The sequence below is a fragment of the Peromyscus maniculatus genome, chromosome 19 (genome assembly GCF_049852395.1).
Source record: "Peromyscus maniculatus bairdii isolate BWxNUB_F1_BW_parent chromosome 19, HU_Pman_BW_mat_3.1, whole genome shotgun sequence".
NCBI lineage: Eukaryota > Metazoa > Chordata > Mammalia > Rodentia > Cricetidae > Peromyscus > Peromyscus maniculatus.
The window spans coordinates 23616038-23679003 of record NC_134870.1 but is presented as its reverse complement, the minus strand read 5'-3'; the positions used below and the strand labels follow the sequence as shown (position 1 = coordinate 23679003).

Genomic DNA, 62966 nt, shown 5'->3' with positions numbered 1-62966 from the left:
TTGCGGGGACACGGGCATGGGTGAGGGTTGGTTTGCGGGGACATGGGCATGGGTGAGGGTTGGTTTGCGGGGACACGGCCATGGGTGAGGGTTGGTTTGCGGGGACATGGGTGAGGGTTGGTTTGTGGGAACATGGGCATGGGTGAGGGTTGGTTTGCGGGGACATGGATGAGGGTGAGGGTTGCTTTGCGGGGACATGGGAATGGGTGAGGGTTGGTTTGCGGGGACATGGGCACCTGACTAGTGATGCCTCTGAACTAAATGTCTTCCCCTCCCTCAGCTCCTTCAGAAACCATTAACTGCCCATAAATGCTCAGGGGGTGGGGTTGGGGCTCCAGGAGCATTCCTCATGCCAGGGTGTTGAAGGACCCAGTCGTGGAGATCTGGTGGAGGCCATCATGGCCGCTGTGAATTCAGGAGTGCCACCGTTTTGCCATGCTCAGAAGTTAGCCTTTCGTCTTACCTTCCATTTTCTCCAGCTCTTACATCCTTTCTTCCCCTTCTTCCTCGATGTTCCCTGAGGTTTGGAGAGGGGTGCGGATACTGTACAGATGCCCGTTTTATGGCTGAGCATCCCGCAGTCATTTATTCTCAGGACCTTGGCCAGTTATGTATCTCTACCACCGAGTACTACAAAAGAAGTTTGCAGTGCTCCTGACAGTGGCGCTAATCTATGGGCATAAACATAATTATTTAGCAGGCGGTTGACAGGCACATCATATCTATTCAGCAAAACAGAAGCAATGGCTTTCCCCTGAGGGCTTATAACTTCCCCAGCCACAGGCTGTTGACCTGGTTTATAGGACCAGATGTGAATTCCCTCTTAGGGTGTGGGCTTCAAATCCAACAGAAAGCTCAGAGCTTCTTACCACTGTTGTATCAGGGGAATTATCTTGCCTGGTCCTTCAGTGTTACACCCAGGGCTTACAGCTAACTAAGACTTTTGGTGATTTTTCTACCCCCACCAGTCTGCACAGAGCCTTCTGGAACTGTGAGGACTAGCCAGCAGGGAGGAAATGTCCGGCCTACTTGCTGCTAGGTTTCTCCATGTCTTGCAACCAAGGTGTGCAGTGTCTTCATCAGCAGGGTCTTATCACGTAGTAAGGCTGGTCAACCACAGCACCGACAATGGCCTGTGGTGATGGGGGCTTCCTGAACAACAACTTGGGCGTAGGTCAGCCAGGGTCTTGCTCCGTAGGCCCAGGTTCAGCCTCCTGAGAGCTGGGATTACAGATGTGAGCCACTGTGCCTGGTGATACTAGGCTATAAAATAAAACCAATATTCCTGTCACCTCAGAAATGTCGTCAAGGGCCTAAATGTCACCGGAACCCACTTCAAATGCCACCCAACCATCAAGGAGTTTCTGGGAAGGTTATCCTAAGTAGTTTGTGCAGCTAGCTCTTCCTTGGCAAGACCATTGCTCACGTCTGCGGTTAGTGTCAGAGTTCCTGGTGAGGGGGGACTCGAGGTGCTGCTCCCCTGTGAGGAACAGCTAGGGTTACTTGAGATGCATCTCTTGCAGTTCGGGAGACTAGGAATGTGACGTGCATACCAGAGCCTGCATCTGGAACCAGCTGTTCATGGCGGTGGGGCAAATGAGAGAGAAGGTTTGGCTAGGACATTTTCTCTCAGCACCAAAGGAACATGGCAGGCAGAGGAGCGCTTCTCCCAGGTCAGACATGGACTTACCTTAAGGGGCCTTGTTTAACAGCCTCCTCCACAGCAATTGGCCGATGTGGGAGACTATCGGTAGGCTGTGGGCATGAGGCCCATGTTAAGATCTCTGGTTCCAGATTCTCTGGATTTAAACCCCGCCTCTGCTGCTGTTTGCTGTGAGCCTGGGCAGAGTTAGAGCAAGAACAGGAGAGGAGGACTGGAGAGGTGGCTGGGCAGTTAAGAGCCTGGGCTGCTTTTCCAAAGGACCTGGGTTTGATTCCCAGCCCCCACATGGGAGCTCACGATCTCTGCATCTCCAGTTCCAGGCGACCTTCTCTGGCCTTTGTGGACACTGCACACAGTTGGTGCACAGATAGACATCCAGGCAAATCATGTGTACATATTAGACAGAAAACTAGAGGAAGAAAGCGAGAACTAACCTCACACTCCAGCCTGAAACTGAGAAAGGTGTCTCAGGGAAGTCAAAACCTAAATTGGACAGAAAGGACCTAAAAATACTGAAGCTAGTTATTTTTACAACTTAAGGAAATGGAGGGAGCGGTAATACTTTCCTGTGTTTTCATCCAGGGGTCAGAAGGAGCGTGGGAAGCAGATTGAAGGGAAGAGAGGAGGAAGCTGGGCTGTGTTTGCGTCCTGTAGAGACCAGCTCAGTGTGCTCACGGCCCGGCTGTGGCCATCAGAGGGGATGTAGGGAGCTGTAGGGGGAGGCTAGCCAGGGAACCATCCGACCTGCTGGGGCCTCCAGTTTCCTCACCTAGAGGCGACCTGGTTCCTCCCAGTTTTGCAGTCTTCTATGTCTACTACCATGGCAACCAAGATTTCATGTGCATACGTGATTTCACACTTACCAGTATTTATTCATGCCTAGACTTTCCCAGGAAACTGTGCATCCACATTTTCTTTCTGGTGACATACTGACTGTGTCTTCATATGTGTTTCTCCAGTAGTTTTCACCTCTGCTAAATTTTCTGTGGAGAAGTGCAGGAAGATGACGTTTGAGCATGTATACTGTGGGGCTTTCCTATGTGAATTCTGCTGATTGAATATACACACGGTGTCTCTATTTTCTAGATGAAAACTCACAGGCAAACTCAATTCTAGAAGGTAAAAGAAATGGTCCATTAAATATAATTAAATGTTGAAGAGTTCCCTGGGCCTCTTAGAATTCATGAATTATTCATTCTCTTCTCATCCATAACAAAAAAAGTTTGTTTCTGAATTCTAAGCATCTTCAGGATATGAGTTCTGTCTAAAAAACATAATTATCCATAAGTTCTTGTCAGTGTCTGGCGTGCTCTGGGGTTCTTGGACTAGCTGAACTGTTTTAAACAGTACAGCAAGGTGTGTGTTCAATTCAATGAAGACAGAACATAGCTGGACCATTCTAAAGTACAGGATGGGGGCAGCAGCCATCTCCCTCTGCTTGGTTCTTTGCTGGAATTCCTAATTTCTGGACTATAATATTGATGGCATTATTTGGCTATTAAAAAATAAACCTAGATTGTTTCATTGTTTTTTTTTCTTTTTAAAAGTACTTTAAAAAATTTGAGACTAAAATATAATTACATTGTTTCTCCTTCCCTATCTCCTTCCAAATCCTTCCATGTGAGAGTACGTACACTAATTGGTTATCCAATACCAAACAGTCAACCCCCCAAACATACATTCACTAGTTTTTTTGTTTTTTAAAGATTTACTATTGTTTTATTTATGTGTGTGTTCACTCATATGCACGTGCCCTCAGAGACCAGAAGATGGGAGTTACAGATGGTTGTGAGCTGTCCAGTATTGGTTCTGGAACCAAATTCTGGTCCTCTGCAGGAGCAGTGCCTTAGTTAGGGTTACTACTGCTGTGAAGAGACACCATGACCACAGCAACTCTTATAAAGGGAAGCATTTAATTGTGGTGGCTTGTGTATATCGTTGGAGAGCATGGCAGAGAGAAATAGCCGAGCGTCCTCCATCTTGCAGGCAACAGGAAGCTGACTGACTGTCACACTGAGTGAAGCTTGAGAAAAGGGACCTCAAAGCCCGCCCCCACAGTGACACACTTCCCCCAACAAGGCCACACCTCCTAATAGTGCCTCTCCCTTTGGGGGCCATTTTCTTTCATACCACCACACGCACTCTCCCTTAACCATAGAGCCACCTCTCTGGATCACTTTATTAGTTTTGTATCCAGCCTTTTCAACAGTACTGAACAGACGATTTCCAGTTTAGCGCTGTGTCAACATTACAGGAAAGCAGAGGCCATGATTGCCGCACACCGGGCTTCACCGCCTGTAACAGGAGACTTCTTGGTAGGTTCCTCCCGTTTAGAGTTTAGATCTAAATCATCTCTTCATTTTCGGCTCTCTTATGATTCACGAGCTCGTTTAGAAAGCTTAGTTGTCAGTTCATCCACAGTAACTAAATCCTCCGAGAATCTCAGTCTCCAGAAAACTCCAACCCCATTAGCTTGCAGTCAGCCTATTTATGTGTTGGTAATAGGATGGGTTATCAAGTCACATAAAATGTCTTTCTGTGAAATGGTGTAATTTTAAGGAGGCAGAAGTAGTCCAAACTCTGTTCTGAGGGCATGGTTGTATCTAAAATAAATTGGAAGGTGGCAGCAGCACCCTTTACGATTCCAGGCTTCTGGTATCATGATCATAATCGTGATCACGATCATCATGATCATCATCACTATCATCATCATAATCATTTTATTGGTTTTTCAAAACAGGGTTTCTCTGTGTAGCTCTGGCTGTCCTGGAATTCACTCTGTAGACCAGGCTGGCCTCGAACTTGGAGATCTGCTTGCTTTTCTGCCTCCTGATTGCTGGGATTAAAGGCATGTGCCACCACCGCCAGGCTTAATATTAGTGTTGGGGGCATATTTCCCTCACCATTTTGGCGCACACTCTGATTTCTCTGTCTTTCTGTAGGAATCAGCACATGACCTCGTGTCTACCTCGCCACTGGGGTTGGTTCAAATAACCCAGACCCACGCTGGGCTAACTGGAGACCTTCTGTGGAGCTTCTCTCTGCTGGAGTCCGTGGGAACACTGTCCCTCATGCTCCTGGGAGGCAGGGGAAGCTGAGGACCACTGGCTCTGTTACCTGTGGAGAGAGCCCAGCTGTGATAGAACAAGGCCAGCACACAGAGGCGGGCAGGGCCAACACGGTGATACTATTTGATGTCTGGATCTGTGTCTTATCATAATGTATCACTTTATAGGGCTGTAGATAGGGCTCAGTGGTGATACTGGCTGCTCTTCCTGGGAGCTCAGATTCAATTCCCAGCACCCACTTGGGGGACTCACAAGTATCTGTAACTCCAGTTCTAGGAGATCCCATGCCTGCCTCTGGCCACCGTGGGCATCGGGCACACAAGTGGTGCATAGATATACGTGCAGGCAAAATAGCCATACACATAAAATTTTTAAAAAGTTGCTTTATGACCATAAAAATAAAGATTTTAATTGAAGGACAAACCAGTCTTGAAATTTATTGAGCATATCCTGTGTGCTAGGTGCTACAGTAATTTTAGTTTGCATTTTGAGGGTTTAACCTCACAACAGCCTGTGTAAAACTGAGTGACTGGAAACAACAAGAATTTGATTCACAAGCCTCTGTCTTGCTTGGGTGATTCTCCTGGTCTGGACCGGGACCATTTGGTATCAGCTGGGCTTGCTCATGAATCTGTAATGTCCTCCTCACATCTCCTTCTGAGAGCACACTGCTCTGGGGTGGCCTCCCTCACGGGGTCTCCTCAGCGGGACACACAGGAGTAGGAGGTCACTGGGTTTCTATGCGCCAGCCTGGCTTCACGGGGACCTTAGAGGTTCCATGAGAGTGAGTGATGGAGGCATGTATGGCCTTGCTTGGTTGCTAACTTCTCTTGCGTTGTTGCATTGTTGGCTTAGATTCTCTGTCTGTCTGTCTCTTCCTCTTTATCACTGTATATATTATATATAATAAAAATAATAATATAATAAAATGTATGTTTGTGTATTTGGCTTTTTGAGGCAGGGTCTTCTTATGGTAGTCTTAGCTGGCCTCAGACTCACCCTGTAGCACCAGGCTTTTCTTAATCTCATGATCTCTGTCTCTCTGTCTGTCTCTTTCCCTTCTCTCTCTCATGCCTGGCTTACACAGCTCCGGGCATCTGAACTCAGATCCTCATGCTCCTCTTGAAATTCCTTACTCACAGAGATGTCTGTTGAGTGCTGGGATTGCAGACAGTGCACTTGATTCTATTTTTTCTTTGTTTGTTTGTTAAGAAAGGGCCCTGGCTGTCTGGAACTCCCTCTGTAGACCAGGCTGGCCTCGATTTCAGGGATTTGCCTGCCTCTGCCCCCTGAGTACTGGGATTAAAGGTGTCGCCACTACGACCGGTTTAGTAGTAATCTCTCTTCTTAATGGGAAGAACTGAGAAGTTGCAGGGGATGGGTTAGGGGGCATGGGATACGTGAGAGCTCGGCTCATCTGCTGTAAAAGGTGTGTGCGCATGCGCTTCAGAAGTAAAGCGATTTATTCAAGTTCATATTCAAGTGAGGGAGCGGCCGAGCCAGGACTGGAGCCTTGATCTTCTGACTGAAAAGCCCACTCTCCTTTAACATTTTTTCCCCCTAGTTTGCTGATTGATCCATGTGTTCTGTGTGCAGTGCAGACTTTAGTCTCTAAAGCGCTATTTTTAGATCAGTTTTGAATGACTTCAGAGTCATTGTGGCAAATTCTTTGTTGAAACAACGGGTTTTCTTGGCCCGTGTTACGAGCCTTTCCGCTCATATTCATCCCTATCACAAAGCGAGTCTCAAGTTCTCATCTTGTATCACAGCTGCGGTTTGAACTACCAGGTTCAGAAAAACAGGTAAATAGCTTTTGGTCCTTAGCACGTTCTTAGTAGTTATAGGGATGGGGCAGGATGAGGCCAGTCCCCGGGAAGCTGGAGGGTGGCGATGAACAGATCTGCAGAACACAAGAAAGCCTCAAAGAACAGGAGAGAAAGCTGTAGCCCCTGGATCCTGTGGGCTTCTCAGGAGAGGGCAGTGGCAAGTGGCTGTCATTCAAGCTGGGGAATTTTATAGACTTGTGTGTGTGTGGCTTTGTACGTAGGCCGGAGCCTGCCTTCTCCCAGGAGCTTAAAAAGGAGCCGAATATACAGAACAGAGACGGTGTGGAGAGCCTGGCCTGGCATTACAAGACCCGAATGTCCCACAGTGTGCCTCTGTCAAAATCGCTCTCTTGAAATCACTCTCTTGTGCTTCACTGAACAGTGTGACATTTATGACCCTGTAGCACGGTTCTCAGGTTCCTTCTTGGTAGCAGTGGTCACACAAGCAGCTTTAGCTAAAAATCAATGACTGCAAATGCACAGGATGCTGGGAATAAAGGGAAACACAGAGGTGCAACATGTGAAAAGGTGGGGTACACACAGAAGTTCAGAGAACCCTACCTCTGGGGACCAGTTTCCTGTTTTCCTCCAATCTACATCTTTATTCTGGTCATGTAGCCACCTAGGTCAGCGGAGCCTTGGGGTCTTAGACTGTGGTACCTGGCATTCCTAGGCAGTCTAGGGACTTTGTGTCTGCAGATCCTTCTTCTGTGACCGAGAGAGAGAGAGAGAGAGAGAGAGAGAGAGAGAGAGAGAGAGAGAGAGAGAGAGAGAATTCAAGTGACAAGAGTAAAAACCTGAAATCATCTCCCCATATAGACCTTTTGAGACTTTAGATAAAATTTAATAGTATTAAAGGAAAGAACCCAAGGAGATTAAAGGAAACCTGATCAGTATCAGTTAGATGGAAATGGACTTTAAAAAAAAAAGTTCAGACAGGGCACCACCACTTAGTAAAACCAGGCTTTTAGCCCACAAGCTTGAGATGCAGAACGCCTTTGTTGATAGATGCAGGGCAAATAGCAGCTTCTGGAGCCACTGAACTTACATTTGTTTAAAGCATTAAATAAGGGAGAGGCAATTGTGTAATCTTTGGAATTTTACTATGACGTGACACATACTCAAAGATAAAGAGTTGGAGGATCAGCAGATATTCCATTTATTTATTTATTTTGCACGGATTGACCAACCCTTTCTAAAGCTGGAATCATAAAGGAAAGAAAGGTAAGTAAACGCTAAAGCACGTTCAGCCCTGGCGAAGACGTTGAAGAGGCCGAGGCCCTTCCCCGCCTCTGGTGGCTGTGTCCGAGTGCCGTCACTATGACATGAGGTGATCAGACACGGAGAGAAGAGGGTAATTCTGGCTTCCGGTTAGTGAGGTTTCAGCCCACCGATGGTTGCTCCCATTACCCGGGAGATCCCAGGGCAGGCAGCACACTGTAACAGTGTCTTGTGGGAAAACTTTTCACCTCAGAGTGGATGTGACAGAGAAGGGGAGGAGAACGCAGGGACCCCAATACCACGTTGAAGGACACAAGACTCCCTTCAACACCGGCCTTTGGGGAGCAATTGTCCTACTCCTGGCAATGATGGATATTTGCTTACAAAAACAATATATGATCTGAGTGCTTTCTAGGATGCTGCTGCTAACCTGAGTGTTCCTCTTTACCTGTTTATAGATAACAACTGTGACCTCGTCTGTTATCTACAAAGGGACACCTTATCTGGCTACTTCTCTCTCCATGTGAGTCTTTGGCTTTTCTTGTTCTTGAGACAGAGTCTCCTGTAACCTTGGCTGACCTGGAACTCACTGCGTAGATGAAGCTGATCCTGAGTTTCTGGATCCTTCTGCTTTCACATCCCAAGTGTTGGGTTTACTTGTGTGAGCCACCATGTGTGGTTGTATAAAATGCTGGTAATCAAAAAAACAAAACAAAACAAAACAAACAAAAGAACCCAAATACCCTACCAACTAAGCTACATCTCATCCAACTTTACCTAAATATTTTACCTATATTAAATTTTTTTTTTGAGCCTGGTGGTGGTGGCGGTGGTGGTGGCGGCGGCGGCGGCGGCGGCGGCGGCGGCGGCGGCGGCGGCGGCGGCGGCGGCGGCGGCGCACGCCTTTAATTCCAGCACTCGGGAGGCAGAGGCAGATGGATCTCTGTGAGTTCGAGGCCAGTCTGGTCTCCAAAGCGAGTTCCAGGAAAGGTGCAAAGCTACACAGAGAAAACCTGTCTTGAAAAACCAAAAAAAAAAAAAAAAAATTTTTTTTGAATATGTTAGATTGACAGAAAAATTCCAGTTACATTATAGCGAATTCCCTCACCTCCCTCATTTTAGTATCTCTAGTGCTGTAGACAGTGGCTCCAAACAGAAATGTCAACATGCTGATCTCCCATGAGCTGTAAAGGTTTGGAAAAGGAGTCTTTACAGATATAAGTTGGTGAAGAATCTCAGAACGAGATTATATAGATTATCCTAGAGATCTTAAATCTAATAACAAAAGTTTAGCTTTGTAAAGGTGGGAGAATTATGCTATCTGTGCTTTTCGTTTCAAACAAGTGAGTTTGCTAAGCAAAAGGAAAGGAGTAAGAAGCAAGCAGCAGATGGATAGGAACAGCGGATAGACATCATCAAATCGGGAGTTCACAGCACCCAGCAGAGATTGCTGGAGTAGCCCAGCTGAGAGAGCAAACAAAGGTACCTCCATCAAATCGGGGTTACAGCATCCAGCAAAATCCAGCTAGGGAAGGTGAGGCAGTCAGCTGGAGATCCCACCTGAGCTGCCCCTCCACGGAGTTTCCTATGACTGGATTTCTGGCTTCCTGTGTCCGCTGCCAAACACTTCTATATCATGGAATAAACTAAAGAAACCTCTGTTGGAAATGGTTCCCCTTCTTGCTTTTCTCAAAGACAGTGTTTTAAACCAAAGCTGCTTCCTGTTTTCTCTTTTTCAGCATTAAGGGGCCAGGACTGGATTTTGGAGGATACTTGATATAAACACATACGGGTCTGAGATGTGGGGGCAACCCTGTTTCTAGAGCCGGCTTCTCAGTGAGCTCAAACAGCACAAGGCAGCTTACAATGCAATGTATGCTACAGATGTGCAGGCAGGGGCATGGGGAGGGGGGGAAGAGCTAGTTTTTCTGCTTCCTTTTTCTGCTCTGTATACCACAGTCCACACAGTTGCTGGGTGTCTACAGAATCCACTAGTTGCCCACAGTCTCTTAGTCTTTTTTTAAAAAATTTAATTAATTAATAAGTTTAACTTGTATTGATTCTTTGTGGATTTCACATAATGTATTCTGATCCCACTCATCTCCCCTTCCCCACACCTCTGCCTTCTTTCTTATCCTTGCAACCTCCCTCCACAAACAAGACAAAATAAGAAAACAAAACAAAGAAAGCAAACAAAATAAATGAGAGAGAGAGAGAGAGAAGAAGAAGGAGGAGGAGGAGGAGGAGGAGGAGGAGGAGGAGGAGGAGGAGGATCTTGTTGTGGAAGCTGTAGTGTGGCCCATTGAGTTAACACAGCTTACCCTTTAGTCCATTCGTCTGTACATGCAAGTGTTCATTGCCATAGTCTGACTCGAGGTCTCTGACTTCTGTTACGCCTCCAATAATGGGCTCTCACTGGGTGAGATATTGGCGAGCTCTTGGATATCCTGTTGTCCGGTGTCGTGGAGATCCTGCTATTTTGGATCTGTAGATTCATCTCCTTCACTGCTCCAACAGTTCATAGATGAGGTGGATGTTGGGGTGGGCCAACTCATAGCCCCGGTTCTGGGCCTGGGTGGTAGCTGGGTTGGTCAGCCCACCAGCTGTCCTTCATGGTTGCTACCTGGGTGAGCTCTCCAGCACTACCTGGTCTAACTCACCCAATGCAGCCTGCAGCAAGCAGCAGGGCCAGTTCTCCGGCTCCCAGGTCCTCAGATCCAGGTCACCCCCACTCACACCACCAGGGCCAGCTCTACTGTTTTGCCCACGAGAGTTGCAGGGCCCTCTCTCCCACTTGCTGTAGGGGGTATATGAGGGGTAGGTGGGCAGGGTCAGCTCTCCTGCTCTCCTGCCCTCAGGGCTGTCTCACCTGGGCACTGGACAGCAGAGTCAGCTCTAGTGTGCTGTCCAGGTGGGGTGCAGGGCCTGTGTGCTCTCCGGTGTGCTGCAGCTAGTGAGGAGCAGGGCCAGTTCTCTCACTCTTGTGACCCTGCGCCCAGCTCTTTCACCTGCCGTTGGTAGTGAAGGGTGGAGGGAGGGGGACTCTTTGCCTCACCCATGCATGGCAGATGAGGGGGGTGGTAGGATCAGCTTTCCTGTTCTCACACCCTTAGAGTCAGCTCACCTGAGTCCCTGACCACTAGGCTCAGCTCTACTGTGTTGCCCAGGTGAGGTGCACACCTGTGATGATGGGTAAGGCCATCTTTCCCAAGTGTAGGGGTGAGCTCTCTCCTGAGGACCAGGGCCAGCTTTCCTGCTGCAGTATCCATCGAAGAGAGGACCAGCTATCCCAGGGCCAGTGAAGATGGGGGCTGGTTCAGCACAGCATGGTTCCGATAACTCCCTGTGCTAACACGGGCCATGGATATCATCACAGACCCCATCTACAGTAGAACCATGGGCCCAGACATGGCCCTCAGCAGTCGCCCGGACCTGGACATCACTATGGCTCTTACAGCAGCACAGGCCACCCGGATTGGTATGGCCCCTGTGGGAGCACAGCCCTCAGGCACCAACGTGGTCTCAGGTGACTGGTCAGACCCTGGGCATCTGCAGAGCCCGTGGTGGTAACAGGAGCAGACCCCATCTGCTTCAGGGCCATGGACCCAGACATGGCCCTAGGCAGTGGTCCAGGCCCAGATGTCTCCATGGCCCCTGGTGGCTGCACCAGCCACCCAGATCAGTATGGCCCCGACAGCATGGTGTTCCTTGGACACTGACAGTCTCAGGTGACTACCAGACCCTTGTCATCCCCACGGCCCTCAGCGGTAACAGGAACATTTATTTGTTTGTTTGTTTGTTTGTATGGCACTGACTGTCTTAGCAGGTTAGGTAGTTTGTAGATATTCCCTACTCTGGGTTTATCTGCCATTTTCTCTTGTAATTAAACTAAATAAGAGCTTTGGAGATGACTAGCACAGAGTACCTTTACTGTTTTTTGTTTGTCTGGTTTTTTTTTTTTTTTTTTTTTTTTTTTGAGATAGGGTTTCATGTAGCTTAGCCTCAAAGTTTCTACATGGCCAAGGATTGCCTGGAATGCCTGATCCTCCTGCCCCATCTTCTGGAGTTCTGGGGTCCCAGATATGTGCCACCACACCCAGCTTTCCCTTTTCACAACCTCTTAAAATTTAACAAATGATTTTATTATGCATCGGAGTGTTTTGCCTATATGTATGTGTGTGCACAGTGTGCATGTCTGCTGCCTGAAGAGGCCACAAGAGGCTGTCAGATCCCATGGAGCTGGAGTTACAGATGCTTGTGAGCTACCAGGTGGGTGCTGGGAGTTAAAGCAGGGTCCTCTGGAAGAGCAGCCAATGCTTTCAATGGCTGAGTCATCTCTCTAGACTGCCTGCTGCATCATCTCAGAGGATGCACATCTACAGACTTGATCGTTGATGCTGTTGGTCTTGATCAACAAAATATTCTATTTTGTTGCCCAAATTGCTCCGACTCATGTTCCCATTTTCTTAAACTTTTCTTATGGTATTGGCTTAAGTCTTCTTTTTTGTTCCCAGTCTATTCATTTCTATTGCTATATGACAACACACCCCCAAAACAAGGTTCTTATAAGAGGCATTGTTGCATAGTTCCTATAGGTCTGGAATTGGGGTGCAGTTTAACCTCTGGTTCCTCACAAAACTCAGCTGCAATGAAGGTGTGGGTGGAAAGGGAGAGGATTCCGGTCCATTCCTGGGGAGGATCCGGATTCCTGCACATGGTTATTAGCCCTCATGGCCTCACCAGCCATACAGCAGTCCACTGCTGTGTGGGTCTCTTCAGAGAGTCCCTCACCACATAGCAGCTGGTTTCCTGTAGAGCAAGTGTGAAGAAAGGGACCCAGATGGAAACCACAACCTTCTGTAACCTACTCGTGGAAGGGGCTCCTACCACCTTGTTACATGTGAGTCATTCATCCAGCCTCCACTCAGAGGGAGGAATTCTAAAAAGGCAGGAGCATGAGGAGGCAGGAACCTCAGAGGAGACTGCCCACCTCCTTGAGTATTCTCTCTACAGTTATGTTCAAGAAGGAGGAAGCTAAAAAAATTCTGATGGATTAGATATTTTGTTTGCAATAATTTTAGCATGTTGTCACAATAACTGTGGTGCATACTTCTTACTAGTTACTTAATTCATCTATGACATGTGTCTTCCAAGCCATGTATAACTATTTTGGCCCAGGATGCTGGCTATGTGAGATTTGGGAAGAGTGTTTCTGTGTTTTGAAACAGGACCTCTGCTGTGGAATAATCCTTCTGTACACTATGAAAATGTGTTGCTCTCCTTGTTAACAAAAAGCTATTTGGCCAATTTTCAGGTCACAGAGCATGCTGGGAAGAAGAAAGGCAGAGTCAGAAGAGTCACCAGGAGATGCAGAGGGAACAAGACATGCTGGAGGACATGTAAGGCCATGAGCCATGTGGCAATACATAGATTAATAGAAATGGGTCAATTTAAGTTGTAAGAGCTAGTTAGTAATAAGCCTGAGCTATCAGCCAAGCATCTATAATTAATACTGTCTCCATGTCAGTTATTTGGGAACTGGTGGGTGGGAAAGAAAAGTCCACCTATAGACCTCTGTCTTAGGGTTTCTGTTGCTGGGAAGAGAAACCATGACCACTGGCTTACAGTTCAGAGGTTTAGTTCATTGTCATCATGGTGGGAAGCAGGGCAGCATGCAGGCAGACATGGTGCTGGAGACGTAGCAGAGTTCTACATCTGGATCCAGAGGCAGCAGGAAGACACTGTGAGACACTGGGCCTAGCTTGAGCATCTGAAACCTCCAAGCCCATCCTCAGTGACACACTTCCTCCAACAATGCCACACCTACACCTGGATCATTTTCCTTTGTTTGTAGGGAAATAAGCAACATTTCAATCACTTTGTTGCCTTGAGAGAAGCCCTCAGCCATTAACATTGGAGGAATGCCAGTTAGGGAAGGAAAAAAATATCCTGGAAAACAGAGGAGGAGCAAAGAATGGAGTCCCGCACCTTCACGGATCTGGCTCTGGGGCTGGAGAGATGGTGCAGGGGTACGAGCAGGTGCTGCTCCTCCAGAAGATCTGTGTTTGGTTCTCAGGACCTATGTCAGGCAGCTCACACCACCTGCAGTTCCAGCTGGAGAAGATCTGATGGCCTGGCTTTTCTGGCTTCCAAGGGCACCTGCACCCACATGTACATGCCCACACTGACCATATACATGCAATTGAAAATGAAATCAAATCTTAAAAGAAGAATCTGGGCTTAGGAACTGAGGTGGATGGTAGTGGGAGAGTGTGTGCTTAGTAGGCATGAGGTCACAGTTTCTATTAATAGCACACACACACACACACACACACACACACACACACACACACACACCCCAAACCATAAAGCATAAAGCATAAGATTTTGAGCTTTGCACTACCCACTCCTCTTTCTTTGTGGCTCTGTAGCCTGTGTGCAGTGTAATATTTTAGGAATGAAGAAGTTAGGGAGGAGATGCAGAGTGGATGTGTTGCTTACATCTACCACTGCCTTCTTTTAGGCGACGACTGCTTTTTACCTGTTGGATAAAGTGACTCATTCATGGTTTCTTTTTAGTTTAGTGAATCTGATGGGTGAGTTTGAGAGCTGGTGATGGGTGGAGGGAGAATTTTGAAGCCTACCTTAGTAAAAGAGCATTGTAAGTTGAAGAACTTACCCAGGGTCTATTCTTGTCTAGCTCATCCTTGAGGGATCCGGATCCTTGTGGCCAGTGGCTTTTTTTTTTCCCTCCCCATGTGCAAAGTCCTCTCCTCTTTTTGAGGTTTGGACTCAGTCTCTCAGGCTGGGATGTGTGCGTGTTCGGAAGGGTGTGTTTGGTAAGTGTGAGAAGTGTCACTTGGATGTGAAGTAAACACTCTTGGCTGCAGTGATGTAATATTTAACTCCCCGGGACAATATGGCGGGATGATGTCATTGAGATTGGTTTATTTTTTGTTTCTGTTGGCACACCTTTCTTTTCCTCACTGGAGCAGATGGGCAGCTCTGAGCTCATCACCTCAGGGAAGGGAAGTGGCAATAGAGAGTCCCTAGAATTGGGTTCCAAAATCCTAAGTCTTTAAATATAGACTATTTGGGAAATGGACATAATACATGGAAAGATCTCGAGGGAGGGACTAGGGCTTCCCCTAAATTAGAGGAAATCCCTAGGATGGAGGGGAAGAAGTGTGCCATTGGTAGATCTCAGACACTCTGAGCTTGAGTACCTAACACCATATTGCAGGAAGTTCTTCATGGAATGCCTCCCAGTGGGCCCAAGATGACCTTTCAGATATTCCCATACACCATGGGAGGGAAGTATAGTCAGTTCACACACCGATATCTAGACACATACTGTATCTTCTTGACCTATACTCATCAGTCCATACGGCTCTCTACTGACAAGTTCCTTACAGTGAATGATCTTTGTGGTCATTCAGTTCTCTCTGCTGCTTCTTCAGTGCTAGGTAAGAGGAGTGAGGAATTTTTTTTTTTTAATCTCAATGTTCCATGATAAAACAAAGATATCTGTGGGAGGCTGTGGTCCCACTGACTTTATGTACTTCAAAGTCAATCTGTCTGAGGCCCCAATGCCTTTGTGACAGCAGAGCTCTCGCAATGATTTTGCACTGTGTCTTGGCTCTAGATCATTCCTTATGGCTTCATTTAAGGTTTCGTGGATTTCTAAGATGTCTACCAAGACTACAGGCTTACAGATTCCCATGTGATACTCATTAGAATTGACTGTATCTTTCTTTGTCAGCAGATCCAGAACATCATGTATCTCACTGGGTCACAATTGGGTCACATGTTCACCCCTAAGGTCATGACTGTGAGTGATGGTGGTGGTGGTGGTGGTGGTGGTGGTGGTGGTGGTGGTGGTGGTGTATGATCAGAGGAAGGGAGTAGAATGCAGAGACAGTCCCATTTTCTGCAGAGATCATCCAAATCTCACTACTGGATGTTGGAAGCCTTAGATACTATCAGACCCAGACGGGGTCTACATACTACTGTTTTCATACAAATACTTACTTATGACAAGGTTCAATGTAGAGATTTACAATAGAACAACTATAGCAATAGACTGCAATAAAAGTCATATGATGGTTCTCCATGTGTGTTAGTTACATTTCCAGGTGTTATGATAAAATATTCCATCCAAAGCAAATCAGGTGATAAAGGGTTAATTTTTGGATCACAACTCCAGGATACAGTCCATCATGGACTGGAAATTCTGGTAGCAGAGGCTTTGACAGCTGGTCACACTGCATCCATACTCAGAAAGCAAAGAATTGCATCTGCTAATGCTCAGTTAGTCTAGAATTTCAGTTGGGGAATGGTAACACCATAGGTTGGTCTTCCCACCTCAATTAACCCAATCAAGTCAATCCCTCAAGGGGAAATAGATGAGATCTCCATGAATAAACTGGGGGTGAGGGGGGCAATAGAGGGGGGTGGATGGGGGACGGGAACATGAGGGAATGCAATGGTTGAGCTGGGGGAGGGACGGAGTGGAAAAGCAATGAAGGAGAGATGTTGATAGAGGGAGACATGGGGTTATGGAGAAACCTGGTGCTAGGGAAATTCCCAGGAATCCACAAGGACGACCCCAGATTAGACTACTAGCAATAGTGGAGAGGGTGCCTGAACTGGCCTACCCAGGTAATCAGATTGGTGAATACCCTAACTGTCATCATAGAGCCTTCATCCAGTAACTACTGATGGAAGCAGATGCAGAGCTCCACAGTCAAGTACCGGACTGAGCTCCGGGAGTCCAGCAAAGAGAGGGAAGAGGGATTGTATGAGTAGGGGGTGGGGCAAGGTCATGGTGGGGAAATCTACAGAGACAACTGAACCAAGCTCTTACGAACTCACAAACATTAGACCAACAGCTGTGGAGCCTGCATGGGACTGAACTACACCCTCTGCATACGGGAGACAGTGTGTAGTTTGGTCTGTTTGAAGGGTCCCTGGTAATGGCATTAAGATCTATCCCTGGCACATGAGCTAGCTTTCTGGAGCCCATTGCCTATGGAGGGATGCCTTATTCAGCCTTGATGCAGTAGGGAGGGGCTTGGTCCTGCCTCAACTGAATGTACCAGGCTTTGCTGGCCCCCCATGGGAGCCCTTACCCTTTTGGAGGAGGGGATGAAGGGTGGGCTGTGGGGGGAGGGGAGGAGTGGGAAGAGGGATGGGTGGAGGATCTGTGATTGATATGTAGAATGAGTGGAAAATTTTCTTAAATTAAAAAAAAATCTTTAAAAAAAGATAATCCCTCACTGGTGTGTCTAGAGGCTCATCTCCCAGATTATCCTAGATCTCATACAAACTATGCACATCTTCCTTGTACTTGTAAATGTATTATTTATAATACCCAATACAATGTAAGTGCTATGCAAATTGTTATTGTATACATGATATAGAGAATAATGATGAGGGAAAATAAAATCTGTACATGTTCTGTACATATATAGTTTTTCTCTCAAATATTTCTGGTCCATGGCTGGTCATATTGTTAGATGTAGAACCCATAACTACTGAACTCAACTTTCTGTTTGTGATGACTTCATTCTTGTACTGGAGCTTCTCTGTGGGTTAACCCTTGGGGTTCTATGTGGTAAGATGAAACAAAGTGAGTATATGGGCATTGTGATCTAACATTGAACATGACCTCAGATACTGTCATAGTCTACTTGATAACTGAGAAGGCTACTGAGTGACAGGAGTGTGGATAACATATATAATGTAGATACATGGGACAACAGACAATTCATGTTCTGCCTTAGTCATTGTGATAGTATAAGACCATCATGTGCTTAGAATGGTGTGATTTAAAATTTATGAATTACTTCTGGAATTACCCAGCTAGCATTTTCAGGGTGTTGGCAACTGAAACCTTTGGAAGGGGAACTGTAGAAAAAGTCGGGGAACACCACAACCACTGTTCTGTTTTTTGGGTATTCCTGGAGATAGAAGTGCAGCTAACTTTCTTATAAGTACCGGGACTGAGTGAGGATGAAGTTAATTTCCTCAAAGAAAACTGGAGTAAGGTGATCCTGAAGAGGATAAATGGATGCTGGATAGAGGAATAATATTCTTTGTTTTTTGTTTTTTGTTTTTTTGGAGCTGAGGATCGAACCCAGGGCCTTGCGCTTGCTAGGCAAGCGCTCTACCACTGAGCTAAATCCCCAACCCTGGAATAATATTCTTTTTTTTTTTTTTTTTTTTTTTTTTTGGTTTTTTTGGTTTTTTGAGACAGGGTTTCTCTGCGTAGTTTTGTGCCTTTCCTGGAGCTCACTTGGTAGCCCAGGCTGGCCTCGAACTCACAGCGATCCGCCTGGCTCTGCCTCCCGAGTGCTGGGATTAAAGGCGTGCGCCACCACCGCCCGGCTGGAATAATATTCTTTAAAAGATAAAAATAGTGGATTTTTCTGTGTATAAGAATGATAGTATATGCATAGATTAAGAGGTAGGCAATTGGGAACACCTCTCAAAGGCCTATGTGTTAAAGGGTTGACCTTCATCATGTGCTACCAAAAGGAAGTGTAAGGACCCTCAGGAGGTACAGCATCGTGGAAGGAAGTTAGGCCATTGTGGGGATAGCCCTGATGGGGACATTAGGATCCCAGCCATTTCTCCCTTCTTTCTTCATTCCTGGCAGCCTCTGGTGCCAGGCTTCCTGTGCCAGATACTCCTTCCATAATGTCATTCCCCATCACGGGTCCAGGAGCAAGGGGGCAACCAAATATGAACTGAACCTGCAAAGCTATGAGTCATAACACAGCTTCCCTCTTATAGCTTGATTATCTCAGGTACTTTAAGCCAACCAGCCAACCAGCCAACCAGCCAACCAGCCAACCAGCCAACCAGCCAACCAACCAACCACCAACCACCAACCAACCAACAAATCAATCAACTAGTAACAACTGAGTTGAGGAAATGCCTCAGCCAGTAAAGTTGCCTGTCACAAAGCCTGCTGGCCTAGTTTAATCTCCGGCATTCAAATAGTAGGACGAGAACCAACTACCACAAGTTGTCTTCTGGCCTCCAAAAGTGTGCTGTGGTATGTGCTTTTATCACACACACACACACACACACACACACACACACACACACACACACACACACGTAAATCAATAAATTACTATGAAATAAAAAATAAAAAGTTAACAAAACAAAACAAAGAGAAAACTGGTGTACACATTGAGTGCTTAATTTGGTGTGAAAGTTTTTTTAAGTTTATTTCTTAGTTGTAGGTTTTTATTTACCTAATATAATTTACAGAGGACCTGAGACATTGAAGGTAGATTTCCAGATGAGCTGGCATCGAGGTGAAACGTTTTATCTAAGAAGAGCATGTTCCCAGCCAGGGAGTGGTATGCGTGATGGCATATTGTATTTTTCCCATTCTTACTCTTTCTCTTCTTGCTTAGGGCTGTCATTTAAAACCACACAGAACGAGGGCAGAAGTCCATCTTGCAAGTGATCACAAAGCTCCTTTGGTGTTTTCTGTATCATGAACATGAGATTCATTGAGCAGTTACAGGACTGAAGGCATTTTACATGCTTCAAGCAGACTCTGGATTCGATTTAGAGAGCTTCTAGTCTTCATTCTGAAAACAATCTGATTTATGTCTTACAGAATTCTGATGCTGAACTCAACCAGGAAATAATCTAATTGAGTTCCTGTAGAACTCTTTAAATGCTTTGTAAAACACAGAAAGACAGGTTATTTATACTCCTTAGGTTATTAGATGAGAATTTATTTATTTATTTTGGAGACAGTGTGTGGAACTGGCTGGCCTGGAACTTGCTATGGAGAACAGGGAGGCTTCAAGCTCACTGAGTTCTGCCTGCCTGTCTCTGGAGTGCTGGGACATTAGTCTCTGGAGTGCTGGGACCAAAGGCCTGTGCCACCAGACTTGAGACTTTGTTTTCAATGAGGTCTATATTATGATGACATTTAGACATCTAAGTCTTTAGTATTATCCTGCCAGGATCCACAGCAACCAGGACTGAAGTATTTTATTGGGAAAATAAAGAACGGAGGGCTCTTTCCTTTTATGAGAGTAGTGGTTAATCTTGCATCTGTCTCTGGAGACCTCACCATTGCCATATGTTAGCCCTACCAAATGGATGATGTGATTCAGGCTGCCGATTTCCTGCCAAGAACTCCATGCAGTCTCCTCCCTTTCACAAGCCTTACTCCAATATGTGCATATATCATCACCCAGCGGTCGCTTCTTATGCAATCCCCTTAGTCCTTGGGTCCACAACCTTATCCATCACCTTGACAGGCTCTGCCACATTTCCCCCTGAACTTAAAGTAATGAAAAACAACAGGAAACCAAAACAAATGGCAAAGAATAATTTAGAGGAAAATACTCTGACACACTGGCTCATTGATTAAACAACAACAACAACAACAACAAAACCAAGGAGAGAGGTTGAAACCTAAGACAAAATTACAATGGGTGATTAGGAGAATTCTGCTTTCTCTACCATGTGAATGATGCAAATTTTTTTTTCAATAAGTAGATGGTGCCCACCATTCTGATGAGCAGGTGATATGAGGGTGACCAGAGTACAAATAAAAGCCATTCATATAGCTCATGACCTTTTCTCACGCTACTTCTGGTGACTGCTACCCAGGAAGACACAAAAAGCTTAACCTGAGCATCTCAGATATTTATTCGCCAGTACTTAGTAGAATGACTTTGATAGAAATTTTGTTTTTAGAGCTACATTAGTAGGGCTGGGACGTGGTTCAGCCAGTGTCTTAGTTAGAGTTTCTATTGCTCTGAAAAAACACATTAACCAAAAGCAGCTTGGGGGAGAAAATGGTTTATGTCATCTTACACTTTTAGGGAACCATTCATTGTCCAAAAGTCAGGGCTAGGAACTCAAGGAATCTGCAGACAGGAACTGAAGAAGAAACCACTGAGGAGTGCCGCTTACTGGCTTGCTCCTCACAGCTTGCCCAGCCTCTTTCTTAGAGACCCCAGGAGAACCAGCCTGGGGGTGACACTGCTCACAGTGAGAAGGCTCTCCCCATACATCATCAACCGAGAAAATACACCACAGGCTTGTCCTCAGGTCACTTGGGTGGGGGCATTTCCTCAGTTGGGGTTCCCTGTTCCAAAATAACTCTAGCTAGTGTCAAGTTGACATAAAAACTAGCCAGCACAGTCAGTAAATGCTGGTTAACTAACGCAAGCAGGAGGACCTGAGTCTGGCTCTCCAGCACCCATGTAACAAGCCCAGGTGTGGCCCCGTTGCCTGTAACCCCAGTACTGAGGTGTTGCACAGACAGACAGGCAGATCCTTGGAAGCCACTGGTCAGCTAGCCTTGCTGAATCAGTGACCCTGGCTTAAAAATGAAGGTGGCGGCCAATTGAGGAAAACGTGATGCTGAACTCTGGTCTCCATATGCATGCATGCAAATGTGCACACACCTGTTCAAACATGCACACACACACACACACACACACACACACACACACACACACACACACACACATTTGAAGTGTATTTCCTTTGAGCCTTACTTGCATTGTTAAAATCATCTACTGTTTTTTTTTTTATTATGAGTCTTCAAACAGTAAGACACTTGATGAGGCTTTTTTTTTTTCAGCATATAAGAGAGGTTTAGAATTTGCCATTACGAGGTTTTGAAGGTTTCAATGTGGTAGGTATGTGCTCACCTACTTATTTTAATCTAGTACTTTAATATGACAGATTTTGTGTTTTGTGGATTTCAGTGTACTTTGGAAATGTTATTTTCCCTGTATACCTGGGATCAGTGAGGTAATCTTCTTTAATTTACACCTTTTGTGTGGTCCAGCAGGACCTAAAATTAATCCTTTCCTGTACAAGGAGGGCAGAGCAGTTGTACCCTTAGGTAATCACATGTCACCTTAATGAACTTCCCCGCTTCCTACTGTTTTACAATCTGTCTTTTGGCACCCCAAAGCTGTCCACACTCTTCGTTTGGGGGCCACATTAGCTTGCCAGGGCTGCCACAGCCCAGGACCACACTGCAGGTGGCTTCAGCGACCGACCTTCATTTTCTCACAGTTAGGAAGGCCAGAAGTCTGAGATCAAGGCATTGGCAGGCTTGGTTCCTCTGTGGTGGTGTGTGGGAGGGGGTTTTCTGTCTGTATCCCCCCCTTTTTATTTTTCAGTGCTGGGGACGACAGCGAGGCCTCACACATGCCGGGCCAGAGCTTTGACCCTGAGCTGCATCCTCAGCTTCCCTGTGCCTTCAGGTCGTTTTCCCTCTGTGACTTGTGGTGCCTGGACTTTCTCTCCTTACAAAGGACACCAGTTACACTGGCTAAGAGTCCACCCAAATGACGTCACTGTAATCTGGTCACCTCTACAAAGACCTTATCCGGAAACAGAGTCAACCTCTGACATCCTGGGGGGTGGGATGGGGGAGGATTTCAACACGAGTTTTAGGGTGTGAGGCAATAAGGATCTAACAGTTTAAAGGAAGAACACAGAAATATTTTATGTCACATGGCACTTCTGAGGTGCTGAGATTCTACACAAAAATATGCATTTTAAGGCAAGAGATATGGTGAGTCACTTGCATAGTGATGCCAATCTGGCTGTCGAAATGCTAACCTAAGAGGACTTCCCTTCCCTTCCCATTTCAGATGATTAGGAAACAATGCAAGCCGAGTTAGCCACTGCCTTGGTCTATTTCCTGTTTCTAACAATGTAATGCCACCCACTGGGTGAGTTTTAAAGAAAAGCAGTTTGTTCACGGTGGTGACTCTTGGTTCTGGAGTCCAAGGTGAAGGTGGCGTAGTGCAAGGCTGCATCTGAGGATGGCCTTATTTCTGGCAGAACCTGAGGTGGTGCAAAAGGTCACATGGAAAAAGACGGGGAGCTCTGAGTGTGTGTGCCTGCATGTGCACGTGTGTGTGCACGTGTGTGCGCATGTGTGTGCGCACATGTGTGCACGTGCACGCGCATGTGTGTGCACATGTGTGTGTGTACATGTGTGTGTGCATGTGTGTGTGTGCACATGCACTCCCTCTGGTGTCTCCTTATTTTAATTTTATAAATCATATTCTTTTCTAAAGATTTTTTTATTTTAATTATATGTGTATGTGTGTGCTTATGTGCATATAAGCACAGTGCCCTCGGAGTCCAGAAGACGGCATCAGAGTCCCTGGAGCTGGAGTGACAGGCAGCTGTGAGGCACCCAGTGAGGAAGTTGGGGATTGAACTCTGGTCTTCTGTAGGAGCACTATGCACTCTTAACTTCGGAACGATCTCTGCAGCCCCTCTCTCTTCTTATAAATCTACCCATTTGCCGCTATGTGGGTTCCATGCTAATGATTTGATTTACTCCAGATCGCCTCTCCAACAGCTCACCTCTCAACACTGTACTTGCTTAACGTTTTCATGGACTTAATTCCGTACAGAGGGCATTTAGCTCCGCTGAGAGTTTCAGAAGAGATAAACTGCATTTAAACCAAAGAAGCAAGGATGTGCAGAGTGTAGTCTAAAATAGAAACGGCACCAAGAGCTGTCAGAGCCTTGCATACCAAGTGATAAAATAGTTGGACCCTCTTAAACCATACAGCTGTATTTTTCTTCTCTCTCTCTCTCTCTCTCTCTCTCTCTCTCTCTCTCTCTCTCTCTCTCCTTCTCTCTCTCTCTCCTCTCTCTCTCTCTCTCTCTCTCTCTCTCTCTCTCTCTCACACACACACACACACACACACACACAAGCCAATACCCATTTTATTTAGCACAGTATTGATTTAATGTATACTGTTTCATGGGAGCTTATGGTTTCTTTCCTGTTTTTCAGCTCTTTCAGTGTAAGGATAAACTTCTAAATAACAAGATTGTACAATCACTCCAAAATGTCCAGATGGATACGAATCTATTTTTTGGAATCATTATTAACAGAACGGCATTAAAAAAAATCAGGAATTATCAGAAGACAAATAAATTTGGAAGCTCTCAACAGCTGCTGGCACTTAGTGCCATGATTTCATCTCCTGAGTTAGAAGAAGCTGCAGTTGTATAGCAATTTCAGCGTGTGTGTGTGTGTGTGTGTGTGTGTGTGTGTGTGTGTGTGTGTGTGTATCATCATCTAGATAAAATGATTATTTGGAGAAGGCTGGTGGTTGGTTAAATACTATAGACAGTTATCCTAGAAAACAACCAGACTTTAACCAGACAGACCAGCGTCCACCTGCTCTGCTCACAGGGCGGTGCAGGGGCCGGGATCTGTTGGGAAGAGGAGGAAGAAGGGTGTTTCTCCAGCCTTTTCTCCATGGAAACTGAGTGGCTTCCTGAAGGTCTTCTCTGGCTTGATGAAGCCAGATCAGGATCTGTTTCTCAGAGTAGTCACAGTCAGCAGAGAGACAAAGAGGGAAATGGTGTAAAAGCATCTCCACTCAGATGTCTCTCCTGAGGGTTATCACCAAAGACTGGCATGCCACAGATCCACCGAGATGTTTCTGGAGAAGCATGCACTACTGCATGCTGACCATTTTGCTCGAGCGAGTTCTGAGTAAGCAGGATTACATCATGATTGAATGTTTCCAGTAGGCTTCCAGAACTTTCAAATTAATCTGGGTCATATTTAACATGGCTTAGAAATAATGGGGCTGAGTGTCAGTTTTTTTTTTTTTTAAAGTAGGGTTTTCTTGAGCTATTATGAAGAACAGTGATTAACAATATGCTTAAGTCAACAGATTGCTATTTCACTAATTGGTAAAAACTGGACAGCTCATCCCTTTCTCAGAAAGTATTAGTGATTTCCTGTGGAAGACAAGAAATAGCACAAGAATCTTTCCTTCCTGTGCCCCTCCCAAGCTTCCTACGTCATTTTCTGTGGCCTAAAAAGATGTATCCTGTTCCCCTTTCTATGCTCATTAATTGCTCTCATATTCAGTCCCAACACACCCGCAGGGATCGGTTCTCACCTACTCTTTCTTTTCCTTCACTTATTTATACGGTCCTTGCAAGCGACTCAGAAAGTACATGGACATATATTCTTAGAGGCGGCATCTCACTTGTTTTTACATTATAACACCAAACAATTTTAGTTAAACTTCCAAGTCAGTTAAATATGGATATAAACCAAGAGTGATAGTCAGGGTTATTAAATTTTATGTGATACATTTCAATAATGGGAAAAAATTCCCTGGTGATAAATGACAGTTCTCCACCTTTTGGGTGAGGGAACAGACCTAAGGGCTCTCTCCCGTCTGTCATCCACCCCGTGAGTACATCCGTTTTCTGTCTCTGTGCTTCAGAATCTCAAGCATTTCAGGCTCAGTATGTTCTTGGACTGCTAGTCCCCAGTGAAGTGATGGGTGTCCTGGGATCTTATGGGGGATATTTTTGGCTTTTCTCCCCCTCCCTCCCATTTTTTGAAAAACAAATAAAACATACGCTAGAATTAGTGGTAATGTTAGACTCCACACTTTGGAAGAACAATTAGTAGGATTTGGGAAGGATATTTAAATGAAAACCTTAGGGGAAATATTTGCTTGTATTTTTAGGGTAAGGAACAAATAAATAGTTAGCTAGGCTGTGGCCAGAAACCTAAGTACCAATTCCAATAGGTGCTTTATTTGGGGGTAGAGGGCTGAAAGAAGATGATCACAGGCAGGATGAGCTAAGAGCCAGCTGGGGAGCTCTGTTGAGAATAGACTGACGTCGGTAAATGGTGTCAGGCCTTAAAGGAACAAAAAGATGAAGAGAGACCATCTTTCTTCCTCTATCTAGAACCAATCAGTAATGACTCTACGTTTCAACTAGTTAAGCCATTCAATGTACTCACCACAAAGAAACGTCAACAGTTTAAGGTGACAGGCATTCTGATTGTTTTGATTTGATCAATACATGAGATACACTCGAATTTAAGCAAAAACATGGCCATCATAAATACATGTAAATGTTATCTGTTAATCAGAATATAAAATTAGGGCTGTTGGGATGACTCAGTTGTTAAGAGCTCTTGGTGCACAAACCTGATTAGCTGAGTTTGATCCTCAGAATCCATGGTAGAAGGAAGACCCAACTCCTGACAGTGTCTTGCACACGCACACACAAATACACATGGTAATAATAGCAACACCTTAAGCCAGGCGTGGTGGTGCATAACCACAACCTCCACAATTCAGGAGGTGAGGGAGTAGGACCCAGAGTTCAATGCCATATGAAAAAGAAAAGAAAACAAATGAAACATTAATCAAAAAAACAAAACAAAACAAAACAACAATAACAACAACAACAACAACAACCAAATGGGAAACGAAGAGCCAGCAAGATGTCTCAGCAGGTAAAGGCATTTGCCAATTACCTGAATTCCATCCCTAGGACCCGCATAATGGAAAGTGAAATATTCTGACCTCTAGGAACAAGTATACCACCCTACTTACAAAATAAATGAATGTAACAACAACAACAATCTAAAGATAGAATTTTAAAGACAAATGTAGATGTCCCCCCCATTCCCCATGTTTTGATGGGGTTTTGTTCAACAGCTCGGGCTGGCCTCCAAATTGCAAACCTCTTTCCTCACTGTGATGATATAGGCATGGATCACCACGCTATACTTCTAAAAAACAAACCAATCTCTGGGGAAAAAGAGACAATTTCAAAGCAAAAGTTTACACATTCTTTCTGGTTAGTCAGCTGTTTTCCTTACTCAATAATATCAACCGGCAACACTGTATGTGTAAAATGACTTAACCTGGGGAGGGTCCACTCCTTAACAGGATGAAGAAAGGAACACATGTAATAACTCAGGAAGGCTTCTGAAAAGGATGAAAAGATAGTATGAGCCGCCATAAATTTATTCATAATTGAAGGCATATGACATACTGACATCTTTTTTCTCCAAATGAGCTAAGGATCCAAATAGTATCTTGCAGTGATTCTCACTGTAGGTGGGGTTTGCTGCCTCCAAAGGAACATTTGGCAACATCTACAGATAGTTTTGACTGCCATGACTATAGTAGGTCTTTGACATCTAGTTGGGAGAGGCCAGGGATGTTACCAAAATCCTATCATGCACTAGACAGTGCCTCCCATTCCCCCCCTAACCCACAGCAAACAAAACGTGGCTGGGTACAAAGTGATAGCAGTCGAGAAAACTGGTTTAGAGGCAAATGGCCAACTCTACTGAAAACCAGGGAGAGGAATGAATCTTTCTACAAGGCTTGGCACAGGAATACGGTGACTGGCACTCTGTGGGTAAGAACCTTCTAGAAAGCAAAGAGTATCTCAAGTATGGGAGTGAGAGGGTGGAATGCAGTAGGAGTGTTTGGAGCACCGCCCTACATTTCTTCCCAGATATTTGTGAAAGAGCCAACACCTATTACTAAAGACAGGGAGTCGGTTTTCTCCCAGTTTCTTTTCTGGAGAGATTTGTGGTCAAACCCACTCTCATCTACTTCTGTTGGCTTTTGGTCATCTTCAAAGCCAAGATGAAGGAGCTAAAATCCATTTCTCTTTTAGGTCTACTCCACCTTGAGAAAATTTCTGCATCCCTCTTGAGCTATCATTTGGTCCTGGATATCCTTCAATGGCAGAAATGGTTTGTTTACTGGCTTCATTATATCTCCCCCCTCTCCATTACAATAGGAAGAAATCTATTGTTCTCTATAGATTCTTGCTTGCATTTGGGCAAAGGTAAGGACAGCATGTTTTCCTTTTTCAATGAAGCATATGTTATTTAGTTAATCTGAGAATTTCATACATGCATATAATGTATTTTAGCCATACCCATTCCTTCATAACTCTTCTCAGGTCCACCCACCTCTACCCTTCCCAACGTTGTGACTCTTCCTCTTCCCCCTCTTCTTCATTTTCTTCATCTTTTTCTTCTATAACCTACCAGGTCCCATTCATGCTAGCTATAAACTCATGGGATGGGGCCACTGACTGAAGTGTGGTTAAACCTTCTGGGGGTCACACACGAAAGAAAATGGACTCTCCTTCCTGTATTATTATATAGAGAAGTAGCTGTAGGGTCGGGAGGAGAGCTGGACAGAGACACAAAGTAAGGACATTACTGACAGATAAGTAATGGCTGTTGTGCTGTATGAGAAGCACAGTTCAGAACTCCTGTGTAGCTCTGTCTCATCATTGCTGTTCCTCAGTGGAGCACCTGAGGGTGTCCCTGGCAGCAGACACTGGGAACCCCTTCTATGAGACGCCTACTCGCCCAGCTTGTATAGATTTCCTGGTAGGGTCTTTTAGTCTCTCAGTCGGCCTGCACTAGAACACAGCTTTGTTAGTAGCTGCATGGGTTGCAGTCCAGGAACAAGTTCAGTCAGATGGTCGAGGAAGCTCGAGGGTCTGATGGAAGATGTTTGTTGGGGGAATCAAAGTTGACTTGGGGACTGGAGAAAGAGCTAGTGGACTGATAAAGTAGTTCTGTCCCCTTTTTCCAACTGTAACCATCCACTCCTTACAACACAGCTTCTACTCTGTCCTCTCACCAGGAAGTCCAGTGTATACCTCTGAACACCCCACTGAGTCAATGCAGAGAGGGCTCATCAGTGTCTACCTTATCCTGTGCCCTGAGCATCTCCATAGTTCTTATTCTGCCTGCCTTCCTGAAGTTCACACTCTCACTCACATACCTTTTTCTCGGAGTTCTTTCTTTTAATTATTTACATCCTGTGGCTTTCTTTTCATCCCTAAATCCTTTTCTTGCTTTTTTCCCTCTTACATCAGCATTTCCTCCCCCTTTCTATTACCATGGCTGCTACTTTCCTTTCCTTAATGTGTTTGTTAGTGATGCCTCCTCCTCTTCAATCTCCTTCAGAAACTCATCATGGATGAGCTTTAACCACGAGATTTGCTTCCTCTGAGTTATTCATCCTTGACGCCATTCTCCTGAATTTGGCTTCTCTTCCATGTATCCAGTCCCCAAATCAATTTGATCAATTCTCCCGATAAATTTCTTTTGTCAGACTTGCGAGTTCCTTATACCCTCAGACTGGACTTGCCGCCAGGACTACAACCCAGGCAGACTGGACTAAGAGACTCTCCCAGGAAATCTATAAAATCTGGGCAGGTAGGCAGGCGTCTCATAGAAGGAGTTCCCAGTGACTTGGGCCAGGGCCACCATCAAGTGCTTGAATGAAGAACAGCAAAGATATGGGAGCTATGGACAAGCTCAGAATATTGCATATAAAGTTTATGATCTTTGCAGTAACTACTAAGAGTTACTCGATGCCTTCAAGATGTCTGAGCTAAATTTCTCTGCTATTTATTATTAAATAATTATAATGTATTAAATTGCTCCAAATATTTACCTCACTTGCCTTTTGGGGGTAGCATTTGGGTGTCCTTGTGTCTTCTCACTTGTTTTGCCTCACGAGTTTGCATTATTTCTGTTCTGGTGGGAAGATTTTTTTTTTTTTGTTCTATTAATGAACATCCACTCCTCACCATGATGCTTGCCCATTAAAGACCAGTTTCTTGACCTACACTTGTCCCATTTGACCCACACAAGTCTGATGTGTAGACAAATTTCTAAACAGTCTTATTAAATAAGAAACACAGAGCCAAATACAGGGGTGAAAGCTATAGCGATCAGAGAAATAGGAACAACCACCAGCTCACCTTAGCTCACCATGCCGCCATAGCTTCCCAAGCGAACCAGCTTCTTCCTGTCTAACCCGTGCCTTTATTGCCTTCCTGTTCTGCCTTCTCATTGGCTCTTAGCCCAGCTACTTCACTTCCTTGTCACTGCCTGTCTGTACAGACCTCCAGGTTTCTATGGTTGGTACTGGGATTAAAGGCTCATGTCACCACTCTTGGCTGTGTCCTTGACCACACAGAGACTCTGCCTGCCATGTGATCAGATTAAGGGCGTGTGACTTCTGTTTATGGCTAGCTATGACCTCTGATCTCCAGGCAAACTTATTTATTGACTACAAATCAAATATCACCACATAGATGAAGTTTCCACTTTACTTAACGTGGGTGTTGCAGTCTCCCACTAAGTATGCTTGGCTCATAACTCTCACTGGCTCATAATTTTATCACTCAGACCTTGAGATAATATCAGTCATCAAGCAAGAGTATCTACCATCTTGGGTTAGAGTGCAAACTATGGAAATTACTGGTGTGAAGTAGGAGCTAGAAAGCAAAAATGTGGGGAATTCAGGGATATCTTTTAGAATTTTCAAAATCACAGGATGCTGGCAGCTGCTATAATGTAAGCTCAGGTATCACTAGTGCGGCTTCTGTTGACACCTCCTGGCTTTGGATGGCGATTGCCACCTCCAGAGTGGAAACATTGAGGCCTCCAGAGCTTGGCAATATGAGTGACCGAAAAGAAAATATGAGATGCAGAGAAATAGAAGGAAATTATACTGAGTCCCAGGGTTTCCATATTCTAGCTATGGTGCAAATGATTTAATAAGCCCGGGGTGCTTTACTTTAAAAGCAGTTTTGAAATTTTGCATTGAAATGAAGTTTTGCAAATCAAGTTCCATTTCAAACACATTTAAATTTTGCTCAGGTTGTTCCTGCCAGATCACAAAGAATGCTTTACCGCAGTATACTTTTACTCTAGAGAAGCGAGCCACGTGTTTTAATTTCAGGTTTGTTTGTATTTACTCCACACTCTTGATCACACAGCCAGAACAATAATTTCTCTTCTGTCACTGGTCAATACTCATATTAATGCTACCCGCTGGCTAAGAAGAATTTTAAATATCAAGTCTCCTTTCCATCTAGTTTTAGTATTGGAAACTGAGGTGAGAAATTTAAAGCAGTTCTCTGTGAGTCCAACTTGGCCATACCATAACACATCTCCAGTGGAGTTTTAAAAATAGTTTCTCCTTATTCTTGAGAATTCCTGAGATATGATCAGATCCACCCTCCATTTCCCCCTCCACCTACCTCCACGCACCGCCCCCAGCCATCCTCCTCCTAAGTTGGTCTCTGTCCATTTGATAACACACTAAGTCCCGTACATGCAAGGGTGTGGGGCCAGTCCCAGGACCATGGGGAGCCTACCAATGGCTAAACCCTCAAGGAAGAATGATTCTCCCAGCCCCAGGCCCTATCACCTTCCTCTGCTTTGTGCCGTCCCATTTTATCCTTTAATTCTATGTGATTTCTTTGACACCTAGAAAAAACCAAAATCATTATTTTTTTTTCTCTTTCCCCATTTTACATTTCTAGGGAGAGAACTGAGCGAGGGCAGTGGGTAAGCTGTGACACTCATATCTGGGATGTGATGCCTCAGAAGGAGAATGGCAAGGCCAGACCTTGGAGGATTAGTGTGAGACCAACACAGGGACAATATACCTTGCAGGTTGGTTAAGGGTTCTGTTTGCAGGTAAGACAGTCAAGAGTAAGTTTCTGTTTGTCCTATGCAGGTAAGGGTTCTTTCTGTTTGTAGTTAAAGAATAATTTCCTATTTGTTGTCCTGTGTTAAGTCCTTGCAAGTTAAGGTTTCTATTTGTAATTGAGGATAAGTTCCTGTTTCTCAGAGCTGATGTAAACTGTCAAACATGTTTTTCAGCCTACACTACACTTGTGACCCCATCCACACGATGGATGACCTGACCCTGTTCCTTCCCTTTCACTTTCTAACAATGTGTAACAGCCGACTCTCTCACCCCTGGGAACACCTAATCTCTCTTCTATGAAAAGGACCTCAAGAGGCCAGCAGGGGCTGCCCTCTCAAATCCTGACTTAGGGTGAGATGGCTGGCTGGCCAGTCCTGGGTGCACCCCAAAATACAGCTTACTTGAATTGGACAGTTGTGGATTTAGTCTTTTTTTCCTCGTGATTCTCAGGTTTAATATTAGAAAGGCGTTGTTTTTATTTTTCCTAGAAAAAAATGTAGCCATATTTTCTGAGACACTGGTGATGGCAGAAAAATTAAGCTGAAACTTTTTAGCTAGGAACACCCTTAGATATTCCTTAAGGTGGGCAGAAAAGTTTGGTAAAGATGTTTGAAACATCCACAGCAATTCAGTTGTATTTTTTTTTTTTTGAGAGTGTGTTGTTTCTGTGGGTAGACACTTAAAAAGAAAAAATAAGCCACAATAGTTCAGAAAGCATTATAATAGAATTAGGGGGTATTTGGGGTTTGATTTTGTTTTCTATTCTTATGGTATGACAGCTATTTATTCGATGCGTGAAGTTCCATTTCTGCTGGTGTAGACAGGTGTGAATTTCATGTCAAAAGCAGTGTAGCAGCAGGGCTATTCCATGCCCTAGGAAATGTTATCAGCGTATTATTTTGCTTAGAAATTACACGGTGTGCCTCCATAAGGCCTACAGCATGCAGTATCCAGGCTGAGATAAATTACCAAGGTCTAGAAACAAGCGAAAGAAACATCAAATGAAAGGAACACCAGACACTGCTTTGCCAGTTACAGGAATCATTTAACCCCATCTCTTAAATTAACATGACATTAACAATTCTTTAGCCGCACAATAGAAAGTGGAATTTTTTTTTTCTACTGTTAAGGGTTCCACTCTCATGTCAGGATTATGCTCTCTGAGGAACTTTCGGAAGCCTCTGTGGGAAGGCTGGGTGTGGAGTTTAGTGGCAGCCTACTTGCTCACTGTGTGAGGCCTCCGGTTTGATTTCCAGCATTACAAAACCAAACCACAAACACACCAAGAAAAAGCAAAAACTTCTGCGGGTGGTAATCTGATAAACTGACAGATGGGCCCATTTCTCTCCTTCTCAGCCTGTCTATTCTTCTTACAGAACCCTGAGTAATTTCTTAAATACTTAAACCAGGTCTCTTCTTTCTGCTTAAAAATTATTCAACAAACTTTTGTAGCAGTCAGCCCAGAGGGCCACCCACATTCCATATCCCACAATGCTTCATACCTGCACTTCTCATTCATTGGTCTCAGGATCTCCCACAATGCTTCACACCTGCATCTCTCATTCATTGGTCCCAGGATCTCCCACAATGCTTCACACCTGCACCTCTCATTCATTGGTCCCAGAAGCCTTTATACTTTTAAACTTTCCTAAGGCTCTGCAGTAGACTTTATGTGGATTATGACCTGTCAGTATACAGAAATCTAAAAGTATGTACTTGTTTATACATGTAATAGTAATGGCACATTGAAATGTTTAATGAAAAAAAAACTTTTTCAAATAGAAAGCATTGAAAAGATTAGCAGGTTTTATAATTTTGCAAACTTCTTTGCTTTAGTATTTGGATTAACAGAAGGTGGCTGGAGTCTCATATCTACTTTTAATTTTTGTGAACCACTTGCCCTTCCCCTTGAATATCGTTAATACTCCACTCACGTCTCTGCAGAGACACCTTCCTTCCCATCCACTTATGCACCCACCCGCAAGGCCATTTCCTGGCTTTGACTTTCTCTGTAGCACTGAAAAATATGTAAAATTATATAACTATGTTTGTAGTTATTATCCATCTCTACCCACTGAGTTATAAACTCTGTTTAAACAAGGACCTCAGTTATCCTCTAGGCTGTTGTTTGTTTTCTGTTGCAATGAAAAGTTGCCAACAAGATGGCTTTGTAGGCAAAGATGCTTGCTACCAAGCATGATGACCTGAGTCCGTCTCTGGAACCTGTGAGCAAGGGCTCAGAGAAGCCAGGAATCGAATGTGTCGTGGGTGGGAAAGAGGGCTTTTTGTTTGTTTGCTTTGTTTTATAGAAAGGGTCACAATATGCAGCTTTGGCTATGTAGAACTCACTGTGTAAATCAGACTGTCTTTAAACTCATGAAATCCTCCTGCCTCTGCCTCCTGAGTGCTGGGATTAAAGGCGAGCATCACTATATTCATCTGACAGGGACAGTTTTTAATAATGAGATAAGAGAGAGAGATTAGCTAGGGGTCTTTGGGAAAGTCCAAAGCAGCCATGGCTACCTCTCTGGGGTAGAGAGGAGAGGACAGATTGACAAGGGCCAGGGCTCTCTCTCAGGAGCAGAGAGAAGAGCCGGAGCAGGGAAAATCTCCTGGGTTATAAAGAAAAACTTGTAGCTGCAGGGTTGGGGAGAGAATTCTGTGATCTGGAGCAGCCTGGATATTACAGGCCAATAGGGACCAGCAGAGCTGAGGCTGCCATGGCTTTGTGTGCTCCATTGGTACAAGCCAATAGGGAACCAGATTTCTCTTTTTGGGGGGGGTGGTGGGAGGGGTTCCGACGGAAGTCAGAAAACCTGCTAGACAAATTCTAAAAGAGCTGTAACACTGGGAACCAGATTTCTCATCCGCCAGAGGAAGGTGGGATAGTGAAGTGGCTCTTCCTGGCAGAAGGAAGGTTCCTGAGGAATGCTGAAAGTGTCTGCCAGCAATCCTTCTTCTGTTTTTCCTGTCAGCGTTCAGCCCGAGCTGAGCCCAGCCTGTCGTCTTAGACATAGACATGGGCCTGTCCTTTCAGGGTGCTTGGAGTTTTCCTTCAGGTCTACAGAATCCATGTCATGAAGAGTGAGAACCAATTCCTTGAAACTGTCCTCCACACCTACACCAAAGCACATGATATATAATTAAAGTACTCCAAATTTAGCAGTTTAAAATGACAAAACGTTTGATAGCTTACATTCTCTTTGGGTCAGCAATGTGGGTGTGTCTTAGGTCTGGGTCAGCGCGCGCGCGTGTGTGTGTGTGTGTGTGTGTGTGTGTGTGTGTGTGTGTGTGTGAGAGCTCTGAGTCAGCAATGTGGGTGTGTCTTAGCGCTGAGTCAGCAATGTGGGTGTGTCTTAGCGCTGAGTCAGCAATGTGGGTGTGTCTTAGCTCTGAGTCAGCATGTGGGTGTGGCTTAGCTCTCCTAAGGTTGCAGTCAGGTTGGGCTGTGAAGGGGTTAATGTGGAGCTCCTACTTTTCAGAAGAAGCTTTCCACTTCAGTCATTTTTGTCATTGTTGGGATCACGTACCCAACAGAAGAAACAGAAGGAAGGAAGATTGATTTTGGTTCCCTGTACGGAGGACACCCTCCATGATGGGGAAGGTCTAGCAGCCAGAATGGGTTAGTCTGTGGCTGTGGCGACTTCTCACTTGACACTGACCAGAGAACATAGAGCTTGGTTTGGAAGCAGGGCTTGCGTACAGATCCACATTAGGCTCTCTTTCCACAAGCTAAGTCTTATGTACAAAGGGTTCCACAACCTCCCCAAAATGCAACTGTCTGGGGTCCAAGTGTTCAAACAGACAAATCTGGTGGTGGTGGTGACATCTCACATTCAATCTGTAATACTAATAATCTTATTTTCCATGCCCCCACCCCCTTCTCTTTCTCTGGAATGACCCAGTGATCCGTTCCATGACTAATTTTTGACCAAAAAGGAGTAGATATTATTTTAGTGTCTGTTTTATATTTAGACACAACAGTATTTGAGAAAAAAAATGGAATGTAGATTAGAAATTTCAGTGGGACTGACATCTATGGAATAGAAAATAAAAAACATAAATTGCTACATTGATAAGTCATTCAGCCTTGCATTATTTTTCATCCTTTGAAAGAAACCCAAAGGCATATTGATATTAAGTGTTTAATGCTTAATACACATTCTCTCAAAATATATTAGGAATCTAGGTGAATTCTGTTCATCAATATTTCATATTAACCAGAAGAGAGTTATTTATGAGGTTATTTTTCTTTTTGTTCCGTGTGTGTGTGTGTGTGTGTGTGTGTGTGTGTGTGTGTGTGTGTGTGTGCGCACGTGCTCCTGTGGAGACCATACATAGGAGGCACCTTTCTCCATCACTCTTCACCTTATTTTTCGAGATAGGGTCTCTCACTGAATATGGAGCTCCCTGATTCAGCAGACTGGCTAACCAGCAAGACTCCAGGGCCTCCTGTCTCTACCTCCCCAATGTTGGGATTGCGGGTGTACACCTGGGTACTTGAGATTTGCACTCAGATCTTTCCAACCCCATGGAAACTTCTCAAGAAAGCTACAGAAATACAGGAAGAGAAGAAGTCTTCTCCTTGTGATATGCAACAGATCTGCCCTGCTGGAGAGGAACCTGGTCTAGATGAATACCAAAATATATTCAGCTCTTGGTCATACGCCTTGACTACTATGGCCAACCATCATCTCTACATCCCAATTTCCTATTTGGTAATTTCTTTGGTTTCCATTTGCTTGTGCTGTAAGAAGTAACATCTATTAAAAAAAAAAACCTAGAATGAATCTACCTTCAAAGAAATTTAAGGTGCCATGGGATAACCATTAAAAAAATCAAATGAGGCTGGGCAGTGGTGGCTCACACCTTTAATCCTAGCACTCAGGAGGCAAAGGCAGGTGGATCCCTGTAAGTTCAAGGCCAGCCTGGTCTACAAATTGAGTTCCAAAACAGTCAGAGCTATACAGTGAGACCCTATCTTAAGACAAAAACCAAAAACCAAATGACTTCTAATACTTTCTGAAGTCCATAAAAGATAACTGTTATCTAAATAACCACAAATGGATAAGGCATGCAAAATTAAATCTTTTTCCCTCAAGCTAAGTGGTTTTGGTTATCTATCTATCTATCATCTATCTATCTATCTATCTATCTATCTATCTATCTATCTATCTATCTATCTATCTATCTATTTTTGTGTGTGGGGTCTTCTTTCTCTCTTGTTGGCTACCAGGTCAAGAGGGCAAGAGGCAGCAGTGGTAACAGAAAGCTTTATACTCAGCCTGTGAACATGAGCAGAGACTGCTCTCCGGGAGGTAGACCTCAGTGAATCATCTCAACTTTATTCCAGAGTATAAGGAATATATAGGACTGGGGAGCCTGGGGACAGACCCTACTTTGTGTGAAGTGGCACACTCCTATCGTAAGGCTCCTGGCACAAGTCTTAGTTATTATATGTGCAGCAAGGGAACCTTCTAGCAGGGATCTGTGTCAGGATACAAGCTAAAGATAAGTCAGGCATCTGGTTTAGAGAGAGCTTTCAGTCCTGTAGCCCAGGGACCTTCTCCAGATAAGGCCAGGTAGAGGCAGGAAGTTCTGCTGGAGGCAGGGAGCTCCACGTTGATGAGCTATTGAGATGAGCTGCCAGGCCATGGGGAGATTGAGAACTCTTCCAGCCAGCCATGTCTTCCAACATTTAGTTATTTTTGAGACTGGTTTTTCTGTGTAGTCCTAGCTGTCCTGTAGACCAGGCTGGCTTTGAACTCAGAGATCTGTCTGCTTCTGCCTCCCCCGTGGTGGTATTAAAGACATATGCCACTACATCTGTCCAAGCTAAGTGTTCTTTATATACAATTCTATGTTGGAGAAATAGAGAAGTCTGAAGCTTAACAATTTTCTTTTGATTATTAATTTACATTTTTATACAAAGGAATAAAAACCTTTGAATAAAACTTGGGACCCAGTTAGATTGCTTTCTGGTACCCACCAGAAAATATGCCACATACCTTGGAGATAAGATCTCTTATGTAATTTCTTATTATTTTTTTTCCTGTAAGTGCCTTGAAGAATGAACATGCTTGATGTAAAGAATTCTGGTTGCTGATTTTGTGTTCAGCCCTTGTTGGGAGTCCACAGAGAGATGGGATTCCAGCTTGCTTGCCAGATAAATCAATCACAGCTGCTTTGTTTATTTTAGCATCTTTATCTTCTTATCCATGTGATCTGATATTGGGCCAACTTGCTACCTTTCTGATGCTGCTAATTAGTGGCTTTACATGGCTATCTGACTTTACGATGTAAAAGTAGACTTAGGACACTAAGAAACCAATTCAGTAATTTCCTCAAAATTCCTGAGTGACTTTTAACATGGACAAATATTGAAGCCTCATTGAATCAGAGTCTACTGTGAGTGGGACTCAGGGGCCTGCAGATCCTTTTAATCACCCTGTTTAGAAATAATGCCACAGAACATTGGCAAACTACCCCCAAGCCCCACAGGGGTGGGAGCCTTACATCTTTGTTTTCATTTAGACTTTAAATTTCTGCCCAGAGAATCCTGAAAAGGGAAAACAGCCTCAAAATGAAAACAGAAGAGTTCAAAGGTTTTGTATTTTTTATTTGGTAACCTGATTCTGTTCTGACAGAGGTCTCGGAGTGTCAGGGGACTCTATGAAGTCTTTCAGGACAATTTGGAATAGAAGCAATGCTGTCCTCAGTCACACTCAGCCTGCGAGTCTCCCACGCTGGGATAGGAAATGGATTTACCCTTTGATCTCCGCTGTGGCATTTAATGGATGTTTTATAATGTTTAGAGTTTATTCACCTGTCTATGTTTGTATTTCAGACATTAGGAGATTGGTTTTTTTTGCTTAATTTTTTTTGAGTAAGGTTTGGGTAAAATAAAGTACAAACCATAGATAGAAATATGAATGATATCTCTTTCTGGAGAACCCTTTCTTTACGGCTAAATTATTTTCAATGTTAAAAATTAAAAACTTCATGACATAAAAATTGTTAATTATAACTTTACTCTTTCCACTTTTGAGTGCGAAGTCAAGTCAAAAGAGAATTATTTCATTTACTTCTTACCTGTCTGAACTGCCTGAGTAGACACATTCCTGAGCTTCGGAGATTCTTCCACTGTTCAACAGTCCACTTTTGTTATTCTTTATTTTCATTCCTGTGGACATTTCAGAGCATAAGTATGCAAATCTGTGCATCTGTTTCACCATAGATAGCTATTCAGGTCATTCCGGACCTCTGGTGTTCCGAGCACTGTTGTGAACATTCTTTTGAAACCTGTGTTGGCATGTCACTCACCACAGATCTCATGTATATGTATCTGCATCTTGTGGTATTAGTGGACTTACAAAACTGTAGCTACCACCAAAATACGTCTGGAACACTTCCTCCCCTAAAGCTCACTAACAGTCAACCCTTCCTTCCCCTTCAACCCCGCTGGTGCCTGGAAACCTATGATCTGCTTTCTGTCTGTGTAGACTCGCCTGTTTTGAACAATCTGTGCAAATGAATCAGGCAGCACGCAGTCTTTATTGTCTGGATTCTTTCGCTTAATACAATGCTTTCAAGGTCCGTCCTTGTACGTGTCAGAACTTCAGTCATCTTGATTGACAGGTGATGTCCCATTTTACGGATATACTACACTTGTGTATCCTTTCACCAGGTGACGGACATACAGGCTTTTCTGTTTTGGGCTTTGACAGACTGCTATAGTGCTGCTGTTCATGTACATGCTGATGCAATTTTCCATAATTTTGTATATAGATAATCAGTAATGAAGGTCTTATGATAACTTTATACTGTTTTGAGGAACTTCTAAGTTGTTTTGCAAAGTAATGGTACCACTTTGTGTTCCCATGGGCAATATATGAGAGCTCTGATTTCCCCATATACTCAGCGACTCTTATAATATTTTTTTTTGATAATAGTTGCTTAATACCAGTACAAACTGGGACCTCATTGACTTCAGATTGCATTTCTCTGATGAGTAATGTTGAGCGCTTTTCCATTTACTTATTGATTCTTATTCATACATCTCACTCAGTGAATTATTTGAAACTTTTGCCCCTTTGAAAGTTTGACCACATATCTTATTGTTGAATTATAAAGCTTATTTGTATATTGCAGACACAAGACCTTATCAGTTGTAAGGACTACAAGTATCTTCTCTCACCTTGTGACTTTACCACTTCTGTGCTGATTGTTTTCAATTTGACACAAACTAGAGTCACCAGGGAATCGCCTCCATCAGATTGGCCTATGGATATGTCTGTGGGCCATATTTTGATTAATGATTGATGTAGGAGGATCCAGCCTACCATGAGAGTGCCGCCTCTGGGCAGATGGTCCTAAGTTCTATCAGAAAGCAGGCTGAGCAAGCCATGAGAAGCAAGCCAGTAAGCAGCATTCTTCCGTGGCCTCTGCTTCAGCTCCTGCCTTTGGGTTTCTGCCTTTGAGTTCCTGCCCTGCCTTTCCTAGATGATAGACTGGAGCCTGTGAGCTGAAATAAACCCTTTCTTCCCTGAGCTGTGCCGTGGGATAATGCTCTTGTACACTGCAAAGATTTGTCACTCCTATTGGTTTAATAAAGTGCTGATTGGCCAGTAGCCAGGCAGGAAGTGAAGGTGGGGTGACCAGACTAGAAGGCTGGGGAGAGGAAAGGCAGAGATAAGTCACCAGCCAGATGCAGAGAAAGTAAGATGAGAATGTTGACTGAGAAAAGGTACCAAGTCACGTGGCTTAACATAGATAAGAATTATGGGTTAATTAAAGTGTGAGAGCTAGTTAGTAATAAGCCTGAGCTACCTGTCAAGCATTTATAAGTAATATTAAGCCTTGGAGTCAATTATTTAGGAAGTGGCTGCTGGGTATTTGGGAACAGGCAGGTGGGAGAGAAACTTCTACCTACAATGGTGTTTATCATAGCAACAGAAAAACACTGCAATAGCTTTACTTCCTTAGTGATGCTTTTACAAACACAATTTTTATTTCTGATACACTGTAATTTTCTTTTCTTGCCGATGCCTTTAGCGGAGACCAGAATAGGGTGTCGGATCCCTTGGAGTTAAGTTACAGGCTCATGTGAACCATCTGACAAGGGTGTTGGGAACTAAACTTGGGTCCTTTGCAAAAGTAATATGTGTTCTTAACTCCTGAGCCATCTCTCTAGCCTGTTTATCTTAATTGTTAGCAAATATTCAATGTATAAAATAATGGGCTTAATTTCATAATATACATAATGTAATTAATTTGTGGCGTGTTGATGCTTGTGTGAGGCCTGTGCCTCCTGGACATTTGCAATGCTGCCTTGAGATGAGTGGGAGTCACTTCCTCAGGGGCTGTGGCAACAAAAGATGGCAAATCAGTGCATCGGAAGGTGGGAAAAGTGTGGGGAAAAGGAATTGATCGCACAAGTTAAGGACTGTCTGATTTCTTTTTTTTTTTCCTTTTTTTTTTTTTCCAGAGCTGAGGACTGAACTCAGGGCCTTGCACTTGCTAAGGAAGTGCTCTACCACTGAGCTAAATCCCCAACCCCAGGACTGTCTGGTTTAATGCAACAGAGACCCAAGCTCTTCCTATACAAAGGGGAGATGACTCAACATTGTCCCAAGAGTTGGCCTTTCTTCTTACCAAACAGCAAAATGTAGCTCCGTGTGTGGACCGTGCCACTGAGCACTGCTTAACTATGTGCACATTTTCTTTCTTCCTTTTTTTTAACCTGTAGAGCCCTAACCTGCTCCTGACTATGTCATCTCGATACTCTTGTCTTCTGGCAACTTCCTCTTTCTGTGCCATTCTGCACACAGCAGCTGAGACTTTGCAAGCATGAACTGAGCTGTGCCATTTCCACATTTGAAAATCTCTGGTGATTTATCATTGCAGCTTTATGAATATCTTCAAGTTACCAAGTATGTTCAATGGTGAAATCTGTGTACTGAGTGTGAGTCACTACAGAAATAAGCATGCCAGGTAAAACAAAATAATATTATAGAAACTTAATTCTGGTACCAAGTTGTTATATGGCCCATGCCACTTTAAAAAAAAAAGGTTGAACTAAAATATAGGACCTCTTAAGTTTCACAATTCTAAGGACTAATGTCCTATTTTTCTAATGCTGAACAATTAAATGATAAAAATATGTCAAGATTTCTATGTCATCAATGTCTTTTCTTTGCCTAGTGCTATATGGATTAACCAGTGTTTCTGTATGACTCACATTGTTTTTTGCCTGTTTGTTTACATTTTGAGATTAAAATATAATTATATCCTTCGCCCTTTTCATCCCTCCAAGCCCTTTCATGTCCTTTCACCTCTTTAGAATCATTCATAACCTCTTATTCTTTAATTGTTATTGTCACATATATGCATGTGCGAATAAATATATAAACGCAACTGGCTGGGTCCATTTAATGTTGCTTGTATGCATTCTGTTTTTCAGAACTGATCTCTTGGCATTGAATAGCCACTTAGGGCTGGGCGGTGCTGGCGCATGCCTTTAATCCCAGCACTCAGGAGGCAGAGCCAGGCGGATCTCTGTGAGTTCGAGGCCAGCCTGGTCTGCAGAGCGAGATCCAGGAAAGGCTCCAAAACTACACTGAGAAACTCTGTCTCAAAAAACAAAACAAAACAAAACAAACAAACAAACAAACAAACGAATAGCCACTTAGGGTGCTCATCTCCGGGAAATACTAACTCTGCCTTTCTCAGCAGTTTTGAATGGCTAATTCTTCATCTAGGGGTGGAACCCTGTGTGGTTTTCCCCAGCTACTTTGGCACATCCACTCATGCCTTTGTTCAAGTCTTGTTTAAGGAGCCATATTGTTGAGGTTTCATGGACATAGTTATTCTGTCAAGTCCAGAAGAGCCAATGTTGCAACAGATTCTCTTTTCCTCTGGCTCTTAGAGTCTTTCTGCCTGTCTTGTGTGGTATCCCCGAGCCTTGCAGAAAGGCTGTGTTGCAGATGTATCAGATGGGGCTGGGTACCCCACAGTCAGTCTCTACATTTCGGGTGTTTGTGGCTCTCTGTAGAGGTCTCCATCTGCTACAAAAAAAGAAACTTCCTTGATAAAGCATGAAAGCTGTACTAATGCGTGGCTGTAAGTATTTAGAATGGAGTTAGGAATTATGCTGATGTGGGAAGGGGACAATAGTATATTCTCCTGAGATCTGTAACCTCATTAGCCATGGATGGTTGGCTAGGATCAAACTACAAGGTGAGATTCCCCTGTTGTTTGGTGGGCCTTAAGTCCAATGAGGCAGGTCTTGGTTACTTCCAAGATGTATGTGCCACAGTTGTACCTTCAGGGATACCTTGCCATGCTGATCACTGTTGTGGTTCGTAAGTGTTACAGCTGAGTGTCACTGTTGTGCTAGAACTGTTGTGTGCTTTATTCCCTGGCAGCTTGCATAGGACTTTCAGGTGTGATGAGAGCCTCATGCAGGAGGCTTTGAGTCAGATCCAGCTCATTTCTTGAGTCCTGTTTCCAAAGGGCATGGTGTCTTCAACAATAGGGAATTATTTCCAGTTTCTGGGAGGCAACCAAAAGCAACAGCAATAGTCTACATTGTGTGGGGAGTCTTTTTGACTCCCCTGACCAAAACTCCAAAAGGAGGTTTCTCATGTCTCATATTGGGAATTTTGTTGATAGTCAATGGCTCTTGGGGGAGCATTATCACACCAAATAGTATAGCCTCATTTAAAGTATACACACATGTATCCAAATGCACACACACACACACACACACACACACACACACACACACACACACACACACACTGCAGTTTTAGCCAAGTATAAAATACTATGATTCCCTATGGCCTTTTCAAGCATTCTTAATGCTATTTTCCCCATCCCCTTCCACTTCGGTATTGATCTCCTTTCCCCTTCACCAATTAAAGTCTCCCCCCACTCTCACTTTTCCCCATCCCTCCCTTCACATTTCCTCCATCCTATTCCTCTCTCTCCCGCTCTTCCTCTCTCACTCATCACCCTTTTTTTTTTACTTCCCTGGTTTCTGTGGTTACCCCAGGTTATGTACTCACATCTGAAGATTCAGAGTTAGGATCTGAGATGAGGGAGAACACGCGGTGTTTATCTTTCTGGGTCTGGATCACCTCACTCGATATAGTCTCTTCTGGTTTCATCTGCTAGCCCGTGTCTTCGCAACGAGGGGAGTCTCACTCCGTATCCTTTTGTTTTTCACTACCCTTTGCCTTTTCTAGAGTAAGCAGATCAAGGATAATTGAGTTTTTCCTCTTCTTGCTCAGTATTTTACCTTGTGTGTTCTAAAGGATGCCCCAGTGTCTGTGACAGAAAACTATTCTGAAAATAAAGTTCATTTCTTTCTCTCATTTTAGTTGAACTTCAGTAAAAACATTTAGGAACACTAATACTTGCTAGTTGTGTGAACTTTGGAAGAATTTTTACAACATACAGTCTTATTTGAATATTTTAATGACAATTTTAGAAAGTCTACGTTCTTGAACATAATGAGAAATTTCAATTATATTTATTTCCATTTCTAGACTATGTAAATGATTAAAATTTGAAATGTAGCAATTGTCAAAAATGATTCTAAAATTATTCTAATTGTATTAACAAAATAAAGTTTGTAATAATTACTTCTTTGTAGCATGATATGTTTAGCAGACTTATAAAATAAAGTAGAAAAATTGGGGGAACAGAATTGAAAAGGCTCAATAATAAATTGTGCAAGCATAATATTCTGCTATGTTTCTAATGAGCTCTGAGCTGTAATTTTCTAACAGAATGAAATAACTCTGTCAGAGGCAAAATCAATACTTTGAGAGTACACAGCAATGCTCTGTGAAATTAGAAATTGACCTTCCTTTTCCTTCATGGAGGAAATACAAGTGGGTTTAGATAGTTGGAGAATATAGAGTATTTCAAGTCCAGAGCTGATGACTATTCCTGCTGAGAATGAAATTTCAGTGTTGTGTGTCTTTTTCCTTATTCTTACAGCATGTGGAGGTCAGAGGGCAACATGTGGAGGTCAGAGGATGACCTGTGGAGTAACCTGTGGAGGTCAGAGGTGACTCAGGAGTCCATGCTGTCCTGCGGACTTGTGCGATCTGGGTAGAAGTCAGGTCTCAAGTCTTGAGTGCAGCTCTTCCCAAGAGCCACCTCACCGGCTCTCGCTTACCTAGAACCAGTGGTGTGTGGTTGACTCTACGCATTCTCCTTCCCACATCGATTTCATTAATGTCTGCCCAGATCTTCTTATTTTTATGCCATATCCTGCTTTCAGGTTTGGAAAGCTCTTGCTATTCCAGGACCTTGAATCTCATCTCTGTTACCTTTTTTTTTTTTTTTAAGATTTATTTATGTATTATGTATACAGTGTTCTGCCTACATCCATATCTCATTACCGATGGTTGTGAGCCACCATGTGGTTTCTGGGAATTGAACTCAGGACTTCTGGAAGAACAGCCAGTGTTCTTAACCGCTGAGCCATCTCTCCATATTTCTCTCTCTCTCTCTCTCTCTCTCTCTCTCTCTCTCTCTCTCTCTCTCTCTCTCTTTGGTTTTTCAAGACAGTGTTTCTCTGTGTAGTTTTTGGTGCCTTTCCTGGAACTTGCTTTGGAGACCGAGCTGGCCTCAAACTCACAGAGATCCACCTGCCTCTGCCTCCCGAGTGCTGGGATTAAAGGCGTGTGCCACCACCACCCGGCCCTCTGTTACTTTTAAAGTATGTCTAAAAATTGAACGTAGATTCATACATGTAAATGCCCTTCTCAGAACCGCCTCAGCCACGTCACAAATGTCGGGGGAAGTTGTGCTCTCATCGTCACTGAGTCTAGGAATTTTAGAGTCTTCCCCATTTCTTCAGTGGTCCACCGGCTGCCTTCTCACGTGTCCGTGCGGCTCCTGCACTGACTTCTAGCTCTGCTGTGCTGCGACCTGATTGTGTCTGTTTCCGTGCTTTGATGGTTAATTTCCACAACTTCTTTCTCATTTTGTGAGAATCCATTTTGTGGTCTGCTCATATTGTGTGTGTGTGTGTGTGTGTGTGTGTGTGTGTGTGTGTGTGTGTGTGTGGTGTGTGGTGTGTGGTGTGTGTGTGTGTGTGTGTGTGTGTGGTGTGGTGTGTGTGTGTGTGTAGTGTGTCTATGTGTGGTGTTAGGAATTCAATGCAGTTATACATGCTAGCCAAGTGTTCTACCTAGCTGCATTTCTAGCCCAGAACAGTATCTTTTCTTTTCTCACTGCGGATGTTAACTAGGCTTCATTCAAACTTTTCTCCACTCTTGTATTTTGTCTTTCAACTTCTTTCTTTTTTTTTTTTCACCTTGGGGGGCAATTTGATCAGTATAGTATTGACAGCAGCAGATCTAGAGGTCAAACTTTGGGCATTTGAAGATAGTTTGTACTCTGGGCGCTTGGGATATTCTGTCTGCTCAGATTCACCTGCTCAGGTCACCCTCTGTCCATTTGACCAGATGGCTATGACAAAGATGTGACTATCATTTATTAGCTTGTTTTTCTCTGGGAGGAGTCTGAAATCTGAGAGGTGAGGCTGGTCATGTGAGCACTCTCCGTAGTGTTGACTGATTCTCTGGTAAGAACCCTGGAGCCCAAGACTCAGGAGAGCTCTCCTGGCTGGGAACACCGAAGGTGCCACTGATAAATTGGGAGAATTAAGTGCCTCCTTGTGTGATATACTGGGAGGGGACGTTGGAAGCTCTGCTCTGTTTCTCTTGGATTTTATCCCAGGAGCCTTTCTCTTTGATGACTTTAATTTGGATACTTTCCTATTATAAAGTATAATCACTTACATGTCAGCATTTCTGAGTTCGGTGAATTCTTTGACTCCAGAGCTAGGATTATTTTGGGAACATGCAAAGTGACTCTTCTGTTTTCTACTTGTTCTTCTTTTCTTTCTTTTTTTTTTGTTTGTTTTTGAGACAAAGTCTTACTATTGTAGACCAGGCTGGCCTCAAACTCAGAGGTCTTCCTGCTTCTGTCTCCCAAATGCTGGGCTTAACGCCATGTGCCACTACACTTGGCTGGCAATTCTTAGTTGAATCTTCATATTTTATGTAAAGTACTAAGCACATATGGGCATCTCTAAATACAAAGAAAAGAACCCTTCATTTCACAACAGGGTAAGGGTTTTTAAAAGTTTTTTCCCCCAGCTATTCCTAAAGTCTCAAAGGTCCTTACCAGGTGCTCTTGAACACAAAACTCTTTCATATTAATACAGGGTTTTGTGTTTCTCACAACACTCACATTTGCACTAATGGCATAAAACAGTGATGGATAAAACTCTGTGGCCCAAGCTATAGCAGTTCTTAAATTTATTGTCTGTTCCTCTATATGTGTATGTATGTGCATGTGTGTATGTGTGCATGCATGTGCATGCCCATATAAACTACAGGTGGAGTTCAGAGGATAATCTCAGGTAGTTGGTTCTTTTCTTCTGGGTTCTGGAGATTGAACTTCAGGCTGTTAGATATGCAGAGTAAGCACTTTCCTCACTGATGGCTAACCAGTTTTAACAGCACATGAATTGTGATCCTTATTAGTCTTATCAATAAAAACCTGGAGTCAGATATCGAGAAATGTTGAAAGATCAGAGAAGCATAGGAGCAGCCACAGTCACGTCTTACCTCTCTGAATCCTCAGACCCAAGGGGCCCAAGGTCCTGTCTCCATCCACTTTTATGATCCTGTCTCTACCTCCCAAATGCTGGGATCAAAGATATGAGCCTTCCAAGTGCTGGGATCAAAGGTGTGAGCCTTCCAAGTGCTGGGATCAAAGGTGTGAGCCTTCCAAGTGCTGGGATCAAAGGTGTGAGCCTTCCAAGTGCTGGGATTGAAAGAGTGTGCCTCTACTGCCTGGCCTCTTTGGTTAACTAGTGGCTAGCTCCACCCTCTGATCTCCAGGCAAGCTTTATTTGTCAAGACACAAACAAAATATCACACAGCAAGGACAGAGTGTTGTAAGAAAAGACTTAATTTCCCTTGAGACTGACCTGAGGACACAGTAAAACTTGGAGATTGAATAGCAATTTTAAAATATTTTATGTGAGAAAATAGGAATTATATCTACAATTCTGAATGCAGAATTATTTCTGCATGCAGAAATGCAGCAGCCATCACAAAGAACTCTAGAGCAGTGGTTTAGTTGAAATCACATTTTCCCCATGGTAACCCAGTTTAATCCAGCCTGAGTGACAGAAGGACCACAGTTACACAGTTGTTGGTATTTGGAAGACAGTTTTTTAGTCTAATTTTATTATTTTTAAATGAACAAAGTAAGCCTGTGACTTAAGGAAAACAACTGATAATTTTAACTTCCAATGAGAAATATCAGACTTTATGAAAAAAAAAAATAGAGCCAGGTATGGTGGCACTCATCTTTAATCCCAGCACTCAGGAGACAGAGGCAGGTGGATCTCTGTGAGTCTGAAGCCAGCTTGGTCTAGAGGGTGAGTTCCAGGATAGCCAGGAACCAGAGATACAGACAGAGACCTTGCCTTGAAAAATAATTATAAGTTTAAACACCTTAAATTGACTGCTGGGACCTTTCCCAATATGACATTTTTTCGATGAGATCAGTGGTAATAAGTATGTTTCACTGGAAATTGTGTAGTGGAATTTACCAGCACTTTGAAGATCTGTATAACTTAAACAAAGATTTGCCAAGGATGTTACAAAATCATGCAATGATGAAAGACACATCCCCAGTGTGAAATACATCAGTGTCTTTAATGCAGCAGAAAGAGTTCATTAATGGTCATCAGCTTCTGCCTTGCAGTTTATCTTCAGGAAACCACCCCTTTCCAATTTATGACACAGTTTCAGTGCACAAATGTCTGAAAGAGGCTGCTAGAACATTCTTGCCTTTTCCAGGAGTGTCTTGCTGTGAGGTTGCATTTCTTTCATATACCCCTGCCAAAACATGTTGCAACTGGTTAAATGTAGAAGCAGATATGAGCCCAGATGTTTCTTATTAGGACAGACATTAAAGAGTTTGCCAAAAATACCACTCATCTACTAAATCTTCTTTTGTTTTGGAAAATGTAATTATTTTCATAAATTATATTATTAGGCTATATTATTGTTATTTTGAAATGAGTTAATAAACATTTTAAAGTGCTCATTTTAATTTCAAGACGGCAGATTTGAATAACTAACTCATATGAAAAGAGGTCTCTGAATGGAAAATATAAAGCCATTCTCATTGAAAAGTCTGAGAATTATTGCTCTGGGGATTAAGAAGGGAGCTGTACGTTTGGGGGGTGGGTGTCGTCAAATGTTATTATTTGTTGGCACATTTCTCTGGACTTGTTCATTCCTTTGTTCCATACAAGATTTCTCCCTCCCCTGGCATGGGGCTGACTGGTGGCATCTTGGGAAAGTGTCAAGAAGGGGTTTACAAGCGCATTAGCCAACAATGTGGACACAGTCCTCTCTCCATTTTGCTCAGCGGTCATGAGTCTGAGGTGCTCTTGAGATTAACTTGGCTCTCCTGTCAGGAAGCAGGCTTGTACACTGACTAGCTTTTGCTGGCGCCCCACCTTCCGGTTAACCTTTTCTGTTGTAGAATTTCTACTGCCTTATCTTAATAATTTTCAAGCAGTTGCATTTAACCTGTCATGATTCTTCTTGTTGCATCCTTTCCGGCATCTGGCAGGCTACTCTCTCAATAGACTTGTCTTCATTCCTGGGAACATGCATGTTCCTATATACGGCAAAGACATTGACAACGAGGTTAAGTTGAAGATTTTGAAATAGAAAACCAACCTGTACATTCAAGTGGATCCTAAATGTAACCCCATTTTAAAGGAAGGTAGTGGAAGATTTGTTACAGACAAGAGTTGGGGGTGGGGTTGGAAAGATGGCTCAGAGTGGTTAAGAGCACTCACTGCTTTTTTCAGAGGACCCAGCTTGAGTTTCTAGCACTTACATCAGACAGCTCACTGCCACTTGTAACTCCAGCTCCTGGAGACTGATGTCCTCTTCTGGCTTCTATGAACACCTGCATGCATGTGGCTCAGAGACATACTCAGGCTCTAATGCAAACTCAAGAGAGAGAGAGAGAGAGAGAGAGAGAGAGAGAGAGAGAGAGAGAGAGAAGCAAACGAAGAAACAGAGATGAGGACCCAACAGACAAGCCAAGGAAGGAACCAACCATGAAAAACTGAAAGAGCAGGGGCCACACTGCTGTGACAGGGGTTTCAGACAAGAGGCCACCAGACATAGGAGGGGATTAAATTCTCCTATTTCAAACCATTCTTTGCCATAATTGGTTGTAGCAACTTCAGGTATAGTTTTTAAACACTCCTATGAGGTATTATTTGGGAAGTGGCAAGGACTAGGGGTGAGTGATAGGGGTGTCATTCTGTATGCTATGTGAATATGACTTGCTCTGATTGGTTGATAAATAAAGCTGTTTGGTCAATGGTGAGGCAGAATAAGGTTAGGCGGGACATTCTAACTGGAGAGATAGGAGAGGAGAAAAGGAGAGGAGATGCTGCTAGCTGCTGTTAAGAGAAACAATATGTAAAGGTACAGTAAGCCCCAAGCCACGAGGCAAAGTATAGATTTATAGGAATGGGTTAATTAAGATGTAAGAGTTAGCTAGCGAGAAGCCTGAGCCATTGGTCATACAGTTTGCAATTGATACAAGCCTCTGTGTGTTTACTTGGGTCTGAGCGGCTGCAGGACAGGGCGGGACACAGGAAAATTCAAGCTACAGGTGAAGGAGGAGGGAGAAGAGAAAGCTGGGTGGTGGTGGCACACACCTTTAATCCCAGCACTTGGGAGGCAGGTGGATCTGTGATTTCCAGGCCAGCCTGGTCTATACAGCAAGTTTCAGGATAGCCAGGGCTACGCAGAGAAACCCTGTCTTGAAAAACCAATTGAGAGAGAGAGAGAGAGAGAGAGAGAGAGAGAGAGAGAGAGAGAGAGAGAGAGAGAGAAACCATTGTTTTGAACCATTAATGAATCAATGAAAAAGAAAAGCAAGCCCCCTTCCCTGTGGTATAATGACGATTTAAGGTGTCTACCAGGCAAGGTGTGCATCTAGGTCAGGTGTGCTCTGAAGTTGCCAGTGAGCTTTTAATCCCCTTGACAATGAAGCAAGAAGGGGAGGGGGGAAAAAAACCCAGAACACTTGGGCAGGGGAATGGCTGGTGGAACACCTAGGTTTTGCTTACTCCCATCTTGGATTCTCAAGAAAAGCTCTTACCCACGACCATAGCTTGCCTGAGATTTTAGAAACAGCTAACAACAGTAGGAATTCCTGCTCCAGCTCCAAAAACTTGGAGGAATTTGAGGCATCACTCATTTTGGGGGAAGCAATGAGCTGTCCATCATGTTTTATGCTATTCCTTTGGTGTAGGGGGAACTATGAATTGTAAAATTTGAGATGCATGGATTATTTCTGCAGGGTTGTCCCCGGGTCCCTATGCAGTTTACTCCCGGGAGGAAGCTGCTTTCCTGCCTTTCTCCATGTGTGATGTCAGTCAGGCTTCACAGCTGTGTTGTCTGCATGTGAACCCAGATCACAGAGAGCTGCCACATGGCACATGGCTGGGGAGATCTGGTAGAGGACAGGAACTGCAAGGCCCAAGGAAGCCTCCGAGGGGTGTCAGTGGGCCCTGGGAAAGTGTGCCTTTCTTTCCGAGCTAACCAAGGTTTAAGTGGCACCCGCTGTGGTGAGGCTTGGTGCTACAGCCATTTGGGGAGTTGCAACTCTCACTCACCCATCCTTTCTTTAACACAAGAAATCACACTGCATAAGAAGTTATAGCGCATTTAGCAAAATAAGTGTCTGAGGGGATGCTTTCTGAAGTCATGGTGATATCAAGAATAAAGCACCAAGTTCGATGCCTAGAATTTGCAGCATTTAAACTGCAAAGACAATGAACTATTATTCGGACATCAGTGCATGACCAGAGAAATATCCTACTTTATAACATGTTCCAGTCTCAGGTGTTTCCTACAAATTAGGGGTTCTCTTTCTTCATGTGACTAGAATTACTTTGGGTATTTAAAAATACTGGAGAATTAGAGATGACAAATATAACCTGAATTGATGGACTAGGTCAGATAAATAGAATTGTATGAGACGGAAGGAAGAAAATGACCATTGTGGGCAGCATGCCCACAGGGCTGTAATTAATTCTAACGCTGCTGATGGTGGGCACGTGCTTTCGGCTGTCCGTGAGAGTTTGAAACACAAGCAGACACGGAATCTGCAGTAAAACATTTCACTTTGCTACACAGAGACTTGAGAATACAAATTACTGCTACTAATTAAAAAAATATTACTCCCAAACACACAGCCCTCTTTAATCAACACCTTCTAGTTTCTTGACAACACAGAAAATACTACCCTATATGAAAAAAAATGATTTCTTTAAAATTCACTGAATATTGAATAAATCACTGGTTAGTGTTAATGGTAAAACAAGGGAAGAAATATTAGGTAATAAAGAGAGCAGAGATTACAGGTGAATAATAAGGGAATCATGAGGACAGCAGTTAATAAAAAACTATTATACTAAATCCTGGATTTAGAATACCAATAATTTCTTTCTTCTACTGACTGGCCTGTTCCAAATGCTCTAAAGTTTACAGATGTGTGTGTGTGTGTGTGTGTGTGTGTGTGTGTGTGTGTGTGTGTGTGTGTGTTGAGTAGGTAGGTGGGTGAGGTGTTTGAATGAAAGCAGGAGAGAGAAGGAGAAATAATGTGTTATTTCAGGAAAAAGAGGGCGGCACAAAGTCATGGCCAGTAACATGAATCAAGAACGAACTAAAACAAAATGTCAACCACAAAGACCCACGAGGGTTCAGCTGGAATCTGAAATTCTAGCAGCTATTCAGAAAAGAAATAGCGGGGATGAAGACACAGACATATCTGTGGCTCCAGAAATGCAGAAGTCTCTTTCAGGCTGGGGAGAGGCAGATGTTTTCTGAAATTAGACAAGACATAATGTGATATAATGAACACTATTTTTTAAAATAAATGTATTTTACATCCCTGCCACAGTTTCCCCTCCTTCCTCTTCTCCTAGTCTCCCCGTACCATCCACTCCCTGTTCCCACCCGCCATCCCCTCCTCTTCTGTCTCCATCCAGGAAAGAACAGGTCTCCCATGAGTATCAGCAAAACATGGCACAAGTTGTAGTAAGACTAAGCACCTCCCCATGTAGTAAGGCTGGCAAGGCGACCCGGTATGAGGAGTAAGGTCCCAAAGCCATTAAAAGAGTTGAAGACAGCCCCTGCTCCCACTGTTAGGAGTCCCACAAGAGGACCAAGCTGCACAACTGTAGCATATATGCAGACTGCCTAGGTCAGTCCCATTCAGGCTCCATGTCAGTTCAGTGTCTGTGAGCCCCTTTGAGCCCAGGTTAGTTGATCCTGTGAGTTTTCTTGTGATGTCCTTGACTCCTCCTTGAATCCTACAATCCTTTCTCCCCCTCTTCTGTTGGATTGCCCAAGCTCCATCTAATATTTGGTTGTGGGTTTGCATCTGTTTCCATAAGTTCCTGGATGAAGCCTCTCTGATGACTCTTGGACTTGACACCAATCTATGAGTGTAGCAGAATAGCATTAGGCAACATTGACATTTCCCCTCCAGTCATGTTTGGTTCTATCCTGGGTCTCTGGGTCACCTAGTCTATGGGTGCTCCAGGCGGTGCCAAGGGGTGGGCTTACTCTTCTGACATGAGTTTTAGGCTAGACCAGCCATTGGTTGGTGTGGTGATATATTGTGTCTCCAATAAATTGTATATCCTAATAAAACTTATCTGAGGATCAGAGAACAGAGCAGCCACTAGATTAGACAAAGAGGCAAGAAAATGGTGGCATACATGCCTTTAATCCTGTCACTTCGGAGGCAGAGATCCATCTGCATCTCTGAGTTCAAGGCCACACTGAAAACAGCCAGGCATGGTGACACACACCTTTAATCCCAGGAAGTGATGGCAGGGAGCAGAAAGGTACATAAGGCATGAGGACCAGGAACAGAGGCTTTTAAGCTTTTAGGCTTTTAGCAGCAGTTCAGCGGAGATCCATTCAGATGAGGACTCAGAGGCATCCAGTTTGAGGAAACAGGATCAGCTGAGAAGCTGGCGAAGTGAGGTTAGCTGTGGCTTTTTCTGCTTCTCTGATCTTTCAGCATTCACCCCAATACCTGACTCTGGATTTTTTTTTATTAATAAGACTGTTTAGCAATTCATGTTATAGGTTGGCCACTCCATTAATCTCTAGGCTACCCTCACTCCAGCATGTCCCATAGGCAGGACAGATTGTAGGTCAAAGTGTATGTGGCTGTGTTGGTTTCCCAATCCCTCCACTTGAAGTCTTGTCTGGTCACAGGAGATGGCCAGTTCAGGCTGCATATCTGCTATTGCTAGGAGTCTTAGCTGGGGTCATCCTTGTAGATTCCTGGTAGATTCCCCTGTGCCAGGGTTTTACCTGACCCCTAAATGTCCCCTTTTGTAGGTAGAAGGTTTCTCTGGTCCCATGTGGCCCTGTGGTCCCACAGCTGTGTAGTCAGAGTTTTCCTGTGTCCCACCCAATCTGCAGCCACTCAGACCCAAGTAAACACACACAGGCTTATATTAATTAAAACTTCTCGGCCATTAGCTCAGGCTTCCTACTGACTAGTTCTTACATTTAAACTCATCCCATTTCTGTTAATTTATATGTCGCTACATGTTCCGTGGCTTTACCTGTGTGCCATTACATGCTGTTCCCTGGAGAGTGGGCTGGCATCTTCTGACTCAGATTTCCTCTTCCCAGAATTCTCCTTGTCTGTTTATCCCACCTGTACTTCCTGCCTGGCTACTGGCCAATCAGCATTTTATTTACCAATCAGAGCAACATATTCATAGCATACAGAACATCCTATAATAGCACAGCTGCTTATAAAATAATCACTCTGAGGCTTAATATTATTTACAAATTGTATGGTCTATGGCAGGCCTCTTGCTAAATAACTCTTATATCTTAAGTTAATCCATTTCTATTAATCTATGTTTTGCCACGTGTTCTATGGCTTACCAGAACTTATCTGCTGGGATGTTGTTCCTTTGGTGGCAGGCTGGTGTCTCTCCCCAGATTCCACCTCTCTCTTTCCTGTCTCTCTCCTTGGATTTCCTGCCTGCCTCTAAGCTGCCTTGCCATAGGCCAAAGCAGCTTATTTATTAACCAATGGGAACAACATATATTCATAGCATACAGAAAGACATCCTCCAGCACCCTTTCCAGTAGTCTCTTTCAGTACTCTCCCCTTCCGCCCCTCCCCAATCTGATCGTTCATAATGAACACTATTTTTTTTAACAGATCTCTTCTTTACTGTAACAATATGTTGCTATGGGTTGCAGATTGTGTAAGCCCCAATGTAGATGTGTGACTTCAAACCTAGCAACCATTCAGCTAAATCTTTTCAACCAAGGTCTGTCATGCTGTGGAGCATGTAGATAGATGGACAGAAGGAAAGGGATTTGTATTCGAGATAGAGTACTCTGGCTTTGTACTGTCTTTCTGGCCTCCTGAGTTGCTTGTCTGTGCAAAGACTGAGAATGCAATTACTTGTATACATAAGTGAATGGTTTTCTGTAGAACAGTGAGAAATGGGAAAGACATTACATATATTTAAGCAGGGAATAGCCGTCTCTTTCTTCCTTCTTTTTTACTATTGCAGATGTGGCTTATAGAGCTTATTTAACTTGTAGATGAGTATTTGTCTAGCATAGAATCAGAAAGTATGGGCAAAATACAAACACACTCTAAGGATCCTGCCCATCCTTCTAAGACCCAGTGGAGTCTGTTCCCAGCTGCTCACATTATACAACTTCAGAAGGTATCATTTAGAATTTGGGGGGAATGTGAAGGATGCCTGGAGGCCCAAGGAGGATCATTTTTGCTAGAATAGACTTAAGAGTTGATTTTTTTCCATTTCCATCAAGGTAAAGAACACATCTATATTACAGAGGAGACAGTGATATGGTCTCAAGAAAAAAAAAAAGTGTTTCCCTTAGTAGGTGGTAGAGATGTAAAGGCCATGCTGAGGTGTGAGTCTACCTGCCATGATGTGGTGTGATTCCTCCTGCCATGATGTGGTGTGAGTCCTCCTGCCACGCTGAGGTGTGAGTCCATTTACCATGATGTAATGTGAGTCCGCCTGCCGTGATGTGGTGTGAATCCTCCTACCATGATGTGGTGTGAGCCCACCTGTTGTGATGAGGTGTGAGTCCACCTGTTGTGATAAGGTGTGAGTCCACCTGCCATGACGAGGTGTGAGTCTGCCTGCCATGATGTGGTGTGAGTCCATCTACCATGCTGAGGTGTGAGTCCACCTGCTGTGATGAGGTATGATTCCACCTGCCATGATGAAGTGTGAGTCTACCTGCCATGATGAGGTGTGAGTCCACCTCTCCTGCTACATGTTCTGTTGCAATGATGGCTGTTGGATTCTCCAGTAAATATAATTTTCAGAAAGTTGATAAAGTAACTTTTGGGGCCTGACAAGATTGCTCAGTGAGTAAAAGAAACTTGCGATCAAGCTAATAATGAGTTTGATTTCTGGAACCCATGAGGAGAAAACAGAAAACTGAAAGTTGTTCCGTGACCTCACATGATTGCTGTGGCATGTGCATACTCCAGCAAGTGTGTGCACACAGCTAATAAAAATTCAAGAAAAAAAAATCCGTATAACTTACACAAACACAAATACTTGTTTTTATTTGACTCTTTTTTTTTTTTTTTTTTTTCTGGTTTTTCGAGACAGGATTTCTCTGTGTAGCTTTGTGCCTTTCCTGGAACTCGCTTTGGAGACCAGGCTGGCCTCGAACTCACAGAGATCCGCCTGCCTCTGCCTCCTGAGTGCTGGGATTAAAGGCAAGCGCCACCACCGCCCGGCTTTACTTGACTCTTAAGTCAATGCAGAATCCATGCGATGGAAGGCTGGTTCTAAGAGCATTTGAGGAACTGGACACTTACAGAAAGCTTAGTCAGAAGACATGAGGCTAAAACTGCTGAGTTAGACTGGAGTCTGGTTAATGGCCTAAAAGGTAATAGACTTTAACATATAGGGTCATTTTTTTCTATGTGATATACACCATTTGGATGACATTTCTTAATAGTCCTTTTACATATCAATTGAGTGAGTCTTGACTTATCAGGGTATGAGAGATAGCCTAATCAGCAAATGTGAAACAAGACTGAGTTACTGTTGAATTTTTAATATTCTCATTAATTTATCCTGAAAGCATATACAAAGCATTATCGTGGTTCAGAGAGAGATTTCTTAAACACATACACTTCATTGCACCAGATTTTACCTCTGGCTGACTTACTAATAACTGGGCTAAATGTTCTTCTGAGGACTGGGCACTCTATAGGCGAGGGTCAAAAGAAAACGTTTCCTCTTGCTTGTATGAGGGAAGAAGGCAGCCACCCTCTTCATATTGAAAGGTCTCTTGGGAAATCTAATGGCCAGAATTCTCTCAACCCTTGACTTGTAAATAAACCCCTGGAGCCACGTGCCTTATTTTTTCAAGTAGCAAGAGATGTCTCCAAGTCTAGAGGCTTGGTCCTTCTTGAAATGTCGGTGTCCAGGGAGACAACACACGGTGAGGGCAGTGACTAGCCGCCTGGCCCTGCATCTCCCCTAGTACCCTCTCCTCTAGCCTGTCTTTCTATTCCCCACCCCATTTAACCTCACTCGCCCCGTTTCTCCCCTTTTCCTCTCTCACACCAGCTGTGTTTGGTTATTCCTCTACTCTTGAAACCCTCCCTTCAAGGTCTCCTTTGAGTTCCCTGACTTCTACAGGTAATCTAATTTAAACATATACGGAGAAAGATTCAAAGCTAGGGCACACATATGAAACAAAACGTTGTCTTTTTGAGTCTCACTTTATTCAGAATGGTCATTTCCAGCTCTGCCTGTTTACCTGCAAGCTTCATTTTTCTTTATGGCTAAATAAAATTCCATTGGATGTATGGACCACACTTTCATTGTCCATTCATCAATAGATGGATATCAGGGGTTGTTTCCATTCCCTGGCCATTGCCAATAGAGCAGCCACGAGCATGGGTGAGCAAATATCTCTGAACAGAATATATTGTCTTTCAGTTTTGTCCAGAAGCAGTATGGCTGGATCCTATGGTAGATCTGCTTTTAGCTCTTTCAGGACCCTCCACACTGACTCCATGGTTTACATGTTCACCAGCCACACCGAGTGTTTCTCTTCCTTAACATTGTCATCACCACATGTTGTCATTTATTTTCTTGACCTCAGCTGCTTTGGCTGGCTAAGATGAAATTTCAAAGTAATTTTAATTTGCATTTCCCTGATTGCTAAGGATGTTGGACAATTTAAAAAAATATTTCTTAGCTATTTATAATTCTTCTCTTGAGAACATTGTGTTCAGTTTCATAGACAATTTTTAATTGGGTTGCTTGTTTTCCTGGTGTTTAGTTTTATGAGTTATTTGTATATTTTAGATACTAGTCCTCTGTCAGACGTATAGCTCCTAAAGACTTCCCATGCAGTTGTGTAGGTTGCCTCTTATGGGGTCCTTTGCTTTAGCCTCATGAAGTCCCATTGGCCAGTGGTTGGTTTTAATCCCTGAACTACTAGAATAGTGTTCCTAAAGTCCTTACCTGTCAGAAGAGGGCTTTACAGGGATAACTGTAGCAACATCAGCACCACTGGAAATTTTCATAGCTGCATAACACCATGTTTGCTAAGTTAGGAGTCCTGGGCCAGGGCCAGCGGTTGCTTGAATCTGCCCCCCTAGGTGGCTCTAATAGAGGCTGCAGCTTGGGAACTTCTGCCATAGGCCATCCATTTGTGAGCCAGTCCCATTCTTTATTTCCTGCATCTATCTTATTGTTCCTTAGCAACCACAGTCTACAGGCTGCTATGATGATGTTTACTGAATGGGTTGGATGGGAGTCAGAAAGAGTAAACCCATCTTCAGGGAGCACATCTCTATGCAATGAGAAGGTTATTGATTTCCTGCATCTTTATGAAGGGCTGCATAATTGGATTAGCAATCAACCATTTCATACATCTTAAATATGGACATGTTAGCAGCATGGGCTGGACTGAGTGATGTGAACTTGCTCACTTTCTTCAAAGCAAATAGTATTTGCAATGTCAAGTAAATAGTTTTTTATTTGACATTTGCAACGTCAAAATAGTTTCTGACTGAAGAGTGATGAACAGAGCCATATTTTGTAAGATCCACCACAGAGCAGAAAGCAGACATTTGCCATGTTTTATCCTATTTTTTTTATTGTAACACCAGTGCATTTAGGAAATAATAATGACCAATTTCATCTGTTTCATAGATGTTTTTAAGTGGATGGAATTCATTGCTACCTCTCTCTTTTGATACCAGAATTGTCTAAAGTGTTCTTTGGTGTGTGCTACTTGCTTTCTGGTACCCTCACAAGGGGGACATCAGGATGCCTTTTATCTGTAAACAATGCCTTCTCTTACTCAGAAGTGGATCCAATCTTATTTGAGACCCCTAGGGGCCCAAAATAAACAACCCATTTGCTCAGGTAATCTGTTCTTTTGGAACGTTAGTGCAAATATCAGACTGTAAAAATTCCATTTCTAAAAACCCCCAAGTGACCTCTTGAAATTCTCTCCCATCTTTATTAGTATAAGCAAACAGAACATGTGGGGTTGATTATAAACATTTCCAAATTCTTGTTACAGTTCCCTGAACATAAATCTGATTTGCTTGGCTTTCATGACAAAGATCAGAAGAATTAGCCCACAGAGGAGGAGAAATACATGGTGAGGAAGATATAATTGCCAGCATGTGTATTTCAGTGCCACGACACTGGTGTGGACACAAATGCAAGCATGACATTAAAAAACCCAATGGGGGGCGGGGAAAGACCCAGATTTAGCTAATAGTATGTCCCTTAAAATTTAAGAGTGAATAATCCAGGCTAACATAAATTCTAGCACACAGACCATAAGCATTTATGACTTCAGGAACCGAATGTGTTCCTGTTTCCGGTGTTGCTCATTTTCATAAGGCAGACTTGTGTTTACGGACTGCGGAATGACTCCGTGTGGTCCTCTGCTCCTTGTCACTTCTGAGATTGCTTTGGAAGAGGCAGTCATTACTTTAAAAATTGTCAGTGTTTTTTCAAGTTTCTACGGCTGTTATGTTGCTGTGTCGAAGAGCTATTCCAAACTTAATATCCAGATGTGAGCAAAATGAGAAAGTCCCCCTTTCCTACTGAGAGCTTATGTTTTAGAGGGTTTTAAAATTTATTTCAAGTTTAAATTTTTTAAAACTTCATGTGTATGGATGTTTTGTCTGCATACATGTCTGTGTACCGCATGCATGCCTGGTGCCCTCAGAGGCCCTCAGAGGGCATGGGATCTCCTGGAACTGGGTGCTGGGAATCAACCAGGATCCTCTGGAAGAGCAGCCAGCGCTCTGAACCACAGAGTCAACTCTCCACCCCAGGGTTATTATTATTATTTATAGCCACTTTATATGCAACTTTCCTGTGTGATGACTCAGTTGCTGTTTACCCCTCTGTTTATTTTTTAGTTCTATTTTCTGACTTTTTCTTTTCAGACTAATGATTTGTTTTGGGGGGGTTGGCTTGATAGTCACATAGTATTAGGAAAGAATAAATGCTGAATTATTCTGTCTGTGGATTGTGCGCTCATCACTGTTGGTGGACTGTGCACTCATCACTGTTGGTGGACTGTGCACTCATCACTGTTGGTGGACTGTGAGATCATCACTGTTGGTGGACTGTGTGAGATCATCACTGTTGGTGGACTGTGCACTCATCACTGTTGGTGGACTGTGAGATCATCACTGTTGGTGGACTGTGTGCTCATCACTGTTGGTGGACTGTGTGCTCATCACTGTTGGTGGACTGTGCACTCATTACTGTTGGTGGACTGTGCACTCATTACTGTTGGTGGACTGTGCACTCATCACTGCTCTGTAGACTGTGCACTCATCACTGTTGGTGGACTGTGAGATCATCACTGTTGGTGGACTGTGCACTCATCACTGTTGGTGGACTGTGCGCTCATCATTGTTGGTAGACTGTGCACTCATCACTGTTGGTGGACTGTGAGATCATCACTGTTGGTGGACTGTGCGCTCATCATTGTTGGTAGACTGTGCACTCATCACTGTTGGTGGACTGTGCGCTCATCATTGTTGGTAGACTGTGCACTCATCACTGTTGGTGGACTGTGAGATCATCACTGTTGGTGGACTGTGCACTCATCACTGTTGGTGGACTGTGAGATCATCACTGTTGGTGGACTGTGTGCTCATCACTGTTGGTGGACTGTGTGCTCATCACTGTTGGTGGACTGTGCACTCATTACTGTTGGTGGACTGTGCACTCATTACTGTTGGTGGACTGTGCACTCATCACTGCTCTGTAGACTGTGCACTCATCACTGTTGGTGGACTGTGAGATCATCACTGTTGGTGGACTGTGCACTCATCACTGTTGGTGGACTGTGCGCTCATCATTGTTGGTAGACTGTGCACTCATCACTGTTGGTGGACTGTGAGATCATCACTGTTGGTGGACTGTGCGCTCATCATTGTTGGTAGACTGTGCACTCATCACTGTTGGTGGACTGTGCGCTCATCATTGTTGGTAGACTGTGCACTCATCACTGTTGGTGGACTGTGAGATCATCACTGTTGGTGGACTGTGCACTCATCACTGTTGGTGGACTGTGCACTCATCACTGTTGGTGGACTGTGAGATCATCACTGTTGGTGGACTGTGCGCTCATCATTGTTGGTAGACTGTGCACTCATCACTGTTGGTGGACTGTGAGATCATCACTGTTGGTGGACTGTGCACTCATCACTGTTGGTGGACTGTGAGATCATCACTGTTGGTGGACTGTGAGATCATCACTGTTGATGGACTGTGCACTCATCACTGTTGTGGACTGTGCACTCATCACTGTTGGTGGACTGTGAGATCATCACTGTTGGTGGACTGTGTGCTCATCACTGTTGGTGGACTGTGTGCTCATCACTGTTGGTGGACTGTGCACTCATTACTGTTGGTGGACTGTGCACTCATTACTGTTGGTGGACTGTGCACTCATCACTGCTCTGTAGACTGTGCACTCATCACTGTTGGTGGACTGTGAGATCATCACTGTTGGTGGACTGTGCACTCATCACTGTTGGTGGACTGTGCGCTCATCATTGTTGGTAGACTGTGCACTCATCACTGTTGGTGGACTGTGAGATCATCACTGTTGGTGGACTGTGCGCTCATCATTGTTGGTAGACTGTGCACTCATCACTGTTGGTGGACTGTGCGCTCATCATTGTTGGTAGACTGTGCACTCATCACTGTTGGTGGACTGTGAGATCATCACTGTTGGTGGACTGTGCACTCATCACTGTTGGTGGACTGTGCACTCATCACTGTTGGTGGACTGTGCACTCATCACTGTTGGTGGACTGTGAGATCATCACTGTTGGTGGACTGTGCACTCATCACTGTTGGTGGACTGTGAGATCATCACTGTTGGTGGACTGTGAGATCATCACTGTTGATGGACTGTGCACTCATCACTGTTGTGGACTGTGCACTCATCACTGTTGGTGGACTGTGCACTCATCACTGCTACGATATGCCCTTCCCCTGTGACCCTAACTTGGCTAAAAACTGTTCTGTAACTATAGCATTCTTCTTTTCCAGTTAAATCTGGAATCCTTTGTTGTTCAAAGATGCTACTAGTGTGTGCGCGCGCATGCACAGGAGTCCCTTTCCCATGACTCTGTCTGAGGATTCCAGGGGTGGTCATTTTGTTTCACCTTCTGGACTTAAAGACAGAACACAGCATCTTCTTTTAATGATCATCAAGATGGACAAAAGAAAAGAAATAATAAACTCAAAATTAAAAAGTATTTAAAAAGCACAGTCACTTCTACATTAGTTCTCCTGTGCCCTTTCCTCTTTTTCTGTTTTCTTGTTATCAACTCAGAAAACCAGTTCCAGAACAGGAAAGGTGTGGTGCCATGTCTTATGAGCTGTGAACTTACAAAACAAATCTTACCAGAGCAAAGGAGTAAAAGCGTGTTGATTCCAGAACACCCCTCAATGGAATTGAAATCAGCCAGAGGATGGAAGGGATGCACAGGCACACATTTGATTATAAAACTTATTCCTTAAAAGTAACTCAAATAACCTTGTCATAGCATTTCTTAGTAACACATAACCTATGAAATTGAGAACATTTAATATTTCTTTACTGCACCAGAGCAGGCTGTAATCTTGCCTTACAGATAACAAAAAAGGCCGAGGCGGTGAGCAGAGACGTCTTTGTGGGCCTGAGCACCATTCTAAACCAAGATTTATAGATATCTCACTTTACGCTGCCCCAAGGTAACTAGGCTGGCTGTCCTGTGTCTCTCCTTGCCCTCCTTACCGATGCAATTTGTATACTGCTATTCTCTCTCTCTATGTATATATTTTTAACCTCTAGTGAATTCTTTTGGAAAAGCATTTCTCTGTGACTGCCTGGCACTGAGTGATTCAGCCTAATCTTAATACAGCGCTCCACCTCAGGAGGAAGCCACGAGTACTAGCATGTGGTTAACCGTAACACAGTAAATCACCTGCACTGGACAGCTGTACATTTTTACCCCTGGCAGTGTAAATGTGCGCGGTGGTTCATTTTACACCACTCTACAGCCCAAGAGTTTGGGTCTGACAGCTTTAAATAGAGAAAATGAATATTTTTAAAAGAGCCAGAACTGCCAGCCTGGGCTACCA

The 62966-nt window shown here is 43.8% G+C and overlaps 1 long non-coding RNA gene and 1 other non-coding gene across 3 annotated transcripts; one reads left to right on the top strand and one right to left on the bottom strand.

Annotated features, from left to right (window-relative positions):
• The first annotated feature begins 26989 nt into the window (after positions 1–26989).
• LOC143269539 (uncharacterized) lies at positions 26990–43580 on the top strand. 2 transcript variants are annotated; one of them, XR_013046020.1, is made up of 3 exons: positions 26990–27354; positions 30966–31098; positions 40623–43580. It is a non-coding gene; the product is annotated as an uncharacterized LOC143269539 (long non-coding RNA). The 2 variants fall into 2 exon arrangements; XR_013046021.1 differs by having other exon boundaries at positions 30966–31122.
• Positions 33926–33985, bottom strand: LOC121824212 (U7 small nuclear RNA). The gene has a single exon (XR_006066026.1). It is a non-coding gene; the product is annotated as a U7 small nuclear RNA (small nuclear RNA).
• Positions 43581–62966: the final 19386 nt, after the last annotated feature.